Source organism: Euleptes europaea, chromosome 3 (assembly GCF_029931775.1).
Source record: "Euleptes europaea isolate rEulEur1 chromosome 3, rEulEur1.hap1, whole genome shotgun sequence".
Classification (NCBI taxonomy): Eukaryota; Metazoa; Chordata; class Lepidosauria; order Squamata; family Sphaerodactylidae; genus Euleptes; species Euleptes europaea.
This window is the reverse complement of record NC_079314.1, coordinates 40,487,596-40,559,128: the sequence shown is the minus strand read 5'-3', so window position 1 is coordinate 40,559,128 and position 71,533 is coordinate 40,487,596. Positions and strand designations below refer to the sequence as shown.

The window sequence follows — 71,533 nt, the reverse complement described above, 5'->3', positions numbered from 1 at the left end:
GTTCCTAAAAGAAACTTCCTATTCTTTTGAGGGAGGGGAGGTGCTGTGACTCAGTGGAAAAGCTCTTCTTTGCATGCAGAAGGTCCCAGGTTCAATGCTCGGCATCTCCAGTTAAAGCAGGGGTCCTCAAACTACCTCGGATGGCTTTTGTCCGGCCCGGGGACCGAGAAAGCCAGGGTGGCTCCTGCTCGCCCCTTCCGGGTTGGGCGCGCCTTGCCCGGAGCCCCGGCTGGGGCCGACTCCGCTCCGCGCTGCCGGTCCGTGCCCCGCCGATCTCGCTCCTCGCAACCCGCTCCAGTGTCCGGCCGGCCTTGCAACTCAGTGCCCCCGACGGCTCTGGCCGCCGGCCGGAGAGAGACCCAGCCCGCCAGGCAGGGGCGAGCCAGTGCTGCCCACGGAAGGGGAAGCGGCTCCGAGGCAGCGCCCCACGCTCCCCAATGGCAGGGCCCTGCCCGACGGAGCGTACGCGCTGCCCTGGGACCGCAGGGGAGGAAGGTCCCGGCGTTTGGGCAAGAGGAGGGGGGGGGGACAGGCTTTGCGCACGATCCTGTGCACCTGCGCTGGAAAGCCAGGCCGGGCGCCGCGCCTCCCCGGGCCCTCCGACAGACAGCCGCGGGAGCCAGCCGGGCAGGGCTCGGCCGGTCTCCGGAGAAGGCAGGGAACCGCGAGGGCCCGATCCTCCGGGCTGGCGCAAGAGGCGCTCCCGATGGATGGGGCGCAAAGGCGCGACCTCCGTTCCTTTCCTTCTGCAAACTCGGGACCTTCCTACTCCCGGCCGATGGACGCCCCCCACCCCCCCTTCGGGCGGACGCAACTCCGGAGGAGACCCCGCCACCGCTTTCCTTGCCTGGCGAGGGGAAAGCGCCGCCGCCTGCGATCCAAGCGGCTGAGTCAACTCTTTGCCGCCCCTCCCTTGGAAAGTCTGAACTCCCTCCGCCCAGAACTGGGGAGGGGGGCGCCGGCAGGGTCGCTCTCTCTTTCTGCCACCCTTCCAGCCCACCCGCAAGCTTGTGCCTGAGTAAGGGGGGGGGGGGCTCCACAAAGCAGGGGTTGCTCCACAAGCCGCAGAAGGCCAGCGCCTGCTCCCAAGGGGCTGCTCTCTGGGACCAGCACATGTTGGGCTTTGGGCCGAAACCACGGGCCGTTTTGCTGCCTTGGCTTTGCCACTCTCTAGATGCGCATTTCCCCCATCGGAATTCTCAAAACTCTGCCTGGGGGCTTATGGTTGAGTTTTGAGAATTTGGCTGGGGGGAATGTGCATCTAGAGAGCGGCAAACCCAAGGCAAAACCTCCCCTGCGTTTTCGCCCTTTGACTTCACTGTTAAAAGGTGCTCTCTCCGGTTCTGGCAGTAACGAGGAGGAAGAGTTGGTTTGTCTGTGCCGACTTTCTTTACCACTTAAGGCAGAATCAAAGCGGCTGACAATCACCTTCCCTTCCCCTCCCCACAACAGACACCCTGTGAGGTAGGTGGGGCTGAGAGAATGTGACTTGCCTGAGGTCATCCAGCTGGCTTCGTGTGTAGGGGTGGGGAAACCAACCAGGTTCACCAGATTAGCCTCCGCTCCTCACGTGGAGGAGCAGGGAATCAAACCCCGCTTACAATCACCTTCCCTTTCTCTCCCCATAACATACATCTTGTGAATTAGGTGGGGCCGAGAGAGTTCGGAGAGAACTGTGACTAGCCCAAGGTCACCCAGCAGGCGTCATTTATAGGATTGGGGAAGCCAACCCAGCTCACCAGATTAGAACCTGTCGCTCTTGAACACATGAAACTGCCGTATACTGAATCAGACCCTTGGTCCATCAAAATCAGCATTGTCTACTCAGACCGGCAGAAGCTCTCCAAGGTCTCGAGCAGGGGCCTTTCACATCACCTACCTGGCTAGTCCTTTTAACTGGAGATGCCGGGGATTGAACCTGGGACCTTCTGCATGCCAAGCAGAGGCTCTACCACTGAGCCACAGCCCTTCCCCAACCACTACACCACTCTGGCTCTCAAGATTGGGAAGGGCGGGTTGATTCTGTACAGCACCTGTAGCTCCAATGGGGGTGGTGGTTATTGGCATGTTCTTTGCACAGTGCCAGATTGGCTGGTATGATGTAGTGGTTAGAGTGTCCTACCAGGATCTGGGATACCCAGATCAAATCCACTCTGCCACAGAAGCTTAACGGGTGACCTTAACCCAGAGACATGCTCTCAACTGGAGAGCCAGTGTGGTATAGTGGTTAAGAGCGGTAGTTTGGAGTGGAGGACTCTGATCTGGAGAACCGGATTTGATTCCCTGACTCCTCCACATGAGCGGCGGACGCTAATCCGGTGAGCAGGGTTGGTTTCCCCACTCCTCCACATGAAGCCAGCTGGGTGACCTCGGCTAGTCACCGTTCTCTTAGAGCTCTCTCAGCCCCACCTCAGGGTGTCTGTTGTGGGGAAGGGAAGGTGATTGTAAGCCAGTTTGCTTCTTCCTTAAGTAGTAAAGTCGTCATATAAAAACCATCTTTTCTTCTTAGCCTGACCTACCTCACAGGGCTGTTGTGAGGATAAAATGAAGGCGAGGAGAATGCTGAAGCCGCTTTGGGGAGAAAGGCAGGTGTAAATGAATAAATGAATGGATTTAAAGAGCCACTGCCCATGCTACAGCTAATTGATGGCATTTCCAGGCAGATTCCTGGGAGCACCATCCAAATGTCAATAAATAAATCAATCACAAGGGGAAATCCCTGTGGGCCGCTACCCCGAAACCCTTTGCAGTGAAAGCAGCAGAGTTCAGCGATGGGGGTTTCCTTTCCTCACAAACCACTTCCCCACTGGAAGTATCACTTTGCAGAAAGGAAATGGGTAGGGATCCCTTCCTTCAAAAGAATAGGGAGTTCCTTTTAGGGACAACAGATACTGTTTGGGATTGATTCCCAAGCTGAGAACCCGCTGAGAAAGTCAGCATATAAAAACCAACTCTTCTTCTTTCTCCTCCTCTCCTCCTCCTTTTAACTGGAGATTGAGCCTGGGACCTTCTGGATGCTCTATTTCTGAACCACAGCCCTCCCTCACACAGGGCTCGGGGTATGAGGTGGTCTCCCATTAGGGTTGCCAGCCTCCTAGTGGTGGCTGGAGATTTCCTGCTATTACAACTGATCTGGAGATGACAGAGGTCAGTTCACCTGGAGAAAATGGTCGCTTTGGCAATTGGACTCTAGGGCATTATACCCCACTGAAGTCCCTCCCACCCCAAACCCCTCCCTCCTCAGGCCCCACCCCCAAAATCTCCAAGTATTTCTCAACCTGGAGCTGGCAACCCTATCTCCCATTTAAGCCCAGGTTGGCAGGGCTTCAATATTACACATTTTCAGGTTTGTAGTGAGGCAAGAAGGCGTCAGGAGGGAGGGAAAAGGGCCCAGAAAGCCAGGTTGCAGCCCTATTGTTACTGCAGATCCTGAGGCGCAAGGTCTGAAGATCCCAAGGAGGCAGGAAAGACATGTTTTTTTGCTCTCCAGAGGAGGCAACCTACCCCTCCTTTCCTGGCCAGACAGAAGAAAAACTGGTAATGGTGCCTTTGGGCCCAACACTAATTATCCCCATTCTCCACCCGTGAAATAGGAACATTACTTTCTCTCTTAGTGTAATCTAAGCCAGTGCTAGGTTTGCCAACCTCCAGGTGGGGCCTGGAGATCGCCTGGAGTTACCACTGATCTCCAGACATCTGTTCCCTGGGAGAAAATGACGGGTTTGTAGAGTGACCTCTATGGCAGAGGTCCTTCTCCCCAAGCCCTGTCCTCCTCAGGCTCCACCCCCAAATCTCCAGGGATTTTCCAGCCCAGAGTTGGCAACCCTCGCCAGTACTAAGAACTAATAAACTACCGTCTCCTGGTGCTGGGAAACGAGGCAAGTGAGACTCTAAGGTGCAGCTAGGGTTGCCAGGTCCCTCTTCGCCACCAGAAGGAGGTTTTTGGGGCAGAGCCTAAGGAGGGTGGGGTTTGAGGAGGGACTTCACTGCCATAGAGTCCAATTGCCAAAGCGGCCATTTTCTCCAGGTGAACTGATCTCTATCGGCTGGAGATCAGTTGTAAAAGCAGGAGATTTCCAGCTAGGTTGCTTGTCTCATAATGAAATCGTCGGCAACTGTTAGAGTCAGTAGGTACAGGAGTTACAATCTCTTCTCAGGAACAAGGACTTGCTGGCAGGTCTAACCCTCATCTCTAGGCTTGCCAACCTCCAGGTGGCAGCTGGAGATCTCCTGCTATTACAACTGATCTCCAGGTGACAGAGATCAGTTCCCCTGGAGACAGTAGCCGCTTTGGCATTTGAACTCTATTTGAACTCTATGGCATTGAAGTCCCTCCCCTCTCCAAACCCCGCCCTCCTCAAGCCCCACTCCCAAAATCTCCAGGTATTTCCCAACCCGGAGCTGGCAACCCTACTCATCTCTCTCATTTTACAAAATGGCGCTCTGGACTATTCTGAGGAGGAATGTGAGAAGGGACTATCGTTACCTGCTTCTGAAACACATGCATGCCATATCTTCAAAGTGAAATAGCTAGAATGCAACCCCCATGAAGCACAAATCGATGAGTCTGTCTTAGCTCTGCCATCTCTCTCTCTCTCTTTAAATCTTATTTGGGATCTCCTCCTTTTTGAAGCTCTGCCTCCTCTGCAATGCGAGGGCCAACCGTGTTTCCAAATCTGTTTCTCTTCTTGTTCTTGATAAATATGCAGCTTCCCTGCCAAACCACCAGAATAGCTTTGGCAGCTTGTGTAATAGCAACTGCAGACAAAACATACCCAGAAGTATTGTCGAAAAAGGTCACAGAGCACAAGCGAAGAAATGGGCAGGCCTCAAAGTCGCCCTGGCAGTGACATAGATCGGAACCACCAGCAATCTTTTTATTGATTTATTTACTTTATTGATAACTTGCCTTCTCCCCAATGGGGAACCAGAGCTGCTTACATCCTCTCCTCCATTTTATCCTCACCATGACCCTGTGAGGTAGGCTAGGCTGAGAGTGCGTGACTGGGCCAAGGTCACACCCTGCAAGATTCCATGGCAGACTGGGGATTCGAACCTGGGTCTCCCAGGCACTCTAGATGGACACTCTAACCCCTAGGGTTACCAGGGGGCGGGGCTGGGCTGGGGGCAGCAATGAGCATCCCTGGTGCGATGGCATCACTTCCGTGTTGACACGGAAGTGCCAGGGACGCTCTAGCACTCCCCCCAAAAAACTGTTCACCCTTTTGACATAGAATCTGGCAGACCCGGGTGTGAATCCCCACTTTGCCATGGAAGCTTGCTGGGTGACCTTGGGCCAGTCACATACTCACAGACTAGTCTACCTTGCAGGGCTGTTGTGAGTATAAAATGGATAGCTTGCCAACGTCTACTATAACTGATTTCCAGCCGACAGAGATAAGTTCACCTGGAGAAAACAGACGCTTTGGCAACGGGACTTTATGGCATTGAAATCCCTCCCCTCCCCTCCTCGGGCTCCACTCCCCAAATCTCCAGGTATTTCCCAACCCGGAGCTGGCAGCTCTAAAAATGGAGAAGAGAATGATGTAGTAAACAGGTTTGGGTTCTGCATCGAGGACAAAGGTGTGGTATAAATGAGGCAAGAGTATATAAATGAATATTTTTCAGCATCTCACTCGTCCATTAACACACAAGCAAGCAGCGATACTTGCAGATCAGCTAGGGGGCCGTAACGTTGGACCCACGAGAGTCCCTGTTCTCTGTAAAACAGAGAGTGCATATTTAATATTTGAGGAAAGGGGGGGCATATTGGAAAGCGCAGCTTTTCTCACCGCTGAAAAAGAGAAACTACTCCGGCTGGAAAAACCTCTCCAGATGCAACGCTGCTAAAGATTCAGAAGCCCGGTCATCTGAACAGAGGGAAGCCTGCTGCAGTGCATGATGGGACTTGTAGTCTCTAGCTGGGGGCCGGCCGTTCCCTTCCTTCCCATGCGAGAGCGCGGTTGCTAGGATACCACCAGTCAACAATGCTCGATCAGGTCGCAGTATTTTTTCATCGAGTTGCCCAAGGTGCCTCCGGTTCCCGTAAGTCTCCACTGCTGGACAGGCAATTGCTCTAGACTACAGCCAGAAGCCAGTTAAAATCCTAGTCTGCAGCCACTGAGGGGCCACTGACAGGAAAGTGGTTTCCTTAAACTCAGCTGTTTTAGCGTGGTGTGGGCTCTAGTTAGAAAATGAGCTATACCCACGCGGACACATGTTTAGAGTACGCTTGTTCCTGACCACGCGTGGCAGCCCTATTTTTAGGGAGCCGATTGAAATGGATTCAGCCACCCTGCAGAATTCATTGCTGTAACGGGGAAGTATGAAATGCAACCAGATTGTCCTGTGATGGCCTTTGGCTGCTGGGGTTTTTAGTCTGGATTAACCGTCACTCACTTTCTGGGCTCATACCCAAAAAAATAATAATAACTTCTTCCTCCTCCACCCCTATGGGTGGGTACACCAGGAGGAGTCCACTGACACAGACTATTTTTTCCTCCCTTGCTGGCTAGTTAAAGAAATGTTTAAATTTCTGATGTATCGGCTTTGTATGAACAACACTGTGAATGTATATGAACCACAGCTTCTAAACTTGTTCTGCTCTGCTCTAAGAAAAAAAAGGATTGCGTGGGGCCGATTTGGGAAGAGAGGTTGTTAGTGGTTTAAATGACGGTGTGTGCCAAATCTGTTGCTGTCCAACTAAGTACAGAAGATAAATAGCAGCCCAGAACAAACTGAAATGGCGAGCTGTTTTGGTTGCTGTCAGTTTCGAACTGGCATTGCAAGGGTGTGGGCAGGTAGTGACTAAGAGCCAATGTGAGCCACTAACTCTCGGGCTAGCCGCTGTGCTTTCAGTCTGCCTCTTCCCTCCTATCTGCAATGGGGTGCGTGTGTGATGATGTTTGGAAGGATTCCAGAGAGTGTAGTACACTAAGGCTGCTTCCACATAGAGCTTTCAATCTGGTTTGGCAAGCAAAGGGTGCCGGCGGGGGGTGGGGGTGGGGGGAGTTGAGCATCCATACAAGGTTGACCTCTTTCTGGGTCTGCTCTTCTTTGCTCTGTTCTTTCCCAAACTTGCTGAAAGGTTGCAACCAGGGTTTGTAGCTGCATGGCTAGTCAGGAGTATCCTTTTGAACCTCCTGCCCACGCGGGCACCGTATAATTGCTGTCACCCCTCATGCCTGCCATTGGCCTGCACCCCCGGTGCCACAGGAGGCCTTTGGTTGGCGTAATTTTTAAAAAAGAAAACTGGCAGCAAATCATTTGGGACAGGACGTAAGCCAGTCGATGAATGACCTTGGGCCAGGCAGGCACGCACTCTGCCTACCTCGCAGGGTTGTTGTGAGGATACAAAAACGGGACAGAACACAAGCCGCTTTGGGGGGAAAGCTGGGGGGGGGGTTACATGAAGGAGATAGTTTCTTTCCGAACAGTGCTTTCGTGGCGAGACACTTTGCACATGGCCAAGGGCAGCTGAGGGAGGCACGACTCCTGCCCTCGCCTCAGCCAACCGCCTCGACCCTTCCGGCTGCCGTTGGGAGCAAGTAGGCGGCGCTCGCGCTTCAAAGTCAATCTCCTCGCCGGGCTGCGGCCCCGCCGGGCTATTTTGCATAACGGCCGCCCAGAAGGCGTCTCGCGCCCGCCCCCCCCCGCCAACCCCATTGGCTGCCGACGACATCAGTCCTTCTCCGCGACGCTCGGCTCCTCTGGAAGTTTCTGGCCGGCCCGGGAGAAGAGGAGCGCCGGCAGGTTCCAGAAGCGCGCGCGCGCGCGAGCGGCTCTAAAAGGCGGCCTGAGGCGGCGGCAGCGGCAGAGCGCGCGCGGCTTTCTGAGGCGGAGGAGAGCGCAGCGGCGGAGCGGCGGCGGACGGGCGCGCGAGAGGCGGTTGAGCGGCGCGGCTTCCCCGAGAGAGAGAGAGAGAGAGAGCAGCGACCGACCATGTCGGGCAAGGCGCCGGCCATCGGCATCGACCTGGGCACCACCTACTCCTGCGTGGGGGTCTTCCAGCACGGCAAGGTGGAGATCATCGCCAACGACCAGGGCAACCGCACCACCCCCAGCTACGTGGCCTTCACCGACACCGAGCGCCTCATCGGCGACGCCGCCAAGAACCAGGTGGCCATGAACCCCAACAACACCATCTTCGACGCCAAGCGCCTCATCGGGCGCAAGTTCGACGACCCCACCGTCCAGGCGGACATGAAGCACTGGCCCTTCCGCGTGGTCAGCGAGGGGGGCAAGCCCAAGGTGCAGGTGGAGTACAAGGGCGAGGTGAAGACCTTCTTCCCCGAGGAGATCTCCTCCATGGTCCTCACCAAGATGAAGGAGATCGCCGAGGCCTACCTGGGCCGCAAGGTGCAGAGCGCCGTCATCACCGTGCCCGCCTACTTCAACGACTCCCAGCGCCAGGCCACCAAGGACGCCGGCACCATCACTGGCCTCAACGTCCTGCGCATCATCAATGAGCCCACGGCGGCCGCCATCGCCTACGGCCTGGACAAGAAGGGCAGCGGGGCCGGGGAGAAGAACGTCCTGATCTTCGACCTGGGCGGGGGCACCTTTGACGTCTCCATCCTGACCATTGAGGACGGCATCTTCGAGGTGAAGTCGACGGCCGGGGACACCCACCTGGGGGGCGAGGACTTCGACAACCGGATGGTGAGCCACTTTGTGGAGGAGTTCAAGCGCAAGCACAAGCGGGACATCGCCGGCAACAAGCGGGCTGTCCGGCGGCTGCGCACGGCCTGCGAGAGGGCCAAGCGCACCCTCAGCTCCTCCAGCCAGGCCTCCATCGAGATCGACTCGCTCTTTGACGGGATCGACTTCTACACCTCCATCACCCGGGCTCGCTTTGAGGAGCTCAACGCCGACCTCTTCCGTGGCACTCTGGAGCCCGTGGAGAAGGCCCTGCGAGATGCCAAGCTGGACAAAGGGCAGATCAATGAGATCGTGCTGGTGGGAGGCTCCACCCGCATCCCCAAGATCCAGAAGCTGCTGCAGGACTTTTTTAACGGCAAGGAGCTCAACAAGAGCATCAACCCCGATGAAGCCGTGGCCTACGGGGCTGCCGTGCAGGCCGCCATCCTGATTGGGGACAAGTCGGAGAACGTGCAGGACCTCCTGCTGCTGGACGTGGCGCCTCTGTCTCTGGGCATCGAGACGGCGGGCGGGGTGATGACGGCGTTGATCAAGCGCAACACCACCATCCCCACCAAGCAGACGCAGACCTTCACCACCTATTCAGACAACCAGAGCAGTGTGCTGGTGCAGGTGTACGAGGGCGAGCGGGCCATGACCAAGGACAACAACCTGCTGGGCAAGTTTGACCTGACGGGGATCCCGCCGGCCCCTCGCGGCGTGCCCCAGATCGAGGTCACGTTCGACATCGACGCCAACGGCATCCTCAACGTCACGGCCGTGGACAAGAGCACCGGCAAAGAGAACAAGATCACCATCACCAACGACAAGGGCCGCCTCAGCAAAGACGACATCGAGCGCATGGTGCATGAAGCGGAGCACTACAAGGCCGAGGACGAGGCCAACCGGGAGCGGGTGGTGTCCAAGAATGCCCTCGAATCCTACGTGTACAACATCAAGCAGACGGTGGAGGACGAGAAGCTGAAAGGCAAGATTGCGGACCAGGACAAGCAGAAGGTCCTAGAGAAGTGCCAAGAAGTCATCAGCTGGCTGGATCGCAACCAGATGGCGGAGAAGGAGGAGTTTGAGCACAAGCAAAAGGAACTGGAGAGGCTCTGCAACCCCATTGTTACCAAATTATACCAGGGGGCCGGAGCTGCTGGGGCCCCAGGCGGTGGCCCCACCATTGAAGAAGTGGACTAACCGTCTTTGGACTGGACTATGGGAGCAATTTCAGCCTGCTCTTCTGTTGCCTCCGTTCAGTCAGTGCCATTACTGGAGGGGTCTTCCTGTGGGGAGGGTGTGGGGAGGAGGCCTTGGTTTGCTCTCAGCTGTACCTGGGAATGCACAGCCAGCTTAGTTTGTTGCCGAGAGAGCGTTTGTTTTGCTATTCAGATACCTGTGCTTTTTGGTGGGTTTGTTTCTTCTGTTCATTGTTTCAGATGTCCACTTGAGCATTTTGATCGAGCAAAAATAAAGAGAGAGAAACATTGCAAGAGAACATGGAAAATGTAACAAAAGTACCAAAAATATTTTTAAAATGTTGAAAACTCTTAGTCTGGTTATTTTGAAATGTTGGTAATAAACGTTATTTGAAATTGAATATGGTTCTCTTATTTTTAGAAATAAGTTCGCTGTTAATGAGATGGATGGGTAGAAATTATGGGTTTAGTGTGACAGGAAAATAGGCACCAGTTCCTGAACTTCCACTATAGAAATTAATTGCCAGCATCTTTTAAACCTCCTGGCGTGCTGGCCTTTTTATAGGCAAACCACCTGTGGTTATAATCTAGTTTAATAAGGTGTACCTGTTACAACAGGAGGCTTCCTGAAAAGAGAATGGGGCTGGGGTATTGAATTTTTCATTTAGGATTGCTAAAGTTTTTCTGAGCCACTGGGTAACAAGTAGTAATCAGTAGGGGAGGGCAGGGCGGATGTCAGCATCCTGGTGTGTCTTTACCTGGTGATGCAAGCACCGTGTGATCAGCATAAGCAAACCCAAACATTACCAGGGGAAAGAAAATATCTTTTAGGGTGATTTTAATTATGAGGGAATAACTTTAGGGCAATTATATGAACACCCAGAATTCTTGCAAAGTAATAACTTTCTGAAAATTGCTTATTGTGCACAGCAAGGGACTCTAATTCCTTGCATATGCTTATGGACCAATCCCTTAGGCGTGTTTGCTGGAGGCTAAGAGGCCTGCTGGATTCCATGAGGCTGATTCTGGTAAAAGTGAACAGGGGAAACAGTCTTAACAGCTCACGATGGGTAGCTGTGTTAGTCTGTCACTAGCAGTAGAAAAGAGCAAGAGTCCAGTAGCACCTGAAAGACTAACACAATTTCTGGCAGGGTGTGAGTTTCCGAGAGCTTCCACAGCTCACTTCTTCAGATACTGAAGAAAAAGAAGTGAGCTGTGGAAGCTCTCGGAAGTTCACACCCTGCCAGAAATTTTGTAAAGTCTTTAAGGTGCTACTGGACTCTTGCTCACTTCTTAACAGCTGTTACACTTTGTCTTGAGCTCATCTGCTGCCTCATTGCATGGGAGTGCAATTGCAGTTGGGGTGATAGACGTTACTGAAATTGTCATGAGTTCTTAATGGGGTGTTCCAACTGGAGATGGTCCTTTAGAAAAACAAAAAGCTGAAACTGCTTTCTGTAGCTAAGTGTGGTAGCTTTCTTAATTCTGACTACTTAATTGGAAATAAGTCTCCGGTATGTGGGGAAGAGCCCTGACCTGGCTAGCCCGATCTCAGAAGCTAAGCAGGATCAGTCCTGGCAAGTATTTGGATGGGAGACCTCCAAAGAATACCAGGGGCGTGATGCGGAGGCAGGCAATGGCAAACCGCCTCTGACCGTCTCTTGCCTTGAAAACCCTATGGGGTCGCCATAAGTCAGCTGTGACTTGGTGGTACACACATAGGGGAAAACTGATTCAAAACCGCCATATATGGTATATGTTCCAAAGTTTGCCCACCATATCTATGGGAGTAGTTCTAAGAAAGAGTCTTTTTCTGAGAACATGTTATTTAAACTAGGAGAGTGTAATTGTGCCACTATAGCAGCGGGGGTAGGGTTAGTGGTGAAAATGAAACCAACCAACTTAGGGCGAACAAACGCTGCCAAGAGGGAAACTCCTAGCGTCAAGTCTAACCTGATCAATGCTTTCCCCCCCCCCCACATTACAAGCACAAATATCGATTGAGATTTACCCTGCAAAGATTTTTCTACGGACCTTTGTTTTAATTAAAAGAGGCGTGGCAGTCGTTTAGTTCATAATTACTAGCTAAGCTCTGACCGAGGGCAAATTTCAAAGCAGGTCTGCAAAATATTTTCGGATTCCTTTCTTCTTGGAGGGCTACTGGGTAGAACAGGTTTCCTGTATCCTTGGGGGACGTGAGTGGTGCATGGTTAGAGACAGCGGCACTTGTACAAATTCCCTCCTGCTGCAAAACATACTGGACTTCTGTCTTTCTTTGCATCTACTGACCTTAACAAAGAGGGTGGAAATGAAGGAGTGCATGAAAGATTACTCCCCATCTCTTCCCCTTTGTACGATTCTCCCCCCACCCCAAATATGATTGTTGAGCTAGTGTGGTGTAGTGTTTAGGAGCGGTGGTTTGGAGTGGTGGACTCTGATCTGGAGAACTGGGTTTGATTCCCTACTCCTCCACATGAGCGACAGATGCTAATCTGATGAACTGGATTTGTTTCCCCATTCCTACACATGAAGCCAGCTGGGTGACCTTGGGCTAGTTACAGCTCTCTCAGCTCTACCCACCTCACAGTGTGTCTGTTGTGGGGAGGGGAAGGGGATTGTAAGCTGGTTTGATTCTCCCTTAAGCGGTAGAGAAAGTTGGCATATAAAAACCAACTCTTCTTCTTGAATCTTTGAGGGCCACAAAAAAGATTCAGGAGGATCCATTTTAAGCCCAGCAGGACATATGGTATATTTGGAGGACACTGCAGAGATTCTCCCGAGCGTCTTACTATGTCTTTTCAGGTGGGTTCACCCAGTTCAGATTGAAGAAGAAGAGCTGGCTTTTATATGCTGATTTTTTCCACCACTTAAGGAAGAATCAAACCGCCTTACAATCACCTTCCCCTCCCCACAACAGACACCCTATGAGGTAGGTGGGGCCAATGAGAGTGTGACTAGCCTGAGGTCTCCCAGCTGGCTTCATGTTGAGTGGGGAATCAAACCTGGTTCTCCAGATCAGAGTCCGCCGCTCCAAACCACTGCTCTTAACTGCTACACCACACTGGCTCCCAAAAGATTGTCAAACGATACCGGCTTAACCCACTTAGGTTGCCATAGCAGAGTTTCCTGCATCGTTTCCCAGTCTGGGTTGAGATTTTTAAACAGAAAAGTTTAAAAATAAAATTGTGTGGGGGTTTCAGGCTACACGTGTCCTTACTGACGGCAATGCATCTGCACTTCTCCTATGGAAAGGTGTTTTTTTTGGGGGGGGGAGTTCTACATAATTGGGGCCCTGATTCCACCAGCCACAGAAGTCTCCCTTGCCTGTTAACCAGCATTGGTTTTGCCAAAGTGTAGTGTTGGCTTTAAGATGTATGGTTAAGAGAAAATCTGTAATGTGTGTAGTGGCTTACAGAGGAGATATAATTGCATGGAATGGAGCCTATTTCTACTCCCCTTTGCCAGTTTATCAATCTAGAATACTCTTACAAGGATCGAAAAATTATTTGGTTTGGGACAGAACGGTCCTAGGATCGGGCAAGGCAGGAAAAATTCCAGTCTCTACATGTTCCTCTTCCTCTGCCAGCAGCCCCTCAAGAAAATAATTTGGAGGAGCACAATTCTAGCCATCTTGTTTCTCAGCGGGTTCTCAGCTTGGGAATCAATCCCAAGCAGTATCTGTTGTCCCTAAAAGGAACTCCCTATTCTTTTGAAGGAAGGGATCCCTACTCATTTCCTTTCTGCAAAGTGATACTTCCAGTGGGGAAGTGGTTTGTGAGGAAAGGAAACCCTCATCGCTGAACTCAGCTGCTTTCACTGCAAAGGGTTTCGGGGTAGCGGCCCACAGGGATTTCCCCTTGTGATTGATTTATTTATTGACATTTGGATGGTGCTCCCAGGAATCTGCCTGGAAATGCCATCAATTAGCTGTAGCATGGGCAGTGGCTCTTTAAATCCATTCATTTACACCTGCCTTTCTCCCCAAAGCGGCTTCAGCATTCTCCTCGCCTTCATTTTATCCTCACAACAGCCCTGTGAGGTAGGTCAGGCTAAGAGGAAAAGATGGTTTTTATATGACGACTTTAACACTTAAGGAAGAAGCAAACTGGCTTACAATCACCTTCCCTTCCCCTCCCCACAACATACACCCTGTGAGGTAGGTGGGGCTGAGAGAGCTCTAAGAGAACGGTGACTAGCCCGAGGTCACCCAGCTGGCTTCATGTGGAGGAGTGGGGAACCAACACGGCTCGCCGGATTAGCGTCTGCCGCTCATGTGGAGGAGTCGGGGAATCAAATCCAGTTCTCCAGATCAGAGTCCTCCACTCCAAACCTCCGCTCTTAACCACTATACCACACTGGCTCTCCAGAGAGCATGTCTCTGGGTTAAGGTCACCCGTTAAGCTTCTGTGGCAGAGTGGGATTTGATCTGGGTATCCCAGATCCTAGTAGGACACTCTAACCCAGTGATGGCGAACCTTTTAGAGACCAAGTGCTCAAACTGCAACCCAAAACCCACTTATTTATCGCAAAGTGCCAACACGGCAATTTAACCTGAATACTGAGGTTTTAGTTTAGAAAAAACAACTCATGTCTTAAAAGCAAAACACAGTAACAGAACTTTCAATGATACAAACAACTTTTTATAGAAAGGTAAAAGTTTGCATTTGGCATGCTTTTGAACATGTTAATTACATGCTGGGTAAGTGGGTGTTCCTCTTTTAGTAGGGGATTTCACTGAAAGGTGGGAGGTGCCGCAAAGCCCGCGCTGTGGCCCGAGCGCTCTGCTCCCCTCCAGCTATGTCACGCTGTGAACTATGCTCCCCTCCAACCTAGCCCTTCTCCAACCCCACTGCGGGAATCACCTCACCACAGACTCAACAGGCTGCAGTCTGCGCCGCACCCTCATGCCGCATGTGAGCCGCCCGGCATGTGAGCTGCCCTGCCGCATGTGACAGGGGAGGGAGGAAGCACTCCCATTGAGCTGCTGGGCAGAGGGGCGGGTGATGTGAGAAATGCCCTCAGGTGCACGTGGAGAGGGGGAGGGGAGCAGCCCTGCCCCACATCCCTCTGGCTTACTAGTAACGAACTCAGGCGAACTCTGTGCTGGGGCAACAGCACAAGTGCCCACAGCGAGGGCTCTGAGTGCCCCCTCTGGCACGCGTGCCATAGGTTCGCCACCACTGCTCTAACTACTACATCATACAAGCCAATCTGGCACTGTGCAAAGAACATGCCAATAACCCCCCCACACCCGGTTGGAGCTACAGGTGCTGTACAGAATCAACCCGCCCTTCCCAATCTTGAGAGCCAGAGTGGTGTAGTGGTTGGGGAAGGGCTGTGGCTCAGTGGTAGAGCCTCTGCTTGGCATGCAGAAGGTCCCAGATTCAATCCCTGGCATCTCTAGTTAAAAGGACTAGCCAGGTAGGTGATGTGAAAGGCCCCTGCTTGAGACCTTGGAGAGCTGCCGCCGGTCTGAGTAGACAATGCTGATTTTGATGGACCAAGGGTCTGATTCAGTATACGGCAGCTTCATGTGTTCAAGAGTGACAGGTTCTAATCTGGTGAGCTGGGTTGGCTTCCCCAGTCCTACAAATGAAGCCTGCTGGGTGACCCTGGGCTAGTCACAGTTCTCTCCGAACTCTCTCGGCCCCACCTAATTCACAAGATGTATGTTATGGGGAGAGGAAGGGAAGGTGATTGTAAGCCAGCTTGAGTTCTCCTTAAAAAAGTAGAGAAAATCAAGGTATAAAAACCAACTCTTCTTCCTCTATACTTGTTCAGCACAATCTCCCACTCTAGTTGGGCATGACGACGGAATGGAACATCCATGTGAAAAGATTGTAGGTATACCTGTGTCAGTTGCTCATCTGGGCAGCAAAAAGATTAAGTTATTGTCTCTGTGCCCCTAACTGGGGGGAATCTGGTTGACCATTGCAGGAAATGAGATGGTGTCGTAGGTGAACATCTGATGCTGCTTTATACTGAATCATACCCTTGGTCCATCAAAGTCAGTATTGTCTACTCAGACTGGTAGCAGCTCCTCAGGGTCTCAGGCAGAGGTGTTTAACTTCACCTATTTGCCTAGTCCCTTTAACTGGAGATGCCGAGCATTGAACCTGGGACCTTCTGCATGCAAAGCAGAGGCTTTTCCACTAAGTCACAGCCCCTCCCCTCCCTCAAAAGAATAGGAAGTTTCTTTTAGGGACAACAGATGATTTGTCTCATCCAACTCTGCTGGATATTAAGAACTACCATTCTCCCCTCTACAAAAGAATAGGGACGAAATCGGGAAGCATGAGTGCATATTTGTACAGGAGAGCAGTTTAGAATTTCTTCTGTATGGGATGTGCTTCGTTTCTATTTGCAAGGCAGGGAAATGCTTGTGTGGAACAGAGGTTGGCAGGAGAACTGCCCTGCACAGAAATCAAACAAATGGCAGTTGCTGTGCTGGGAATGAATTCAACTCTGCTAAAGACAGGGTAAAGGTAGTCACGTGCTCCTATAAGCCTTGGAAACTAGGGCTGATGGGAGCAGGGCAACCTGCCCCTTCAAGTAACGCTCAGAATCCAAGAAGCAGATTCAGGACACCGCATGGAAGCCATTTCTTCATTTCCTGCTTTCTCCCACATCATGAACACATAAAGCAACCGAAGACAGCACTATAAATAAATTTCTTATGCAAAAAAGTGAATTTTATAGTGAGAAAGTGCAACACATAAAACTGCCTTCTACTGAATCAGACCATCGGTCTATATTGCCTACTCAGACTAGCAGTGGCTGTCCAGAGTCTCAGGCGAGAAGGGCCTTTCACGCCTACCACGCCTGCTAGAGCCAGCGTGGTGTAGTGGTTAAGAGCGGTGGCGTGGAGCAGTGGACTCTAATCTGGAGAACTGGGTTGGTTTCCCCACTCCTACACGTGAAGCCAGCTGGGTGACCTCGAGCTAGTCACAGCTCTCTTAGAGCTCTCTCAGCCTCACCTACCTCACAGGGTGTCTGTTGTGGGGAGGTGAAGGTGATTGGGAGCCGGTTTAATTCTTCCTTAAGTGGTAGAGAAAGTCAGCCTATAAAAACCAACTCTTCTTCTTCTTTCTCCTCCTCCTCCTTTTAACTGGAGATGCTGGGGATTGAACCTGGGACCTTCTGGATGCTCTATCTCTGAACCACAGCCCTCCCTCACACAGGGCTCGGGGTATGAGGTGGTCTCCCATTAGGGTTGCCAGCCTCCAGGTGGTGGCTGGAGATCTCCTGCTATTACAACTGATCTCGAGATGACAGAGGTCAGTTCACCTGGAGAAAATGGTCGCTTTGGCAATTGGACTCTAGAGCATTATACCCCACTGAAGTCCCTCCCACCCCAAACCCCTCCCTCCTCAGGCCCCACCCCCAAAACCTCCAAGTATTTCTCAACCTGGAGCTGGCAACCCTATCTCCCATCTAAGCCCGGGTTGGCCGGGCTTCAGTATTACACATTTTCAGGTTTGTGGTGAGGCAAGAAGGCGTCAGGAGGGAGGGAAAAGGGCCCAGAAAGCCAGGTTGCAGCCCTATTGTTACTGCAGATCCTGAGGCGCAAGGTCTGAAGATCCCAAGGAGGCAGGAAAGACATGTTTTTTTGCTCTCCAGAGGAGGCAACCTACCCCTCCTTTCCTGGCCAGACAGAAGAAAAACTGGTAATGGTGCCTTTGGGCCAGACACTAATTATCCCCATTCTCCACCCGTGAAATAGGAACATTACTTTCTCTCTCTTAGTGTAATCTGAGCCAGTGCTAGGTTTGCCAATCTCCAGATGGGGCCTGGAGATTGCCTGGAGTTACCACTGATCTCCAGACATCAGTTCCCTGGGAGAAAATGACGGGTTTGTAGGGTGACCTCTATGGCAGAGGTCCTTCTCCTCCCCAAGCCCTGTTCTCCCCAGGCTCCACCCCCAAATCTCCAGGGATTTTCCAGCCCAGAGTTGGCAACCCTTGCCAGTGCTAAGAACTAATAAACTACCGTCTCCTGGTGCTGGGAAGCGAGGCAAGTGAGACTCTAAGGTGCAGCTAGGGTTGCCAGATCCCCCTTCGCCATCAGAAGGAGATTTTTGGGGCGGAGCCTAAGGAGGGTGGGGTTTGAGGAGGGACTTCAATGCCATAGAGTCCAATTGCCAAAGCGGCCATTTTCTCCAGGTGAACTGATCTCTATCGGCTGGAGATCAGTTGTAAAAGCAGGAGATTTCCAGCTAGTACCTGGAGGTTGGCAACCCCAGGTGCAACCAAGTCCAAGACTTTCTCAAGCTTTTGTTCGAAAACACAAGAATACTCTTAGGCATGCACAGAGTGCCTTTCCCCTCAGCATGCATCTCTGGGACTCAAGGTGGTTGCTTGTCTCATAATGAAATTGCCGGCAACTGTCAGAGTCAGTAGGTACAGGGGTTACAATCTTGAGTTTGGAGACCGGGGTTCAAACCCCTGCTTAGCCATGAAGCTCCTGGGAGACACTGGGCCAGTCACACTCTCTCAGCCTCACCAACCGCACAGGGTTGTTGTGAGATATAAGGAGGAAACTCCGTGACGTGAACTCCTTGGAGGAAGGGTGAGATGCAAATACATATTAATAGATATTAATCAGCACTATTATATTAATATTGCCCTTGCGAGCCACTGCCACAGACTAAACTTTGATTTTGCTTTGCTTGTCCTTAATGTGCAATGCTCTTTAGCTGAGAAAGGTCAAGGGCTCGTTGCCTGATTCATACATTACAGAGTATACCGGTTGGGTTTGGAGTCCCCACTCTGGGTAGCAGATACGATTTGTGGGTTCTCCTCAATTCCCATGTGTGTGTGGGTTCCAATCTGCCAGATATAGGGTAATCAAGGGAGGGCATACATGTGTGAACTAGGCCTTAGAGGAAAAGGCCTCTTCTCAGGAACAAGGACTTGCTGGCAGGTCTAACCCTCATCTCTAGGCTTGCCAACCTCCAGGTGGCAGCTGGAGATCTCCTGCTATTACAACTAATCTCCAGGTGACAGGGATCAGTTCCCCTGGAGACAGTGGCCGCTTTGGCATTTGAACTCTATGGCATTGAAGTCCCTCCCCTCTCCAAACCCCGCCCTCCTCAGGCCCCACCCCCAAAATCTCCAGGTATTTCCCAACCCGGAGCTGGCAACCCTACTCATCTCTCTCATTTTACAAAATGGCGCTCTGGACTATTCTGAGGAGGAATGTGAGAAGGGACTATCGTTACCTGCTTCTGAAACACATGCATGCCATATCTTCAAAGTGAAATAGCTAGAATGCAACCCCCATGAAGCACAAATCGATGAGTCTGTCTTAGCTCTGCCATCTCTCTCTCTCTCTTTAAATCTTATTTGGGATCTCCTCCTTTTTGAAGCTCTGCCTCCTCTGCAATGCGAGGGCCAACCGTGTTTCCAAATCTGTTTCTCTTCTTGTTCTTGATAAATATGCAGCTTCCCTGCCAAACCACCAGAATAGCTTTGGCAGCTTGTGTAATAGCAACTGCAGACAAAACATACCCAGAAGTATTGTCGAAAAAGGTCACAGAGCACAAGCGAAGAAATGGGCAGGCCTCAAAGTCGCCCTGGCAGTGACATAGATCGGAACCACCAGCAATCTTTTTATTGATTTATTTACTTTATTGATAACTTGCCTTCTCCCCAATGGGGAACCAGAGCTGCTTACATCCTCTCCTCCATTTTATCCTCACCATGACCCTGTGAGGTAGGCTAGGCTGAGAGTGCGTGACTGGGCCAAGGTCACACCCTGCAAGATTCCATGGCAGACTGGGGATTCGAACCTGGGTCTCCCAGGCACTCTAGATGGACACTCTAACCCCTAGGGTTACCAGGGGGCGGGGCTGGGGGCAGCAATGAGCATCTCTGGTGCGATGGCATCACTTCCGTGTTGACACGGAAGTGCGGGGGACGCTCTAGCACTCCCCCCAAAAAACTGTTCACCCTTTTGACATAGAATCTGGCAGACCCGGGTGTGAATCCCCACTTTGCCATGGAAGCTTGCTGGGTGACCTTGGGCCAGTCACATACTCACAGCCTAGTCTACCTTGCAGGGCTGTTGTAAGTATAAAATGGCTTGCCAACGTCTACTATAACTGATTTCCAGCAGAGAGATAAGTTCACCTGGAGAAAACAGCCGCTTTGGCAACGGGACCTTATGGCATTGAAATCCCTCCCCTCCCCAAACCCCGCCCTCCCCTCCTCGGGCTCCACTCCCCAAATCTCCAGGTATTTCCCAACCCGGAGCTGGCAGCTCTAAAAATGGAGAAGAGAATGATGTAGTAAACAGGTTTGGGTTCTGCATCGAGGACAAAGGTGTGGTATAAATGAGGCAAGAGTATATAAATGAATATTTTTCAGCATCTCACTCGTCCATTAACACACAAGCAAGCAGCGATACTTGCAGATCAGCTAGGGGGCCGTAACGTTGGACCCACGAGAGTCCCTGTTCTCTGTAAAACAGAGAGTGCATATTTAATATTTGAGGAAAGGGGGGGCATATTGGAAAGCGCAGCTTTTCTCACCGCTGAAAAAGAGAAACTACTCCGGCTGGAAAAACCTCTCCAGATGCAACGCTGCTAAAGATTCAGAAGCCCGGTCATCTGAACAGAGGGAAGCCTGCTGCAGTGCATGATGGGACTTGTAGTCTCTAGCTGGGGGCCGGCCGTTCCCTTCCTTCCCATGCGAGAGCGCGGTTGCTAGGATACCACCAGTCAACAATGCTCGATCAGGTCGCAGTATTTTTTCATCGAGTTGCCCAAGGTGCCTCCGGTTCCCGTAAGTCTCCACTGCTGGACAGGCAATTGCTCTAGACTACAGCCAGAAGCCAGTTAAAATCCTAGTCTGCAGCCACTGAGGGGCCACTGACAGGAAAGTGGTTTCCTTAAACTCAGCTGTTTTAGCGTGGTGTGGGCTCTAGTTAGAAAATGAGCTATACCCACGCGGACACATGTTTAGAGTACGCTTGTTCCTGACCACGCGTGGCAGCCCTATTTTTAGGGAGCCGATTGAAATGGATTCAGCCACCCTGCAGAATTCATTGCTGTAACGGGGAAGTATGAAATGCAACCAGATTGTCCTGTGATGGCCTTTGGCTGCTGGGGTTTTTAGTCTGGATTAACCGTCACTCACTTTCTGGGCTCATACCCAAAAAATAATAACTTCTTCCTCCAGGAGGATTCCACCAGGAGGATTCCACTGACACAGACTATTTTTTCCTCCCTTGCTGGCTAGTTAAAGAAATGTTTAAATTTCTGATGTATCGGCTTTGTATGAACAACACTGTAAATATATATGAACCACAGCTTCTAAACTTGTTCTGCTCTGCTCTAAGAAAAAAAGGATTGCGTGGGGCCGATTTGGGAAGAGAGGTTGTTAGTGGTTTAAATGACGGTGTGTGCCAAATCTGTTGCTGTCCAACTAAGTACAGAAGATAAATAGCAGCCCAGAACAAACTGAAATGACGAGCTGTTTTGGTTGCTGTCAGTTTCGAACTGGCATTGCAAGGGTGTGGGCAGGTAGTGACTAAGAGCCAATGTGAGCCACTAACTCTCGGGCTAGCCACTGTGCTTTCAGTCTGCCTCTTCCCTCCTATCTGCAATGGGGTGCGTGTGTGATGATGTTTGGAAGGATTCCAGAGAGTGTAGTACACTAAGGCTGCTTCCACATAGAGCTTTCAATCTGGTTTGGCAAGCAAATGGTGCCGGTGGGGGGTGGGGGTGGGGGGAGTTGAGCATCCATACAAGGCTGACCTCTTTCTGGGTCTGCTCTTCTTTGCTCTGTTCTTTCCCAAACTTGCTGAAAGGTTGCAACCAGGGTTTGTAGCTGCATGGCTAGTCAGGAGTATCCTTTTGAACCTCCTGCCCACGCGGGCACCGTATAATTGCTGTCACCCCTCATGCCTGCCATTGGCCTGTACCCCTGGTGCCACAGGAGGCCTTTGGTTGGCGTAATTTTTAAACAAGAAAACTGGCAGAAAATCATTTGGGTGAGGGAAAGGCAATGGCAGGCGTGTGGAGATCCTGGATAAAACCCCTGAGTGATTGCTCTTGTTGTGGGTCAGCCTGCTGACACTTCCTCAGATGAAGAGGAGCTAGAGAGAGACAGCAAGGTGAGAACAAAGGAGCCGCCACAGCAGACAGAATACAGCGAAAGGAGTGAAGAGTAGGAAATCTCACCAGGTCTGCAGTCTGGCAGCTCAGGAGAACCAGCTGTGTTGAGGAGGATTTTGTATATGCCGACTTTCTCTACCACTTAAGGAAAAATCAAATCAGCTTACAATCACCTTCCCTTCCCCACAACAGACACCCTGTGAAGTAGGTGGAGCTAAGAGAGCTCTAAGAGAACTGTGACTAGACCAAGGTCACCCAGCTGGCTTCATGTGTAGGAGTGGGGAAACCAACCTGGTTCACCAGATTAGAGTCTGCTGCTCATGGGGAGGAGTGGGGAATCAAACCCGGTTCTCCAGATTACAGTCCACTGCTCTATAAGGATATAGAGAGCTGGGTATCATCCGAATATTGATGACTGCCAACCCTAAAGCTATGAATTATTTGTCCTAAGGGTTTTACATAGATATTGAAAGGCACGGGAGATAGGATTGTACCCTGGGGAACTTCATAGGATAGGTCCCACACTGGTGACCACTGCTCTCCCACAGCAACCATTTGAGTCCGTGAAGAATGATTTGAACCAGTTCAGTGCATATCCCGATACCTTCTTCTGCCTCCAATCACCTCAACAAGATGGTATGTTCTAAGTGATCAGAAAAATTGGCCCCCTTTTGGCAGCCAGGTAGCAAATGGACCATGAGCTGACCTTCTGGATGCTCAAGCAGCCACTGGTCATCATGGGCTATTGAAGAAACTTGTTCCAGCCATTAACTGGTGCTCTTTGAAGAAAGATCATTGTTTTCTGGCTATTAGCAATAATTCCCCCCCCCCCCAACAGTAAAGAAGCAAGATGTCTGTGGACACTTTAAAAATGCTTCTATGAGAAGCTCGCAATAACAATGGGAGAGTGTTGACGTGGGACTCGAAGCAAGGGTCTTCCAAAATACTAATGCTTCATTCTAGATGACACAGTAAAAATCCAAATAGAATACCCTTGAGCCATCTATCATTCCAGGTGATCTATAACTTTCTAAAGCATCTTTTGTATGATTGTACAATGCACTTTATTTTTAAAAGCAGCCTCTTCAAGAGACTATCTTAATTGTGACAGTAAAAAAAAAGAGTGGATGGAACGTAATCAGCGCAGCCACCCACTGTGAGAAGACTGAAAAAAGAACAGGCATGTTTTCCTCTGCAAGACCCCCCTGAGTTTTAGCTGCTTTAAAGATTTCACTTCTAGGGCTTGCTACTTTTGTTGAAATAAATGAAATCCTTGGAGGGAAAAACACACACTGGTAATGTTTTTATGGACTATGCTGTCCTTTGGAGGTATAAAAATATTTTTCATTAGCAGTTCTTGAAAATAATTCTTTTGGATTACATTCTTGTGTTATTATTAGAACACTTACCTTTTGATCCATCCTTTCTCTCAATGTATATCAAGAAAGATTACAAAATACATATTTTCTATGGTTTGGAGCTGTAAGCTTGTAGCCAAAAAAAACAAACCATAGTTTTTAGGGACTGTATAATTCTTCTATTTCTGAACAACATGCAAGGGAAGAAAGGGGAGCATGTGGACTTCTTGGGGTTGTTCTTGGTTTGTTATGTCTGAATGTACCTATAGTGTGTTAGAGATGTTCTAGAACGCAACTGTCAGAAGGCAGTTGTCAAACATAGGAAAAGAGGACTTGACGCCATCTATTTTTCTCTCTCCCACCCAGGATGGCCTTCTTTGACCTCCCCCCGCCACACACACTCATTTTATTCTTCCAACACCCTCTGTGAGGTAGGTGAGGCTGAGAAAGAGTGGCCCAGTGAACTCATGGTTCAGTATATACTTGAACCCGGGTTGCAACCACTACTCCACACTGGATCTTGCAGGAAAAAGAAAGGAATAGAGAACTGCAGGCCTGGACAGATGCTAACACAACAGATTATGTTAGGAGGTTAAAGTTGCTAGATGAACCTGTTATTCATGAGAGGGAAACAGTACAGAAAAGACAAAACACCCCCTTACCCCAAAGTTAAATCTGTTTATAGGACTCTTCCTGCATGCATGATCTGATTCCACCACCACTACCACCTGACAAAAATAGTTTTGTTAAAGTGTGAGTAATGGAACAGATGAAGCAGGGTTCAGTACAGTCCATGAAAGCTGATACTAAAATAAAAACCTATTAGACTTCAAGGTGCCACAAGCCGCCTCTTTATAAAAGCTGGCAAAGGGTCAAAGCATACTAAAGCCGCGACAAGCATAGAATAAAGATACAACTACAAGTATATAATTTTAAAAGTACATTCAGATCACTGGGAGCACTGCAGCATAACTGAAGGTACAGGAATGCCTATGAACATTTAGTTGAAGCAGCCAAGGACAGCCTGCCTTTCATCCTCTCACCTTCTGACTGGGATAAAAAGATTCAGATCTCCATTCCAACTTATGTTTGATGAAGGGAGCTTTGACTAGAAATCTTATACCCTGAAAATCTTGTTGTCTCTAAGGTGCTAGTGGACTCAAATCTAACTGTTCTACTGCAGACTAACACGATCACCCTCTGAAACTATCTTCATGGCAGGCACCAGTTTCAGCTGCATGGAATGGAAATCCATCAACCTCACCAAAAAAATTGCACAAGTACAAACTGATATTATCTTTCTTACCAAATGCAAAAGACGGGATATTATACCTAAAGGACTGAGGATAGAAAATCCACTACAAACCACTTATCCTACAAATTATGGGGGGAAATTTGTGCCGAGCTTTCTCCAAGAAACTGCTTGAATATCTGATCACCATCTTAAATTGCAAGCAGAAACAGATCAACAAGTTCTCTGAACTGAACATTTTCATAAGGAACCAACCGGTTTACCAGGATTTTTGCAAAAGAAAACAAGCCGCCTACAACTCACAGCTCATCTCCCTGAAGAAACCGAAAGACAAGAAACTGCACGCGGCAGGCCACAAACACAACAGCACATCCTCCAGCAATATTGTCAACCTCTCACAACACACCCTCAGTCAAAAAGAGGAAATCTGTTCTTTCAAGAGGACCTCACCATCCTGATTGAGACGGGTCAGGATAGGGGGCGAGCGTAAGCGGCAGACTGGGCAGGGTGTCAGCTTGCCCGGCGGCAAGTGGGCCCCTGATGAAGTGGGGGGGCCTTAAACATTAAACCATACGTTTAAAATGTTAATGACCTTTTAGTAGCTTGAATGTAATGATTTATTTATTTAATAATTTATTTAAAATTATTTAATTTTTTAAAAAAATCAAAAATTCAATTACAGCCCTCTGTATTTACATTTAGTATCTACTGATACTGCCAGTAATATGTACAATATATGTACACTGGAATTACTAAAAAAAAATATACGTTTTATTTTGCAAAAAAACTTTAATTGTACCTTTCCCCCCCACTTATGTATTTTTTTTGAAAATTTTATTTATTTCTTATAAAAAAAATCAAATGCTCGCCATATAGTGGTGGGGTTACAAGAAATAAATAAAATTTTCAAAAAAAATACATAAGTGAGGGGGGGAAGGTACAATTAACGGTTTTTTTGCCAAATAAATGTCTTTTTTTTTTAGTAACTCCATCTATTGTACATATTACTGGCAGTTATCAGTAGATACTAAATGTAAATACAGAGGGCTGGAATTGAATTTTTGATTTTTAAAAAAGCAAATAGTTTTAAAATAAACCATTAAATAAATAAATAATTTGTCTCCTGGCCAACCGACGTTTTCAGGCCCAGCCCGCCCCTGGCGACCGTCCGCGCGGGGCGGGCCGCCGAGGCCTAGCGACCCCCGCCCTTCAGCAGCGGGCGGCCCCAAAGCCTCCCACTCGGAGTTCCAACGGGGTCGGGACGCAGCCCCTCCTCTCGCGAGAAGAAGGGAAGCCGGGAGGCGGCGCTGAGGCGCTCCCGGGCGGACTCTCTCCCTCTCTCCCACCTTTCCTCCCTCAGCCCGCCCCTTTTCGCTGGGGCCGCGTCGGCGCTTGCCGGGGGGGGGGTTGGGGGTGTCCGCTCGCCTTCCTTCATGCCTCTGAGGCCGGGGAGCGCCGCCGCCGAGCGGGCTCGTTGCAGGCCACCGCCATGGCTCAGGCAGAGGAAGCGGCAGGAGGAGGAGCGGCCCCGGCTGAGACCCCGGAGGGCCTGAGAGCAGCGTCGGGGTTTGGGGAGGGAAGTAAGTACTCTGGTGGTGTGTGTGTGTGTGTGTGTGTGTGTGTGTGTGTGTGGGAGGGAGAGACCCAAGATCGTTATCAAGAAAACAGTTTCTTTGCAGCTGCTGACTCAGAAACCTCTGAGTCCCTGTTGCACTGGGGAAGAGATATTGATCCAGATTCAAGTTATGACGGTACGTCAACAAGTTATGCACATCTGATTGTATGACAGACTGAAAGGCGACTCGGTACAGTTGCAGTTTCATCCGGTTTCTCCTATCATTGTTTATCGTTCACTCTGACGCTCCATGGGCAAAAACGCCTGGTCGCTTTATCCTCCTTTAATCCCTGTTTTAGCCAGGATCGAACTCACAGTAGGCGAAACGCATGCGTTCGATCCTGGCTGAATCCTGGCTGAAACAGGGATTAAAGGAGGATAAAGCGACCAGGCGTTTTCACCCCATGACTCTTAGCCCAGTGACCCAGTGCACAGAGCAGGCTTGTAGCTAGGCAGAAATTCCTTCCCTGGCAGTCTGGAAGCCAATTATTACCAGGAGATCTCTGTCACAATGGCAAACGACTAACAGAGGTGGTTTGCCAGTGCCTTCCTCTGCACAGCAACCCTGGACTTCCTTGGTGGTCTCCCATCCAAATACTAACCAGGGCTGACCTTGCTTAGCTTCTGCGATCTGACGAGATCAGACCATCCAGGTCAGGGCTCTGGATTGGGGGGTGGGGGGAGGCAAACAGGCAGCACCCATGCTCCCATGCAGCAGCTCCCATGCAGGGAGCTAGGGGCCCGAGCGAGAGGCAGCACGAAGCCCCCCCCCCAGCGAGAGAGGAGCGCCGTTCCCCAGGGGCGTGTGAAGTTTCCGCCTCCCCCAGGAGATCCAAGGGCGGAGGGCGAAACTTCCCCGCCTCTGTCCCTCGCCCCAGTGACCTCTATCTCGCCTGCCCTACTTTCCCAAAGTGGGTGCCCTGCTTGCTCTGATGTGTGCAGCCCGGGGAGCTCGGCAGCGGCCGGCCCCATTCCTCTCCCCAGGAATAGGGGTATGTCTAGCCTGAAGGGGAGAAGACTGAGAGGGGGGTATGATAACTATCTTCAAGTACTCGAAGGGCTGTCACATAGAGGAGGGTGCCGAGTTGTTTTCTGTTGCCCCAGAAGGCCGGACCAGAACCAACGGGTTGGAATTAAATCAGAAGGGTTTCCATCTAGACCTTAGGAAGAATTTTCTAACTGTTAGAGCGGTTCCTCAGTGGAACAGGCTTCCTCAGGAGGTGGTGAGCTCTCCTTCCCTGGAGGTTTTTAAAAAGAGGTTAGATGGCCATCTGTCAGCAATGCTGATTCTATGACCTTAGGAAGTTCATGAGAGGGAGGGCATCTTGGCCATCTTCTGGCCATGGAGTAGGGGGTCACTGGGGGTACGTGTGGGGGAGATAGTTGTGAATTTCCTGCATTTTGCAGGGGGTTGGACTAGATGACCCTGGAGGTCCCTTCCAGCTCTGTGATTGTATGAATAAGGGCGAGGCGGAGATGGCCCTCCTGGCAATTGGGACTGAGGATCGGGTGGGAGATCCTGGGCAGAGTCACTCCACTTAAACGCCATGATTTTCCTGGGTTAATTTTTAGCCGATACCAGAGTTTATATGTGTCAGTGGGTTTACACTGGAGTAACTTTGCGGAGTGGTAAGCTGCAGTACTGCAGTCCAAGCTCTGCTCACGACCTGAGTTCGATCCCGACGGGAGTCAGTTGCAGGTAGCCGGCTCAAGGTTGACTCAGCCTTCCATCCTTCCGAGGTCGGTAAAATGAGTACCCAGCTTGCTGGGGGTAAAGGGAAGATGACTGGGAAAGACACTGGCAAACCACCCCTTAAACAAAATCTGCCTAGTAAACATCGGGATGTGACGCCCCCTCATGGGTCAGGAATGACCTGGTGCTTGCACAGGGGACCTTTACCTTTTAACTTTGCACCAGATGTGGAGTGACTGCAGTCTTAAACCCCTTGGAATCAGTGAGTTTATACTGGAATAGATCTGCATGGAATGGCACACTTGCATGATTAAAAAAAAAAACCCTCTCGAACTGCCCTACTAAAATTAAAGGTTGAATTCATCAGTAACATGAATTAATTAACATCAAGTTGTTTTTGTTACAGGTATTGTGATTTCCATTTGAATGTATTAGACAATACTTTGCACTTTTACTGGTTCACTCCAGGTCTTGTAGCAGCATTGTATAAATACCACAAAATTGCACCTAGGTAGACTTGCTTTTACTTGTGCCTGTGACTTTACTTCTGGATGATGCAAATATTTAAGTATGGAAAGGGCTGTTTATTTAAAATATTTCCATCCTGTACTTCCTACAATGAAATGTTTGAGGTTTTTTACAATACCATTTGAAGCAATAAATAAATAAATACACAATAAACAGCAAACTATCAGATAAAACTATGAAAGCATTATCAACAATTAGAGTAGAAAATCTAAAGCACATCTATAAAACTACTGGCCATAAAAGTAGTTTCGTCAGTCATCAAGTATTTTTAAAAAGATGAAACAGAATCAATGTGGTAAATCTTGAATAAAGCCTCTTGATGAGGATAATATAAAAGCAGGAAGTCTCGGACAAAATTTTATGGTGGAACAACTGAGTGTCTTGGGGAAGTCAAAGTGTCTTTCTCAAAGACTGCAGATTTGGTGCCAGGCAAGCCTCTATAAGAAGAACTGATTTTTATACCCTGATTTTCTCTACCTTTAAGGAGTCTCAAATGGGCTTACAATCACCTTCCCTTCCTCTCCCCACAACAGACACCTATGAGGTAGTGGGGCTGAGAGAGTTTGGAGAGAGCTGTGACTATGCCAAGGTCACCCAGCAGGCTTCATGTGCAGAAGTGGGGAAACCAGCCCAGTTCACCAGAGTCTGCCACTCATGTGGAGGAGTGGGGAATCAAACCCAGTTCTCCGGATTAGAGACCACCACTCTTAACCACTACACCATGCTGGCTCTCCAGAGGTCTCCAGTCTTGTTGAGCCTGTGGGCACTTTTTGAATGTTGAGAACACTGAGTGTAGTAGTAGTGTAGTAGCCTCCTGGTGAATAAATTTAGTATGAACATTGTACATACTGTTTTGGGGGGATAGAAATATGAGAATTAATTCTGTGTATGTATGATGAGTCCTTTGTGTGCAATGGGTTTAATAACGCATTGTAAATAGGAAATGTGAGCTATGCGTGTGTACTGAGGATCAGGCCCTTGCTGTGTTCTGCCTCCATGGTTAACTAGAGTTGCTTGAAATTTTATTTAGTTTGGTCAACATGCCTTACGGTTTTGTAAGCTGACTCCTTTAGATTGGAGTGGAACTTCTACTCGATCTGTATGTCTGCTTTTCAAGTATTTTCAGTGCTGCGCAACTCAAGACTAAGAGTTTAAACTCCTGACCAAAATTTGTCATGTGACCATAAAGGGAAATGCTTTGGGAAGGGAGAGGTAGTTAAAAGCTGGGGTGTGTACATGAGAGTACAAACTGGTATTAAAATTCTTACCGAGTTGTGGAATACATGAGTTTAACCGTAATATGGGTAACAAAAGGAAAAGGCCAGTGCTTTAGATGATGCAAGTGATCAAACCTTGGACACCTCCCTAGAATGATACTGTCAAATCATTTGTTCTGCTTCTATTGTAAAGTATGCTGTAGTGGCTAAAAGTGTGACTTGGGAAGCATGAAGCGCATGTTTGCTGGTGTTTGTGATGGTAGGGCTCTGCTGTATGTTTTTTTAAACCTATCTTAGGGCCACCTATTTGAGCTGCATTCTTTGGCATGGTTTGTTTCTCTTCCTTTCATTTTAGCCAAAATAAATAGAATAGAACTCTGTCTCCTTCACCTTGGATATATTTTTCCCGTTCACAGATCTTTGGATGGAAGGAACCCCATGCGTTTCCTCTGTTGTCTCAGGCCTTATGACTCCCATAGCAAATCCTGCCGCTGCTAGTTCAAGCAATACGTTTGTGGTAGAGTTTCCAAGGAAACGCAAAGGAAGTGATTCTGATAACCAGTAAGTGAGATGGTTTACATTTTTCATTACTGTAAAAGAACTGGGTCATACAAGCTTCTCTTCATTAAATGTATTAATGCAGGGCTCAGCAAATCCCAGGTGCCAGGTCACCATGGCAACAAGAAATTTCATTGTGGTAACTAGTATTTTCAGCAGTTGTTTGATGGTAGTGTTGCTCTGCAAAACTTATTTCAGCATCAGAATATTCTGTAGTATATTGTAAAAATGCATGCATGTGATGTTTTTGTAATTGCTTATTTACATGTTAACTTGATATCATTCAGTGGTGGTAGGTAAATTCATTTTACAACCAGCTGCTTTCTATATTGGCTCCAATATTTTAAATAGAGCTTTTTAAAACAATAATGAAATTAGGAGAAAATGGGGAGAAATTAGCTTAGGAATTAGAAGTGAGCTTTTTGTTGTGGTTATGATGATGGGGGCAACCCTATATTTATTTATATGTTATGTGTGTGTTAAGTGCCGTCAAGCCACTTCCAACTCATGGCCGACCTATGAATCAATGTCCTCCAAAACATCCTATCAATAACTGCCTTGTTCAGGTCTTGAAAACTGAGGGCTGTGGCTTCCTTTATACAGTCAATCCATCTCAAGTCTTCCTCTTTTTCTGCTGCCTTCAACCTTTCCTAGCATTATTGTCTTTTCCAGTGACTCTTTTCTTCTCATAATGTAACCAACGTATAATAGCCTCAGTTTAGTCATTTTAGCTTCTAGGGACAGTTCAGGCTTAATTTGATCTAGAATCCACTTATTTGCCTTTGGTGGTCTATGGTATCCTTAAAATTCTCCTCCAACACCACATTTCAAATGATTCTACTTCCTTCCTGTCAGCTTTCTTCACTGTCCAGCTTTCACACCCATACATGGTAATAGGGAATACTGTGGCATGAATTATCTTGATCTTGGTTGCCAGTGACACATCCTTACACTTAAGAATATTTTCTAGCTCCTTCATGGCTGCCCTTCCCACTCTCAATCTCCTTCTGATTTATATACTACAACATTTTTGTTTTAGCTTTAATAAACTTACAAGAAACTATTTTTGGTAGCAATAACTAGAACATATGGGTATTAAAATACAAAACCCAATGACTGAAAAATTAACCTGGCTGGGCGGGGAGGGAGGGAGAGTACTGTTGGAGCCGAGGGCCAGTTGGGACCAGCTGCCTGAGGGGCAGAGAACAAGGAAGGAAGGGCAGAGCTAGTTATTGGGCTGGGCACTTAAGATAATAGTACAGTGAAGTTAGGAGGCAGCTAAGGACTGAGACAGAGTGGAGCATGCCAGGGACAGGGTTGTATGTGAGTTCAGTGAACTACTCAGATTGAGTCTGGGGGTCAAGTGCTGTGCTCCTGGCTGCCAGGTAATTATGTGGTCTCGGTCTCTCTCTCTGCTCCCCCCTCCCAGTGGGAGGGAAACCTTCTTTCACATGTTGCATATATTTCCAGGGCCACGGCTCTGCCCCCCAGGCCAAGAGCCCAGGTGCTCTCACCTGTGTACTCTCGCTTTTGAAATGCATCACAGATCCCAATTATCTGTTAAAGACTAGGAGAGGAGGTGCAGTGGATGGAGCATCCTAACCCAGCATTAGGAAGATTTTTTAGAACGGTTCCTCAGTGGAACAGGCTTCCTCGGGAGGTGGTAAGCGCTCCTTCCGTGAAGGTTTTTAAGCAGAGGCTAGATGGCCATCTGTCAGCAGTGCTGATTCTATGACCTTAGGAAGTTCATGAGAGGGAGGGCATCTTGGCCATCTTCTGGGCATGGCGTAGGGGTCACTGGGGGTGTGTGGGGGAAGTAACTGAATTTCCTGCATTGTTCAGGGAGTTGGACTAGATGACCCTGGTGGTACTTTCCAACTCTATGATTCTAGTTTAACTTCTCTTTTCTTAGGTACACAGGTGACATCGAAGTTGATGATCTCCAGAGCAGGTATATTTTTATTTGCTGTCCATATTTAAAATTATTTAGAGTATTGTGTTTTGTACAGTGTTGAGAGATAGGACAGGGCAATTGTGAAATCTCTATGCAGCTACCTGTGTACCCACGCAAGGTCACTAAGAAAGTTTGCTTACTTCATATCCAAGATGAAAAGTGTCCTTGTTTGTTTGATAGAGTCATTCAGAACTTGAGAACTAAATACCTTACAGAACTCAGTTAATTACAAGGCATAAAACCAAAAGATCATTCAGGGAGATACTGGTGAGAATTTATATTTAATTGTAAATCAGGGTATTTGCTTAAAATGCAATTCTATAACCAATGTGTTATTAAAAAATCTTAACTTTATTTTACTATCTGTAGCATTTTATTCATTCTGGGTAGCTCTCTATAGTATTTCATTCACCCTGGACACTTGCCTTCTCATTGATTCGTGTATAGGTCTTTTCCCTTCCATCTCTAGCTGTGAATCACAGAAGTAATGTGAATGTTCTCCTGATGTTCATGTGGTTAAAAAAAAGGTTCACTGCGTTTTAACTTGTATAGCTGTATTTTTTTCTAACTGCTAGAGTAGATATACAATTTTTTAAAAATAGTAGAAGAGCAATGTGATCGGCACTGTTGTCCTCCCCCCTCCATTTGACTAAAATAATTCTTTAAAAAAATGTTTTAAGTGCTTTCTCCTGGAACTGGCTGGCATGGTTTATTGCTGTATTTTGGGCGAGTTCCCAAAGAATTATACTATTTGAGAGAAATTTATGCAATAAAAAATAGTATCATCTGGTCCATGTTTCTGCATTTTACTAAATTTTGCATTTATTCCCCTAGGAGTGAAGATGAAGAACATATAAAAATTAAATATTTCAGGTATTGCAACTTGCAAAAATACAGTTTTATAGAAAAGAAATATTTTAATTTAAATTAGAAGTTTTGCATTATGATCATAAGCTTTTGCATCAGATTTGCCTGTAGTGTTAGCATGACATAGGACATAATCCCACCACAGTTAAACACATTTTAAGTTCCAAGCATATGCTTGACAGACTCCTGTTAAAATCCGCAGATGGGCATCCCATTTCTGAAGGGGGTGATAGATAGTCAACGGCTCCTCCAGTGTAAGTAGCCCGGACGCCGGTGCTGGGGCCCCAGATGCTGGCACAGTGCCTTCCTGGCCTCCTAAGGGATTTTGTCCTTAGAGCTCAGGAATGCGCTGAAAGAGGGATTTTTAGGAGAATGTTTTAGGTTGGCATACCTTTTTCATTTAACTGGTTTTATTGTTTCATGTTGATGATGGTCAAGAATGGTACATATAATTTTTTTAAAGGGTCAAAAATCTTCAGCTACATTTTTTAACAAAAATAAATGTGTTTTAGAAACGAGTGGTGTGAGAGGCGAGTCTAATGGAAATGTATTTTTGTGGTACATTTTTCTTAGGGAGGCTCATAGCCAAACAGAAAAGCGAAGAAGAGACAAAATGAATAACCTGATAGAAGAATTATCTGCCATGATACCTCAGTGCAATCCAGTAGCACGTAAACTGGATAAACTTACAGTGTTAAGAATGGCTGTGCAGCACTTAAAGTTGTTGAAAGGTGAGCAACAAAAGATCCTGTCTGGGAATTTTATAATAAACATTTGTTTTTCCAACCTTTTGAGGAAGAATGAGCAAACACTATAAGACAGTCTTATAGTGGCTCTTTTGAGGGCAGAAAGGTGGGATATAAATTTTGTAAAATAAAAAATAATCTTTAGAACTCCTAACCCTTTGGTCTTCACAGCGACTTGTTGGGAAACCATGATGCAGACAGTTACTGGCAAAGGAGATTTGAATGTAGATCTCTCACGTTCAAAGCCAGCACAGTGTGCACTACAGGATATTGGTTCAGTTGTGTTTGTTCATACTAAAGTACATTCTCTAATTAAACGCTCTAATTAAATTATCTGTTAAAAATGTGACATAGGCCACCTACTGCTTGCCTCTGGTCAACAAATACTGCTATGTATTCTAAGAAAGCAGAATGGCACAGAGCCATTTTCCAATGAAGGTGAACATTCGGGCTTCCCCCTTCATATATGTTAAGTTTGTGAATAGGGTGTGCATTCAGTACAATGTTACAAAAATCTATTAAAAATGCAAATGAGTTTTTATGTTACATCATTTACAATTTTAATGTTATTTTTTTTAAAAATTAAATATGACAATAGCTTAGCTTGTTAAGTATCAGCAATCTAAAGTACTTCAGTACTGAATGATGTAATATCTGGGAGTCCAGATGTCATGACATCTCAGGAAGAGAATCTTCCCACCACCTCATAATGGAATCCTCTGACTATGTTTTTTCTAGCTCTTAACCTTTTGACAGCATAAGTGTTATTTCTCTAAAAACCATTGTGCTCTATAATAATAATTGTGTGCTTTCAAGTCACAACTGACTCATGATGACCTTAGGACCATGGGGTTTTCAAGACAAGAGAGAAACAGAGGTGGTTTGCGGTTGCTTTCCTCTCTTCCTTGTTGGTCTCCCAACCAAGTACTAACTGTGACTGACCCTGTTAACTTCCAAACTCTGACAAGATCAAGCTATTCAGGGCTATTCAGACTGCTATTGGCATTCCTGAATAATAAATAAGCAAATGATTTCTAGTTAATTTAGGCTGCTGGTTGAATCGTTCTTTTCTTTTTTAATAATAATTTTTTATTTTCTTAATTTGACATGTTAACATATAAAAATTTCCAATACTAATAATACTAAAAAAAACACTTCCCCCTCTCCCTCATCCCTCTAAAAATAAATTGTTTAAACTTTTGCTAACGGGGCTAATCCCTTTACTATTTTAATTGACATACTCTTATCCTATCTAACATCATTCAATCAATGCTTAACATAAAATTAATAAAAGGTATAAGTAAGGGATTAAATCAAAAATTATTCTCAAAATGGTCCTCTTGATAACTATTAAAATACTCAATAAAACTAAGAACAAATAGGAACCAATAAAAAGTATTTATGTATAGTCAAGAAGAAATTAAAGAAAGTATTAACTTCCCCTACACCTCCCTCCTCATTAAAAATTAGTTGCTATATTGATTTTCCATTTCACCCTAGCTTTTCGTTTCAGTAAAACATAATCATATATAATACTAATTCCATTAAGGTTTTTAACCAGTTCATTGTGATCATGTCCACAAAAAAAATCAAACTCTTATAAATTCAAACATCTTATACTTCTGATAAATCTATATCAAATGTTGTTATATTTCCGTTTAAACTAGTCCTTTTAATCAGTTCCTTTTAATCATATCAGCAAGATTGACCAAACTCTTTTAAATTTGTCCGTTTGCCCGGAATTTCCAGCATCTTTCTTTTCTCCATTAACAGTAAGCATCGGAAATCATCCTTTGAGGTTGTTAGTAAAATCCCTTCTGCAAATGGATGGTCCTCATAGTAAATCCACTTTGCAATCTGTTCCATCCAAAATTCAAAAAAGAGAATCTTGTCAACTCCAATTTTCCTGTTCTTTAAATCCTTCAAGCAAACATTCAAAAGTTCATCATGCAGGTTAAAGAAACAAAGATCAAAGCCACCCATATTCAGATCTCCTGTTAACTGCTGGATTGTTGCACGTTGCTTATTGAAATTTCCCAATTCCTCTAGAGAGGTCTTCTGCTCTTCATGTATCTTGTCATCTACAGGCACCAGATCTTTAAGGTCTTCCTCGTTCATTGTTTGAGTAGTTGACTGGGTAAAGATATTCATCATTTTCATCATCCGTTCCATCTGCTTTATCATCTGCTCCTGTTGTTTTAACAGCTGTTTATGCTGTCTTGCAAATGTCTCATTTTGCTGAGCAAACAAATCTTGAATTATTTTTTCCATAATTACTTGCGAGGGTTCAACAAGTTGAAGATATTTTTAATATTTTATTTTGGCGAATTTGGCAAGTCTTAAAAGGTATGGAAGGAATTTGGCAAGTCCCAAAGTATGGGTAGATTTGTAGTTCATGCTGAACGTAGTCGCTTAGATGTTCCCCTAAAAATCCTCAAAACAGCCGAAAAACAAGTTTTAAAATTGAGGTACCATCGAGTTGTTTTAGACGCTCTAGGTCGACGAGAGCAGGAAGTAGGAAGTCGGCCGGAAACTATGTAGCTGCGGACCTTCCGTCGTCCCCTTTTTGTAGTTTTAAATAGCGAACCTTTTGGTTGGTGCACCAAGGGGATTCACTTCCGGTCCTGCGTGCTTCTGTACTTCTCTTCTCCCCGTTGCCGGCAGACGTCCTGTAATACGATGTACTGTTTCCTAGAGGTCTTCTGGTACTTCAAAATGGATCTTAAGTGCGTGGCTGGAGGACCTTCCTTGCCCATGAAAGGTAGCGTGACCAAGGGGAGGGAGGGTTTTATTTCTCCCTTCCCCTCAAACGTCACAGAATCTGATTGGTACTTGCCACGTCTGTCAAAAAGTTTACTTGATTAGTCTACCCCCAGATCAACTTGATAGAGTTCTTGCCGCCTTATCTGATGTCTTATCTTAACGGAAACGTTTTTATACAATGGGGGGGAGAGGTGTGGATTTCCCAGTTGATTCTGCCAATCAGTTCAACCTTCTATTCCCAGTAAGATCAAAAGAATTCTTGTTACTCACTTAGATTTCGGAGGGTGAGGTTTTTCTTCATTAAAAAAGTTCATAAGATGGTTATAGGTAATGGAGGTCCAAGCCTAATGCCAAAGAAAACGCTTGCGGCGATGCAATCTCCTCTTGATGCCAGCGGGGACAAACATCCACACCTCCGAGGGGCTTAAAAAGTTCCCTCGGAGGTATGGGAGTCACACCACTTTCTTCGGGCTGCAGAGGAATTCCTGCATCCCGGTCCACTATTTAGGACCGGGTTGGTGTGCTAAAAACACACCAATTCAAAGCGTTTCTTGGATTCCCTAGGGAACTCTCCCTAGGGACGACTGCTTGAGACCAGCTCGTTACCGGAAGTTCTCGAATTGTTCTTTTCCTTCTACTTCTGTTTTTGTTTTACTTGCAGACTGATACTACTTTCATGTCAGTTTACATGAAAAATGAACAAGGGTGCCAATTCTGAATGAGCTCCAGTTTGTTTGTTTATGTTGGTTTGTGAATTTTGGTTTGTGAATTAAGGATTGTACATGTGTAAACTCTGTTCTGGGTTAGACCTATCATAGACCCATAAACTTCTCTCTCTACCTTTTTAGGTTCTACTAGTTCTTACTCAGAAGTCCGCTATAAGCCTTCATTTTTACAAGATGATGAACTCCGACATTTAATCCTTAAGGTGAGAACAATAAATCCAAGATCAGTTATGTCCTTAAATACCAGTGTCCTGCAATGCATTAGAGTTTTCCCCCAAATCTACTACATGCCCTAGAGGGCCTGGGAGAGAATATGAGGGACTGGTTCTGTCCAGCCTGGTGGAATGCTCTGTCTGGTGACATCAGGGCCCTGCGGAACCTTAAAGAGTTCCGCAGGGCCTGCAAGACAGAGCTTTTCTGCCAGGCCTACAGTTGAGGACAACTGCAGGTATCATTCTCTGCTGGCCTCCCTATTCCCCCCCCACTTGTTCTGTGTTACTCTTATTATGGGGGGGGCAACCTACTGCTTATTCCAGGCACTATGGGTCAAATTAAGCGCTATCTGGAGTTTTTAAGGGTTTTTAATTGGGTTTTATTGTTTAATTTTAGAATTATACTTTTATTGTTAATATTTGATATGTTGATGATGTTCCCTGCTCTGAGCCTGGTCTTGGCTGGGGAGGGTGGGTTATAAATTGAACAAATAAACAAATAAATAGACTGTTCTAGTTGAATGCAGGTCATGAAGCCATTTAGTGCATTTTATGGAACAAGGACATTTTAAGCTGATCTTTGCTTTTGCTTATCTGTAATGTCCACAATGTTTGTTTCATAATGCTCATTTGTATGTTACCAGTTTATATTACATTGGCAGGCAACTTTTGGCCCGAGTACCAAGACCCCCACAACAAAAGAGTTTCCATCTAGACATTAGGGAGAATTTTCTAACAGTTAGAGCTGTTCCTCAGTGGAACAGGCTTCCTCAGGAGGTGGTAAGCGCTCCTTCCCTGGAGGTTTTTAAGCAGAGGTTAGATGGCCATTTGTCAGCAATGCTGATTCTATGACCTTAGGCAGCTCATGAGAGGGAGGGCATCTTGGCCATCTTCTGGGCATGGAGTAGGGGTTGCTGGGGAGTGTCTGAGGGAGGTAGTTGTGAATTTCCTGCATTGTGCAGGGGGTTGGACTAGATGACCCTGGTGGTCCCTTCCAACTCTATGATTCTAGGATAATTACCTCTGAAGATGTTAGTATACTAGCAAATGGGGTGTGTGTGCATGGAGATGTGGATTGTGGTTAGCTTAGACACAGTGAGAGTAAACTGAGTGCTGCTGCAAACAGTGCCTCAGGGTCTCATCTGGCCTATTGCTGGCCCTTTGGAAAAAAAACAAAATTGTCTGGCATGCTGATCTCTGGCATTCTTTCTCAAATATGTATACTTCCTATATGTGCACTGAACATTGTAAGCTCTTGCTAGCTTGTAACAGCTTTTGTAAGTGGCATTCCTGCAAAAATATTTTCTTCTTCAAGAGTGACTATTTTAATTTCATATTTTTAGCTTTGTGCGCTACTTGCATTTATTTTGCTGTGGTAACAGCGTGGATGTTTAGAGCTCTGTGCTACACTGTGGCAGGGAAGTATGGGATTATGCTGCTCCCTTGTGCTAATGCTAGATGTCCCATATAAGTATCAACAGTATTAGCAAAAGCAGTGCTGATGGATAAATTGATAGTCTTGAAGAAAAATACAAGAACTGACTAGCTCGTAGAAAAGGGCTGTATTGGGATCGGCAAGCTGATTTTAATTTATGAGGTTATTGGAAAGGCAGCAACAGAAAAATACCCACCATACTCAGTTTTTGGAACCTGCAAGATGAATTAAGTAAATAGTGAAGTGAGAAATGTGGATGGATAATCTCTTAAAAGAACATGCTAATCTTGGATGTTTTGGCATGCTTTTGGCATGCTGGAATGGGAATAAGCATAATAAAAACTTGCTTTGCTGAGCCTCCCCCCCCCCCAAAAAAAAATTCCCCACTAGTAATTGGGAGGAACCAAGCATACTTAGATACAATCCTGTGAACAAGTATTTAAGAGTAAATTGCTGAGTACACATGTGAAGGATTGTACTACAAAAATCAAGTGGAACAATAGAACCTGAATGCCTGCAGATTCCTGTTCTTTCTCTTCCTTTCCTCTCCTGAGTCCTGATGTTGTCTTTTTTCTGCCTATATTTGCTTGTTAGTGTGTTCAATGTTTGATTTTTTCCCTTTAATTTATAGGCTGCAGATGGGTTCCTCTTTGTGGTTGGATGTGACAGAGGGAAAATCTTGTTTGTTTCAGAATCAGTTTCCAAGATCCTTAATTATGATCCAGTAGGTGATATTGTTTTGTGGATTTTGTTTAAATACAGATGCTTATATTCTTTCCCTAGCAATACTGATAGCTGCTTATGAAGCAATTTGGATCAGGGGACAAGTGTAGGGGGAAAAGGATTAAACATTTTCTCATTCAGTGCTGCTTCCCCAATCAAATTAATTCTTCCACAGACCTTTTTGAAATAAAGAAAAAAATTGTCAGCAGATCTGATCATGGATCTTCTGCATCACATTTGTCTCGGCTCTGAGTGTTTAGAGTCAGTGAACTAGCTGGAGATATTGATGCCCAGGGAATGCCCACAGTGTTAGCCTCTGAGAGGCAGGGATATGAGTCACCACAACCCTCCAGATGAGTGACCGGCCCCTCTGAGTCTGGGGCTTCTTCCACAGCCAAAGTTTCCCCATTGGATAAGAGAATCCCAGGCGCCAGGAAAGGGAGAAGCCAGTGGATGCCAAGAAGTGGTTACCGTGTGTGTTTTAATCATTTTAAAGAAGTAGATGCTTAACCTGTGTGAGCCAGATGCCAAGCTCTAAAAGGCATGGTGGGCAGAATATCCGGTGACATTAGTGAGAGCTGAAGGGGCAGTGGAGGCAGGCTGAGGGAGAAGAGAAGAACGTGTTCATGGGTGAAGTTAATCCACAATCCAGGCTCCAGCAGGAAGGCTAGAGAGTGTCCTGGCCAGGGACTTTGGAAGAATGAAGGAAAGGCATAGGCAGTGAAGTAATGGTCACTGCCAACAACTGGAATAAATATGTTAGAACTACAGCAATTTCCATCCTTGGGCCCCATTTCGTTTCATGTGCCACTCCAGTTTCTCTTTTGTTTCTGTAATGTATAAATTGGCGACTTCCATATGTTGTGATCTGTGAGTCTAGATGGTTATATGAATTCCCCCTTTTATCCCTTACAGTACCAGGGAAATGGCATGGAGGCTGCAAGTACTGCCAGCAGCCTTGTGAGTCAGTTTCCATCCGTAAGGATTCATTTTCTGCTTGCCATAACTTTTTATCAAGATATTGATTAATTGGAAAATATATGCTGTCAATCGTAAGGCTTGCTATACCTGCAGAGAACTTATTGTTTTCAGGTGCACAAACAACTGAACGAGTAAATGATCTGAATTTTGGGCTAGGTGCTGGTGGCAGCATTTCAGTGATCACATTTGGCATTGCAGTCAGATATGCCACAGCAGATATTTAGGATAAGTGTTATCTTAGAACACTGGATGGCCTGATCTGGTTACGGGAGCCAGTTCTGCAAATGTGTTCTTCCCTTTGTTGGCTGTGATGGAAGAGATTCTGCAATGTGTTGCTCTTTCCTGTTTTGTAGCGAATAATGGGCAAATCTTGCCTGCTCGAGGTTTCTCTCATGGTGCTTGTAATTATGCTAGTTAATGTCAACAGCAACCAGTTCCATTGTTGTAACTAAATTTTAATGTTCCAGGATATCAGTGCTCTTGCTGTGAACATATATGTGGGCAGTTAGTTCAATGCAGATACTAAAATTGTATGTGAAAAATCAAGAAATGTTTATTTATTTAGAAAATTTGTATGCTGCCTCTCTAGAATCTGCTTGAGGTGGCTCCCAATAAAACAATACCAACGAGTAAATGAAACAGTAACTAAGTCAAGCCAATAAAACCGGGTCAATAAAAAACCTGCCAGAACAAAAAGCAGCATAAAATAGGAAAAGCAGTGTAAAATGATATTACTTAACAGTCCTCAGGTTTGAGGCAGACCGTAAGATGGATCCCCTTGGTTAACAGTCTGGGTAAATAGACATGATTTGGCCTGGGGAAAAGACAATCATGCTAGGAAAAGTTGAAGGCAGCAGGAAAAGAAGACCCAACACGAGATGGATTGACTCTGTAAAGGAAGCCACGGCCCTCAGTTTGCAAGACCTGAGCAAGGCTGTTAATGATAGGACCTTTTGGAGGATATTGATTCATAGGGTCCCCATGAGTTTGAAGCAACTTGATGGTACTTAACACACACACGCTCGCGCGCGCACACACACACACACACACACACACACACACACACACACACAAGGATAGGAAGATAAATGCCAGGTAAGTCTGAATGAGGAAAGCATTCCAAGGGTGGGGGTGCCACCACCAAAAAAAAGTCTTGAAATCTGCACTTAAGTTTTATTCATTCATTCATTTCTGTTTTTTCCACAAATGGTGCTTAAGGTGGCTTACATATATTTAAAACCATTAAAAATTACTAGAATAAACTAATAACATACTAAGAGACATCACACTAAAATAGCAACCATAACAGCAAATTTCTTAGCAGCCTCTGGATACTAGCAGCAATAAAATAAAAAGATTAAAATTACTTAGTGCTAAAATAATCAGCAGCAATAGTATTAAGCATAGACCAAACGTTGAAAGCCAGAACACAAAAAGACAGGGGCATGAACAACTTAAACAGAAAAAAATTAATAGAGAGCTTGGGATGATCAAATATGTCCATTGCAGGTGCTGGAAACTTAGTATACTTGGTGCCAGCCAAATATTTGTGGGGAGAGTGTTTCATAGTCAAAGAGAAAGCAGAGGAGCTCTGCTTTTATGGCAGAGCATCTACTTTCTGTGCAGAAGGTCCCAGGCTCAAACCCAGGCCCCTGGCTTGTTTTATGCTGCCTTTCCACTCAACGTAGGGTCTCCAAGGTGGCAAACAAACAATGAAAACATTCAAACAAACTTTAAAAAAACTTAAATAAACAAAAAAATTACCAAATAAAACAAAGTATAAACACATGAACCCATGAGGAAGGGTCAATGAGAATCGGTGAGGAATGCCAGACAATAAAGTCTTCACCCGCTGATGGAAGACGATGGAAGGGGACAGATGAATCTCCCTGAAGAGAGAATTCCATAATTGCTATATTGTCTAAGTTTTTGAGCCTGCTCAATCAGGTCTCCGGAAATGCAGTTCCTCTCATTTAATCTGACCGCGTCTCAGGTATGTCCGGACCACTCATTTGTCGTCACCCCTTCAGGCGCTATGGCAGGTTGACATGACATGACTAACAGGGTCTCATTGGTTGGGACAGGGGGGAAACTAATGGTCTGTCCCTCTTTTCCCTTAACTGAGTAATTCTTCTACCACCACATGTCCCCAGCCCATTATTTACCTAATAGTGATGCAGTCCCATCTCCCTACAACTTAATATTTGTGAATGGAATTTAAAAAATAATTAACCTGACCACTTACACACTTCCCCAAGTTCCATATACAACACGGTCTGTTTGGTGCTGACCTACATCCTTAAAATAAATCCAATATATCTTGATCTAGCAATGGAGAGTCTTTGACAATCAACCAGTGCCTCTCTGTGCATTGAAGGGTCATCACTTGATCTAGTCAAGTTAGGTAATCACAGTTGTTATTATTATAATGAGGCACCTTAAGTACTTAATGAACTCTGATTATCATAATTTAGGGAGGGTATGTATAGTGGATGTGCGAAAGCTTGAAAGCTAATAATGTTATCTTCTGCTAGGCCACTTTGATTGGGCAAAGTCTTTTTGACTATCTTCACCCAAAAGATGTTGCCAAAGTGAAAGAGCAACTTTCATCTTCAGATGCTTCACCAAGAGAAAAGCTAATAGATGCCAAAAGTAAGTGTATGCCTAAAAATACTTTGATTTCACAATTTTGTAATACATGCATATAGAAAAATATGTTAGAGTATTTGTAGATATGTTCCTATGGACATAGTTTGTATGAACAAAATATTAATGTGTTTATGGGAGTCCATTAACAATTAAAAACCATTCTCAGCAGGCATAATACTAAATGAGCAATGTTAAGGCTATGAGATGTATGGCAAGATCTTGAATGTCTTTTTTCCCCTAGGCATACTAGTTTATTTTTCTTGTGTTTAATAGATCTTATCAGTAGAAACGACCTGGTGTGGTCAAGCTTGGGATAAAATGCTTCAGTACCAAGAATCACTCTGCTCTGAACATGTTAAGTGCCAGTCCTAATATAACCACATCTTATTTCTATCATAAAGGCATTATTTACTTTGCAGATGGTTTTGAATGAATATTGTCACGTTGCTTTTATCTTCCCCTTACCAAATTGGAGATGAAAGTTGTATGGACCTTATATTTAACTCTAATAAAAAATACTATACCATTGGTTAAAGTTGTGAAATATCTTGCTACTGTTCTTGAGTCTGTTTGGCTAGCATGTTTCTTCATTTTTCAATTTAAATTCATTGAAGCTTTTAAAATAGCTAATTACAAGAGTTAAAATTTCAGAAGCAATCTAAAGATATGCAAGTTAATGTAGTTGCAAGCTGTTTTTCATACCTCACATTTGATGCATGTGTTCTATTCCTTTTAAACTTTAAAAGCTGGATTGCAAGTCCATACTGATTTTCAAGCAGGATCATCTGGTCTGCATTCTGGTGCTCGGCGGTCGTTTTTCTGTCGAATAAAGTATACAAGAAACATTGTCAAAGAAGAAAAGGAGTCTTTGCCAAGTGCAAAAAAGAAAGGTATTTCTCAAATTGGGAAAGAAGCTATTTCTTTAGTAATATGAACTGATTCCGGCTCTGTGTACTTGCACAGAAACTCTTGTAAATAGGTTTGCCCAAATCTGAGGGGACATTAGAAGAGCTTAATTTACAAGAGGAAAGAAACTTGTCACAGTGCTACTAAATGTTCTGGGTCATGGTCTCTAATTCCAAGGTCTATGACCATACAGGCTCCTAAAAGTTGTTCTTTTCCTGTTCTTTTCTAATAGTTTAGTAGTAACAGCTTGCACACTATCACTGAAAACAGCACTGGCTTGCTCCTTAAGTGCCACCCATGTTGCCTTTTTAGTAATGCAGCAAACAATTTCCCCAGTACTACTTGTACTTAGACCAAGCACTTTTCCTGAAAGATAGAATTATCTGACACATATGGGAGGAATGGTATAACCTTGTAGAAGCATCCAGATGAAACTTCTATGGATTCATCAGTGGCCTTTTGCTAGCAACCAGGATGCAGTATTTGAGCTGATATGGAATGATACTGCAGTCCACCTTATTAACCTTGAGTGAAACCCTGCGTGGAATACAAGATACTGCCCATACTGCTGATATTTCTGGAGTTTGCTTGGTGTACCCTAACTTCTATTTACACCATTGAACATATGTACTTATTTGTACTGGTAGACTGTTTTTAGCATCAGTTGTCATCTCAGTTCACCCTCGCATACTATGAAATATGAAACGAGGACCCAGTGCAGTTCTTTTGGATGGTACAAGAAGGGAACCTGCAAGTACTCATGGGGGAGAAGACATCACTGACCCTCCTCTTGCTCTGGGCCTTGGCAAAGTTATTTTAGGTTCCTTTAGACAGTCCAAAAGGTCAGCTGAAATTTTGTGAGGCACTCTCACAAGATCTGAGTCTCACTTCGGCCGAAAAAGGAGGCAAAGCTGATGCTGCAAGTGGTAATGCTCCATTCAGCAGTGTGTCAAACTAAACTGTTTACCTGACCTAACGCCTGTAACTTGGGCTGTGAAAATGTGCCAGGTATTGGAGCAAGCTCCAGTAACATTGTATTTTGCATCATTTGCTGGAATATACCAATTGAGGGTGCATGTTTGAATGTTCTTCCACTTTAAAAAGAACCCCACGGCTTTATGTATAAAACTGTGTGTGTGTGTGTGTGTGTGTGTGTGTTAAGTGCCGTCAAGTCACTTCCGACTCATGGGGACCCTATGAATGAAAGTCCTCCAAAATGTCCTATCTTTGACAGCCTTGCTCAGATCTTGCAAATTGAGGGCTGTGGCTTCCTTTATTGAGTCAGTCTATCACTTGTTGGTCTTCCTCTTTTCCTGCCGCCCTCAACTTTTCCTAGCATGACTGTCTTTTCCACTGACTCTTGTCGTCTCATGATGTGACGAAAATACGATAAGCCTCAGTTTAGTCATTTTAGTTTCTAGGGTCAGTTCAGGCTTGATTTGATCTATAACCCACTGATTTGTTTTTTTGGCAGTCCACGGTATCCGTAACACTCTCCTCCAACACCACATTTCAAAGGAATTTATTTTCTTCCTATCAGCTTTCTTCACTGTCCAGCTTTCACACCCATACATAGGAAATACGATGGCATGAATTAATCTAGTCTTGGTGGCCAGTGACACATCCTTATACTTCAAAATCTTTTCTAGCTCCTTCATGGCTGCCCTTCCTAGTCTCAATCTCCTTCTGATTTCTTGGCTGTATAAAACTAACATGACATAAAGAAGAGTTCTATCCCAGCCTTTTTCTGATATTGCTTTTATATGGAGCCTTTCTCACTGGTAACGTTATCCCTTCCAAGCAGTCTTTAGTAGTGACCAGCAACTGAGTCAGCCCGATCTGAGGATACTTAAATCTGTAGACTGGATTAATGAATGGACAAGACATATCTTTCTATAAACCTGAAGAACACTCCAGGTTTGCAGAAAAATCAGAAATCTAAAACAAACCAACAAACATGGGGGGTTTAAAAAAACCCAAATGATAAAAGAGCTCTTGTAGCTTTAACAAATGGAAGCCCCCAGTAACCGTTGCTGGGCAACCACAGCATTCTAGGAATGGCTTATGTGAGCCTTTCAAAATATTGTCGAAGGCTTTCACGGTCAGAGTTCATTGGTTCTTGTGGGTTATCCGGGCTGTGTAACTGTGGTCTTGGTATTTTCTTTCCTGACGTTTCGCCAGCAGCTGTGGCAGGCATCTTCAGAGGAGTAACACTGGAGACACTGTCCTTCAGTGTTACTCCTCTGAAGATGCCTGCCACAGCTGCTGGCGAAACGTCAGGAAAGAAAATACCAAGACCACGGTTACACAGCCCGGATAACCCACAAGAACCAGCTTATGTGAGCCTTTCCAAGGCTATTTTGGCTGTTGAGAGAGGACTCATCAGGGCCAGGTCTGGCAGCAACCACCTGGTAACTTGATGCCACCCAACTTGCATGACTCACCTAGACCTGGCTCCTTGCTACTGTTCATCAGCAGCCACCCTATGAAAGCCAGAGTAGTGTAGCAGTTAGAGCTTTAGAGTAGGGTCTGGAAGACCCAGGTTCAAATCACCAGTCTGCCATGAAAGCTTAATAGGTGATGTTGTGCCAGTCACATATTTTCAGCCTAACCTACCTTACATGGTTGTTGTGAGGATAGAAAGGAGGAAAGGAGAATGATGTGAGCTCTTTGATCCTCACTATGGAGAAAGGCAGTGTATAAATGAAGTGAATGAACAATAAAGGAGGCAGATAAAAGGTAGGTTGGTGAATGACTAATAAAGAGAGAATGAAGCAGGAAGAGGGGAGATGTGGGGGTTGCCAGAAGCTGGGAAAGGGTAGATAATGTGGGGAGGGGGATACAGGGGAAAGTGATGTACCTCTCACAAGTCCTTGAGGGTTCCCTACCACGCAAGTAGGCCTGACCCAGCAGCTGGCACAGGACAACTGTGCCGTAGTTTTCCTAGGTAGAGGATGCTGGGGAAAGCTGAAGACAGAGGGGCAGATTGGCTGTGGTTGAGAAGGAAGCTGAAAAAGGGGAGAGGCTATGGGGCGATTTCAGGAAAGGGAAAATGAAATAGTGGGAGAGGGAAAAATGACATGCCTCCCTGCATTCCCTTGCGGGTTCCCAGTTGTCAGTTTCTAAACTGATTTTAATCTAAGTTTGAGAAGTTAGAATTTTCTTCTTATGTGAAAGAACTCATTTTAATTGCCAGTGCTTGTGAAGTACCTTTGCAAATCTTTATAAGACTGGAATCACACTTTCATGGGTAATAGTGAATTTTAAAAAATTGTGTAAAATATAACAAATTTAAATTTGTTAAGATTTTAGACTGTTCATACTACAAATCTAACTGCACTGTAATGGATAGATTTGTAGGGACCATGTCTTTAGGTTAACATGATATCTGATCTTTTAGGGAAGAAAATGAAAACCTGTTTTGTGTTTTGACTAAATTAGATCATAAAAAGTACTGTACTGTTCATTGCACTGGGTATCTGAAGAGTTGGCCTCCTAATGAGGTGGGTGTAGAAGACGAGAATGATGTGGAAAAAGACAGCAGTAACTATAACTGTCTTGTTGCAATTGGGCGATTACACCCTTACGTTATTCCTCAAAAAAGTGGAGAAATAAAGGTGAAGCCAACTGAATTTGTAACGCGTTTTGCCATGGATGGAAAATTTGTTTTTGTAGATCAACGGTAAGCATATTCACTTTTTAAAATTTGATATAATCTCTTTCTAGTTGGCTAAAGTTTTCAGTGGCCTGGAATGTCGTGCTTTGTCTGCAGGTCTCCTACTGAGTTATCAGCACTTGTTAAAATAGCTTGAAGTCCACTAGTTAAAATAAAATGTTTAGAGCATCACTTGCTAATTGTAACAGCTGTGTTTAATTTAGGGACTTTAATCAGTGCCAACTTCAAAAGGGTAACTGGCAGTCTGTATTTGGTAAAGTTACCAGTATAAATAAATAGCTCACAGTTCCGGAGTTCAAAACTGCCACCTAAAATGTGATTTTACTCTGCCATTAGAGCAACCTTGTAACTCTCTTGTTTTGTCTTATGATTGTGTTTAAATTTTAGTTTTAGTGCCATTTCATTTCAGACACAAGCATCTGTTGCTTTTGATATGCATTTTCTGTTTAGAATAAAATATTACAGAGACTCTTTTGTATGTTCACAAACCTATTGAGTTTTTAATGTTTACTTACAGAGCAACAGCAATTTTAGGTTATCTGCCTCAAGAGCTTTTAGGAACTTCTTGCTATGAATACTTCCACCAAGATGATCATAGTCATCTAACTGATAAACACAAAGCAGGTACAGCACATCCACATTGTTCCCTAGTTAATTTATATTAACACTGCCTACTACTGCATCTGAAGTGTGGGAGAAACTGCTTTGAGCGCCTAGTATTAAACAGGCCAAGATAACAATAAATCTATGTAATCTTTATTTCTTGTGCACATGGATTAATAATTCTGTTGTACAACTGTGGGTAGAGTTTCTTCTTTATAAATAAAGAAATCTTTATTTCTTATGCACATGGATTAATAATTCTGTTGGACAACTGTGGGTAGAGTTTCTTCTTTATAAATAAAGAAATCTTTATTTCTTATGCACATGGATTAATAATTCTGTTGGACAACTGTGGGTAGAGTTTCCTAGGATACTCCCACATTCATGGAGATAGCTAGTGTTCAATTTAGTAAAGATGTGGCAAAGTGTTGATCTGCAGTTATGTAGTTAACTCTTGGATTTTTGCAGTGTTGCTTTAACAGCATCATGTGAGAACTTTGTGTGGGTACAAAGTTTCTAAACATCTTCCAATATTATACTTAGAACTAATAGTGGAGAGAATGCCTGTGACCTACAGATATTTCATACCAGAGGAAGATCTACTCTCAGAATCTCCCTGATCAAATTCACATAGAATCACTGATGCTGAACACATCCATCACGCTTCCCTGAGCTGAGTCAGACCAGTGGTCTGTCTACCTGAGTCTTGCCTACTGTGACTGGCAGTGGCTCTCCAAGGTTCTGGGCAGAGATTTTTCACTGCACCAGATTTCTTTAATTGGAGATGCTGGGGATGGAACCCAGGAGATTATGTGTGTAAAGCAGATGCTGTGGCCATTGAGTGACAGCCCCTCCTATATTTTACATGCAGGAATTGCTCAGTTAGTAAGCTGGAGCAGAATTTTTTTCCCCATAGGGTATAGCCTTAGTGCAGCTTTTTTCAGTATAAACAAGTGGGGGACCCACAAGGACTTGCGAGGGGCATTTCATTTCCCCCTGTATCACCCTCTCCTACTATTTCTTTGTTCTCTTCTATGGCAGCCCCCAAAGCTGCTCTCCTTTTCCTGCTTCCTTTTTTCCCTTTCCACCCACCAGCCAACCTACTTTTATTTTCCCCCAACCATCTTCAGTTTTTCCAGCTTCCCTACTCCTGGCAGCCTCTTCCCCAGAAAAAGTCTGGCCAAGTTGTGCTGCGGCCTCCAGTGCTGGGCTAACGCAGTGGCCTGTGCTGGTGCCAGGCCAGGCCCAGTGGTGCAATGGCCGCCAACTGGGCCTGATTCATTTTAAAACTCCCTCCTCCAATGTATTTTATTTTTAAGATTTCAGATTTTTCTTCAACTCTGTGATTTCCATTGGGTTTGTAAAGAAAACCCCCTCCCTCCCTGGTCTGTCCCGAGCTTCATTTTGCTGCTCTATCAACCATATTCTCTACAGCGCAATTTGGAAGTAGATGTATTGATATGTACAAAGTAAGGAAGAAAAGAAACCCCAAGAGTTTCTACAACAGCGCTAGCATATAAATATCACCGACATGAACTATTAAATACTAGGGATGCCAAATGCCTGCAGACAAAATGTCCTCCCCCTTTAATAGAGACGTCATGGGATATTATTTACCTTCATGCTATCAAATGTTTCCACTGCTTATTTTTCACACATTAGGCCTCTATTAAAGGGACAAGAAATTTTCCTCCAGGCCTTTTACCAGCCCTATCAAATACAGACATGTATTACAGGAGTAGATTCTGCGCTAGCTAGTTTTGCCTGGGCCATGTAGTTGTGCATCCTTGTAAATATCTACTTGCCTAACTCATTTATTTTTCCAGGGAGTATTGTGGCTTTTCTGTGAAATGTTTTTCTCTTCTGGTGAGAGAGAGACATGGCATCTCTCTGGTTAGAGAGAGACCATAGTATTTCCTTGGTTGGGCACACAAAACGGAGCTGTGATTTCTGCTTTGGGTTGCTCTCATTCACATCATTGTTCAGAAGCAGACTCACTTTATGCCCTTGAGCAAGGTACTGCCTCTGAGCCTTGCAAGGTGGGAAATCCAAGTAACCTGCGTTATGATGTGAGCGTTGGGATGAATGAGCGACATTTAGGGGCCACGATATAACGTATTACAAGCTATATATAAAGAGGTGATATAGTAGTTAACAACAGATCTTAATGCTGATTTTGCTTACAATCTGTTGGGCTCAAACGTGTGTGTTTCTTTCTGTAGTGCTGCAAAGTAAAGAAAAATTAATTACAAATTCCTACAAATTCAAAGCAAAAGATGGTTCTTTTGTCACATTAAAAAGTCAGTGGTTCAGTTTCGTAAATCCATGGACCAAAGAACTGGAATACATTGTGTCAACCAATACAGTTCTGTAAGTTTCTGATCACATCAAAGGTCTATTTCTTTGTATAGATTTAAGTCTAGATATGAATACTGCCAAGTTAACATCAAAAGTTGGATGTGCGTCCCCTGTCCATTATGATCATTTTTAGTGTAAAAACATATGCAGTGAGATTTGTGATACCTGGCACTTGGTTAATCAGCATACTCTCTTTACTGTCATGCTGGTTGGCACTGCCTTCTCTCAGGGGGCTCTGAGTTCCAGCCATAGGTGATGCTAGCTCATGGGTAGCGCCTTTGCTCCCTGTCTCGATCAGCATGTGGTGGGTAGGGACTAACAGTCTTGGATGTGTCCTGGCCCATTAAATCCTCACCCACCATACAGCTGATTGGCAGTATGGAGGGAAGGCGTATTCTAATCATGGATGGAATGTGTCTGCTGCTCCCCATACTACCTGAATGCTATTGGGTGGGTAGGTGGGGGGAGACACGTTCTGGCTATGGCTGAAATGCAGCCAGAATGTGTCTCATGCCCCTTCGTACTGCCAGTCAGCTGTATAATGGTATGGTGGGAGGAACTGCATTCTGGCCATGGAAACCACCTACACGGCCTCCCTGCTGGTGGTGCCCGTGGCCAGGAGCCCACCAGAACCTGCTGCCTGCTCCTCTTCCAGCTGCTGTCAAGCTATGGAGGAGCAGGCAGTGGGGCCCTGTTTGGTTACCAACCAAACCAACAACCCTGGTTCCCCAAGGATGCCAGTTGTGACGTTCGTTTGTTGCGGCTTGAGTGGGTCTTATTATTTTTCAATCAAGCATCATCCTGTATACCAGAATACTGGAGAGCATTATGTCTCTGTTTTATTTATCTTGCTGAGCAAAAAGATATATTATAAATACAGTAAAATTATAAATAACGGTATAACTACGTTTATGTCTTAGTGTTAAGTCCATGATTGTCTTTACTGTTATGTGGAAGGAATAGTGAATTGACTGAAAAACACTTTATTTTCATTGCAATAGCCTTGTTAGATGTTTGACTAAGCTTCCTAATTGGACTTGGGATCTTTTCCGCATTGGTCACAGATAAAATGAACAATCATTGGGGCAACAGGATTGTGTCTGCTAGCTCTGCCCTTCTGGCCTCTGACACTCCTGGTATGGGAACACTAACATGCACAGACCTAAAAAAATCACAGTCCATACATTGTTTAATTTACAGTGCAGTCCTAGGAATGCTGTCTTGGGCGTAAGCTTCATTGATTGGGATTCTGAATAGCCCTTTTTGAGATTGCTCTTTTAGATGGGTAGTAGAAAGGGTGTCTGACCTAGATGGCCCAGGCTAGCCTGATCTCGTCAGATCTCAGAAGCTAAGCAGGATCGGCCCTGGTTAGTATTTGGATGGGAGACCACCAAGGAAGTCCAGGGTTGCTGTGCAGAGGAAGGCACTGGCAAACCACCTCTGTTAGTCTCTTGCCATGAAAACCCCAAAAGGGGTCGCCATAAGTTGGCTGCGACTTGACGGCACTTTACACACACACAGAAAGGGTGTGGGGTTCAGGTAGTGCGTTCATTCATGTGCGCTTGCTTCATTTATACAAGTTTCCATCAGAGTGCACAGTAATAAGCCATTTCCAAGAGCAAGCAGAAGCGAGCCATAGGCAGACCTGGCAAGTGTAGTCCTGTCATCCCATTGTCCATTGGCTCTTTAAAAAAATCAAGTTCATTTTACATATGGAAAAGCCTCTGCTTTAAAACTTCAACTCTTTTTGGTAAACTATAGAGAACCGAAATTTGGGTCTTGGAAAAAAATAACTCTTTCACTTAAATATTATTTTTTGTAGAGGCCATAATGAGTTGGGTGAAGAAGCCCTGCTACCCTGCAGTTCCCTGTCTTCAGAAGGCAAGTGCTGTTTCTTATTGTGAGGATAGCTTGTATATTCTTCCTAGAAATATTATTGAATATAATTCAGACAGTGCTCTGTTCTTGTGTGAAAACTTCACTTTGGCGTGCTACCTTTAAAAAAGATCTAATAAAGGGTCCGGATTTATATTTATCAGTGTTTAAATATATAAAAGACTTTAGATTTGTTTTTCTGGAATAAGAGTCTCCGTTGTGTACTGGGGTGAATCATTCCTGTATCTTACCTCTTCACTGAACAAAGTCTGAAGCCTTCATCCAGTGTCAGGAGCTTTTCTTCATCTTGAGTGGCTTTTTAATTGAAGAAAGAGCCACTTAAGTCAAAGGATGGCTCCTTGGATGATGGTTGGATCCACCCCATTGAAATTCCCTTCTAAAGCATTTTAGCCATAGGAAGTCAGCTGTATGAAAGAAAAAATTAATTCCACCAGGCATACATTACACTCTGTGAACCTCAGGTAGCTCTTTGGTCAAGGTCCAAAGTTAATTAATTTGTATTAAAGCATCATGTATTAAAATACTCAAAGAAGGTTAATTGATCTTTCTTACTTTTCCTGCCTTTCCCCTGGGCATCCCGGGACCCAAAGTGGGTGCCAACCAAATAAAAATAATACAAAACAATTTAATAAAACAGCACATTAAATCCAATCTGAAAACTCTGTATGCCCCCACCAGCTGGGCATTCCTCCTCTGCCCGTGCTCATGCACCAACACCTTGATTTGGACTGGAAATTCATCAGCAGGCAGTGAAGGGACCTCAGAATAGGACTGATAAGGTCTCGTCTGCTAGCCCCAGATAATAATCAGGCATTTTGTACCAGCTGCAGTTCTCGGAGCTTCTTAAAGGGCAGCCTCAGGTACAGCATGTACAGTAGTCTAGCCTTGAGGTTACTGAAACTTGGATTAGCTTGGCCAAATCAAGCACCTGCAAATAGAAAGCCAGCTCCCTAACTAGCAGTAGCTGGAAAAAAATGGATTTTTCACTGTCATGGACATCTGTTTCTCCAACATGAGACCAAGATCCAGCAAGACTCTCAAGCTCTTAACAGAATCAGCAAAAGCAGCACACCATCAATGGACAATTCCATTTCAAACACTGGCTTGGATGTGTCTCATATTCTACAGAGACCAGGCAATTTTTAATCCTCCGTGTGAGTTATTCCCCCAACCACTGCCAGAATACATCTGTTCTGTTTCACTGGTACACTGAAGGCTTCTCGGTCTTCCCCATTTCTCAGGACTGCTCATGCTTTCTTGGTGCTGGGGCTCTCCCCATATGTGGTATTGAAGGTTACCCCTGGGGACAGCCACACTACTGCAGGATGAAGAGTTAGTACTTCCCACAGAGAAGTCAGTACTCATTATTTATTTGCTCATCAAAATATCACTGGAGGTACAGTCTATTGCTATAGGGTGTCCACAAGCTCAAATAAAATATGCCCGTGCATTCTGTCTTCTGATTTTTAATTCTCATTTTAATAAAAAGGTATCGTCTCATTAGTTGTGGCCTTACTGCAACAACATCAATCTCATCTTTTTCTTCAGATACTAAGTGGCATAAGTATATAATGTTGTTTAATATATATCCACAATTTGGAAGGCTAGGGCATGGACCTGTTGCTTCAAATCAGTATGAAATTATGGCATTACTCAAAGGCATTTACATGTTTTGTTTGGAGTCAGTTTGACTACTTGTTCTTTTAATTTTTTCTGAATTGGCTGTGTAGACAAACGATTCGAATACTTGAATGAAAGCAGTATATCATTATTGCTTTGGTTACTGTCATAGGGTGGGGGGAAATGAAGGAACAAGAGAAAATGAACTGGATTTTAAAAAAATCTATAGTAACTATGACCATTTCCACAAGATTATCTGTTCCGGGCTCAATGCAGTTGAGAAGCAGAGTTTTTTTTCCTGCTTCCCACAGCATAATGGTGCATTTATACACCTCCCGGGAAGAAGAAGAGTTGGTTTTTATACCCCGCTTTTCTCTACCTTTAAGGAGTCTCAAATCGGCTTACAATTGACTTCCCTTCCTCTCCCCACAACAGACACCTTTGTGAGGTAGGTGGGGCTGAGAGAGTTCGGAGAGAACTGTGAGTAGCCCAAGGTCTTCCAGTAGGCTTCATGTGTAGGAGTGGAGAAAACAACCTGGTTCACCAGATTAGAGTCTGCCGCTCATGAGGAGGAATGGAGAGTCAAACCCAGTTCTCCATATTAGAATCTACCACTCTTAACCACTACACCACCCTGGTTTCCCCAGGTTTTATCCACTCTTACTCAAACCTGCCTTACTCTGAAGTTTTGGGAAAGATTCAGTAAAGCCTGGATGGCCGCTGAGTAGTTGGGAAAATTCAGATTTCCCTCCCACGTGGTAGCAATTTCCCATGATCCTGTCCCCACGGCAGCCATTTCTTCCCCCCACCAATGGAGGGCTTTTTATTTTTTAAATAATCTGCATTAAAATATTGTTAACTTTATATACCATTATAACAGTAAGTGTAACAGGTGCTGTGAGTTTTCAACTATTATTCTTTCAATAAAGGGGCAGAGCAATCGTGAAGGGGGAGGGACCAAAAGGGATTGGAGCCGGCGTGACCCCTGTTCCAACATTAGTGCCACTTGCGCCGACATTAGTGCCACTTGCGCCTGTTAATTGGCACTAACACCAGCGCAGGGCCACTTACGCTGGTGTTGGGGAGCCATGTGGCAGCACCACACATGGGCATTTCCCCAGTGTAAGGGCTCATGCCAGCGCCAAAGGGGACATTCCCGGGGGCAGGGCTGACTTTAGTCAGCTCTCTGAGGCCTTTTGCCCTGGAAATGCTCCCTTTTGCTGGCGCGAACTTGCGTCTGCAAAGAGGAAGGCGTAGCCCCGAGAAACTCAGTGGAGCAGTTTCACGGGGTTTGGGACAAAATACACAAGCCCCTCCCTGTGTAGAAACCACCTGTATGCCATAGCACATTGTTAAGGCAGAGATAAACTCCATTAAATTAGTTATAAGCACGGCAAATGAAATTATGTAAACAGTTAAAAAGGTAAAGGTCCCCTGTGCAAGCACCGGGTCATTCCTGACCCATGGGGTGACGTCACATCCCGATGTTTCCAAGGCAGACTTTGTTTGCGGGGTGGTTTGCCAGTGCCTTCCCCAGTCATCTTCCCTTTACCCCCAGCAAGCTGGGTCCTCATTTCACCGACCTCGGAAGGATGGAAGGCTGAGTCAACCTTGAGCCGGCTACCTGAAACCAACTTCCGTCGGGATCGAACTCAGGTCGTGAACAGAGCTTTTGACTGCAGTACTGCAGCTTAACACTCTGCGCCACGGGGCTCTTATGTAAACAGTTAAAGATGTATAATTGAAACAAAAAGAAGAAGGTCCAATTCCTGCATTTGTAACGCAGGCAAAGAAAACACATGAGTTAAAACTGTCAGTCTGGGAAACAGTGTAAAACTTTTCTTTCTCCAAATGTAGATGTGCCAAAGCCATCATTTCTTGGTGTACCAGGGATGTCTACAGGAACTATCCTTGGGGCTGGAAGCATTGGAACAGAGATCGCAAATGAAGTCTTAGATTTGCAAAGGTAACTGTTAGTTAAATGTTGATGAAATAAAGCTTCTAATAAAAGCTAACGATCAGGGTTTGTTTGTTTTTAAGTACGCACATATACAATATACTTTTCTCCTTTGTGTTTCTTTTGAAAAAGTTCTTCACATTCAAGGGCACTTCTAGCATGAAGGGCAGATGCTAGTACACTGCACTTTCTTGATCTCCTTATTCGATTCAGATCTCCTTTTGCTTCATCATTAACATCCTGCCCAACTGACAATGGATTGTAGAGCTCTGACCTAGACAATCCGGTCTACATATTCTCCGCTTAAACCAAGTGGCCATTTGATTGTTCATTCCGAATTTAAGGATCTCCGACAACTGAGTGTGACATGGCTTTCCCAAACAAATTTGTTGGGACTGACAATATTAAAATTAGGATTTCTAAAAGAAAAATGCAGGTTTATGATGGCTTCTTAGGAGCTGATTTTAGTCTATTGCAATGTTTATTGTAGGTATCATCTTGCCTTTACTTCTCTGCCCTCTACCTTTGTAATCTACTTTCTACTTCATTTAAGATATGGCATGGCATAGGTGGTTTTCTGTTTGCATTGTTTTTTCACTGTGTAATCCTAGTTGTATTGTATTGTTTACTAGATGTCTGAATTGTTTTTTATAATGTGGAATCTGCTTCAGTCTCGGTGAGACAGGTGGCCGATAAATAAATAAAAATACTCAAGCTCTGGTTTTGGTTTTAAAAATCAATTGCCACACTTCTGTTGAAGGATTTGCGATAAGTATTTAGTACTGCCTCTTGTTTTTACATAGATTACATACGACTCCACCTCTTGGCGAGTTAAGTCCTTCAGATCTTATGAGGAAGTCTTCTTCCCCAGTTATAACAGTAACTTGCAGTAATGTGAGTATCAGTAAAACATTAGACACCAACTGTTACTGTTGAGGAAACCAGTAATTGGATTTGATCTATCTTGCTGCTGCCTCAGTACTCCATAGCAAATGGCAACAGTTCTGCAAATTTGGTAGCTTGTGTTAATGTATCTTCACAGATTGGCTAGCATGAAAGAAGTTCTTTTGTACCATAGTAATTCCTGGGGACATATTACCTTAAAACATATCTGCCAGAGTTTTCTCACATGACTACAAACTGCCGGTTGAACCTACAAGCCATTACTTGTAGGTACCTTCTCCTGAGCAGCTCTTCTGGGAGCTTTATTAAGGAGCATTTTTAGGCCACAATCCAGCACTGAGCAAATTTAATTAAGTTCACTAACTTTAATAGGCTAAATAATCTAAAATTTCAGAAAGCACTGTAAATATTTGGCAAATACGAAGCATTGCCACTTGCAGCTTACCCATTACTTGGAACCCAAGTCCTCTCAAAGAGCTAATGAATGTTCCTCTATTGAAAGCTTTGGGGCTGATGTTTTTCATCATGTAATTGATTGGTGTCCATTTGTCACCATTTTGTTTGTCTTCTCAGGTGCCAAATAAAGAACTGATTCAATTATGTCCGTCTGTGATGGAAGATTTGGAAACTTCAGGGCAAAATCAGGGCACTGTTTCATTCCCTAGCAATGCACCACTTCTTAGTAAGTTATTTTTATTATTTATTTTTAGTGAAATATATCTTCAGCCTCTGAAATAGTTGGTGTAGCTTGCAGTGCAATCCTCTGTAGGGTTACTCTGGAGTGAGCCCATTGAAGTCAATGCAGTTAGACTGGAGTAACTCTGCATAGGACTGCGCTGTCAGTGCTCTGAGCTTGCCTGTATGCCGGCTTGTATGAAAAGCCTAGAGTGAAAGAAACCCTGAAGGTGTGCTTTGTTAATGCAGTCTGACAGGGTTTGAATCCACCTGTCAACCTGAAAGTACTCTAATTGAGTTCCCTGTATAAAGGGCTTCAAAGCTTAATTTGTTCGTTGCTCAGTTCCATTTAATGCCTGCATATGTTGGCCTCTAGTAATGGTGGGCCAAGCGGTGTATTTAGAAACACAAACCTTGAATCGTTTACCAGAGGGTACCACTCATCTTCTCAAGGCAGTGTATCCAGCACAAGCATCCCACCCACTGTAAAGAAGCTCGGGGTCATGTGACTTCAGCTGCCCAGTTTAAATACATAGATGGCTGCCTAAATATTCAGGAGAGCTTAGATGATGAATTTTCAGTTTGGCTCATGTCAAACTGTCTCTCTTTCCACTTTTTTTTTTTTTTTACAAAACGGTGTTTGCCATAGGGTGTACGAAAGCTTGGGTTTCTGTGGACTAAATCAGCTTTAATTCAGGTATCCTGGCTGGAGCCATTTGATAACCTGTCAACATTGGCTATTTATGAAAATTTACTTAAAATAAGACCTAAAATAAAGTGCCACTTTTGCACTGAAAAAGGACACATCCCAAAACATTCTCATTACAAGATACTCTTATCTTGTAATGATAATCTTATCTTGTAATGATAATGTTTTGGGTTGTGTCCTTTTTCAGTGCAAAAGTGGCAGTTTATTTTAGGTCTTATTTTAAGTGCTTAAATATGCATAAAAGGGAAATGTGGAAGTTGTCCTCATGGTCCTTTTTTCTTTTTAAAAATTGAAATAGAATCAGTTGGATTAAATAATTTAAACAAAAGACCCTAGGGGAAATGAAGGTACTAGAAATATCAAATATGCACAAGCATATAGTAGTACCTCTAATCAATAAATACCATTAAATACAGTTGTAGAACAGTAACTGAAGAAGTCATTTTCACGAAACAAGTATATACCCTGGAACTTGTCAAACACCACCTATGGAATTTACAACCTGCCGTGAACATCACCTGTGGAATTTACTACCTGTATTTGTTGGATAAGGAGCCCTGTGGTTCAGAGTGGTAAGCTGCAGTACTGCAGTCCAAGCTCTGCTCATGACCTGAGTTCGATCCCGACGGAAGTTGGTTTCAGGTAGCCGGCTCAAGGTTGACTCAGCCTTCCATCCTTCCGAGGTCAGTAAAATGAGGACCCAGCTTGCTGGGGGTAAAGGGAAGATGACTGGGGAAGGCACTGGCAAACCACCCCGTAAACAAAGTCTGCCTAGTAAACGTCAGGATGTGACATCACCCCATGGGTAAGGAATGACCCAGTGCTTGCACAGGGGACCTTTACCTTACATTTTTACCTATTTGTTGGATAACTATATTTTGAACATTAACTTGTTACTTGAATTTGTTTGACTTATCCACAATCTGATTTTGTTGAATTTTCTCTAAGTATTTATTTATTTTGGAACTTTACCTGGTGAATTGACAACCTGTATTTTGTTTGTTAAATTTAAAGAGATTGATGTCAGAAATCTACAATTGTATTTAATGGTATTTTTTTATTAGAGGTACTACTCTATGCTTGTGTGGATTAAATAACTTGGCATTTGCAAAGCCCCTCACCTATTTCTGCTGCAACTACTGCATTATGTTAACCCTCAGACATTCTAAGAAGAACGTCCAGACTGCAATGAAGACAGCTGGTCTGGTTTCTTTGTTCGCACCCTGAATTTACTGAATAATATTTTCTATTGTTAGAGTATTTCATACTTATCTGCCTTGTAACACTTGCATGAAATTAAAGATAAGATGTCAAAGTTCTTTCCTCCCCCCAGATACTGTATGCTTGTGAGTAAATGGCGAATTATAGATCCTGTGTTGAAATGTTATGGTTGTGCATTCCTTGTTGTTTTCCTAGGTGACCCCACTCAGTTGGATTTCGATGCAGTGTGTGAAAACGACACTAACATGGCTGCTCTTATGAATTACTTAGAAGCTGAAGGGGGTCTGGGAGATGCAGCAGAGTTAAGTGAGATCCAGTGGACTCTCTAGTTGTGTTTCTGCATCTGAGAAGCAATGAGAACAGCTTTTAATGCACAACAAAGAATTCTGCATCCTCAAGTACTGTATTGGTACCTTTTAAGGCTTTAATTCATATTTACATTATTACATATATATATTTTTAAAATACCTGCCTTGTTCATAAAAAAATAAGTTTAACTGCATATGCCAAAAAGATTTTTTTAAAGGCCACACACAACCTCAGCTTGTTACTGATACAAATGATGACTGGAACGCTTAGAACATGGTTATATTTTTACTACAAAAAAAATCTTTTAAGTAGAATATATTGTTAAAATTGGCATAGGATTTTTTTGTTCTGAAATGTTCTATTTTTTTAAGTATCGTATTTATTTAAGTTCCTAATTTATTAGTGTTGCTTCAAAAATGTCTATTTTCGAGTAGCTTTCGATTTTTTAAAAAAATGTCTATTCCTGTAGTAGCTGTATGCTGTTTGAGGCTTTATTTTAACTACAAAACATGGGATCAAGAAGCAGACAGTGAAGCTTTTATTAAAAAGGACCAATCATCGTGTTCAACAGGAAAAAATGCATTGTCTTGATATGAAACCACTAGAGGCAGGTGGGAGCTAAGAGAACCTGAACCCCCGATATCTCATTACCTCTGACATTTGCAGCAGCCAGTCAGAACATGAGGCACAACAGAGACATCGGAGATGTAAATGTTCATATCAGACACTGTTTGGACAATCGCAGTTCGTTGTATTAGAAACCCTCTTAAAGAGAGAATAGATTATTATCGGTACAAAGATTAAAAATAGGACAAGTAGGAATGTGGACTGAAATAAACCAGCTCAGGAAAAAATTGGACCATAAAGGCCTTTCGTCTTAATTTTTGAGTGTAAAACCGTGAAATCTTTGGGTAGGATGCATGCACTGAAATCCTTGCTTCACAGTTGGACCCTGGAGTGGCTGTGAAGTCTTCTGGCCGTTTCAGTTTTGACATGGAAAATAAGTCCCAGCAATTCAAGCAATAGCTAATTTATGTATCCCAGACAATAGAGATGAGCATTTCTGTTCCTGAATCTAGAAGCCTTCTAAAATACATGAAGAATGTGATGTTCTGGTCCTCTAATGTGGCCTACTCCTTGGAATTTGGATATACAAGTAAACATGTCTTCACACACTCAATGTTAAACTTCAAGTAAACTTTAGCTTCAGCTGAAGTGAAATTTATATTGTTAAAATTCTTTAAAGTAGGCAGTAGCGAATAGTCTTTCTAAAGTGTGACTGAGCTTCAGTGAAAGTGTGTGTATATGTGTGTATGAGAAAAATGTGAGGAGTCTGTCTTGCACCTTATAAAATGAGCAGATGTACCCCATAACAGGTGAGACCATGTGCGTACATTGCATATGGGACCAATTAATTCTCCCCCCCTAGAATGTATTAAAAAGGACATTTTTTCCTTGTGTGTTGTGGATTGTGTTGCAGATGTACATGGGGGTACGTGCTAATTTTTGTTCTGTGTAAAGGGTATCTGGACGTGAAATTGCCCATTTGTTTTGGGGGCAATTGTGTGTGTTTGCTTATTTGATGTGCACAGTTGAACTGCTGAGCCTGTGTTTTGAAGAGGGAGATAAGAATGGGTGGAGAGCAGGTTCTTAACCCTTTTCCCCTTGCTTACTTTACTACCAAAAATCATGACCAGCAGGCTGCTTTTACTCCATAGATTTTTTAAAAAAGTATAGGGGAAAGGATTAGGAATCCCCCATGCCAGTCTCCTGCAAAATGCATAGTGGCTGCCTTTTGTGGGGGGGGGAAGTCTTCAAAAAGATTTACAGAATTACATTTGATGTGTATAGTTCATGATGGGTAGCCGTGTTAGTCTGTCTGTAGCAGTAGAAAAGAGCAAGAGTCCAGTGGCACTGTGAAGACTAATAAAATTTCTGGTAGGGTATGAGCTTTCATGAGTCACAGCTCACTTCTTCAGATAACAGATGTTTCGTTTTGCACAGAGAATGTGCTGCTGCTGCTGTGTGTGTAAAGTGCCATCAAGTCGCAGCCTACTTATGGCAACCCTTTTTGGGGGGTTTTCATGGCAAGAGACTAACAGAGGTGGTTTGCCAGTGCCTTCCTCTGCACAGCAACCCTGGACTTCCTTGGTGGTCCCCCATCCAAATACTAACCAGGGCTGACCCTGCTTAGCTTCTGAGATCTGACGAGATCAGGCTAGCCTGGGCCATCCAGGTCAGGGCCTGCTGCTGCTACTTCTAGGGAAAACAAAAGTAAGAGTGCTTACTCTGAGGAGCCACTAGATGTCCTATTGCTTCTGTTCTAGAGTAAAGTATTGCCTGACTTACCTGAAAGATGTTTGGGCTGCCTTCACTTTTATGTCTGAAACACATATATGGTGGCACAATACATGCCAGTGTAAAAAACACTTCCTTTGGGGAATAGTGTGTTTAGAAAATTACAGTGCACTTGTCTGTGGACCTTTCTTCATCTTTTTAGAGAGAAGCAGACCAGCATCTTGTAATTGGTATTGCATGGATGTGAAAATTGTCCTATGTAGTAAAGCTGAATGTAGCTTAAATTGTAGCATACAAATCAGTAACTTGGAAGGCTGTTAAGAGGTGCTGCCTACTCCCCCCTCCTCCTCCCCAGTTAAGAACTTAAAAAGCATGGAAGAGTGAGTGACATCTGTTGTAGAAGGAATTGGGACTGAGACTCTGGTCCACCCCAATCCCCCGCTCCTTCTCTAAGCATCCCTTTGGGAAAACGTCTGAGGAGTGCAGACTAATGGAAGAGCTGGGTTTGACCCTGGTCTGTAGAAACATTGCAGTGATTCCACTTAAGTAGCCAGAGAAAGCTTTGGGGTAGTAAGAAATTAAGAGGCTGTTGTGTCCTTTCAAAAGTATGCTGGTAGTCTTCTGCTTGACCTGACTCTGAGTAGGAAAAGATAGGCAAGTCAAAGTGAAGAACCCAGGAAATGCAGCTCTTTCGGTCTGTCTCTCCTTCTGGTTATGCTCAGAAGGGCCAGGAAAAACAAGTGGCCCGTATATATTCAGTGTTACCCGCTGTTGAAAAAATTACTTCTGGGACATTCCCATGACTGTTTGGGCATTTTCTTGTCCATTGGAACAAACCATTTTGTGGAATTACTTTTACTCCAAAAATGGGGCTCTGGAGCAACATGTACAGTATCTGTCCATTTGCTCACTTATTAAATCCTTTATTTTTATTTTTACCACTCGAAAGCTTGCTAATTTTCCTTCACTGATTTCTACTTCACATTCAGTATACTTTGTAAATGTTTATGCTAACCAATGGTCAGGGGAAATTAAAATATATTTTATACAAGAAAGTGCACAGTGTGTGTTTGTTTTAAAGCCAATGCTAACTCTCACAAAACAATCCTGTTGGGCTGTGTTTAAATATGTTTTTAATGTTTGTTTTTTTACTTGTAGGTGGATCTTGTTTCAACTGAACTAAGTGTAAATGCTGAGCTTCATACTACAAAAGGTAGTCAGAAGAGCACAGAGGCTACAGGTCCCAAAGACGCATGTAACTTTCTCTGTAGGGTCACAATGGATTCTTAACTTTCCTTGTGAATCCAGTTTCTCAGATGATTTTGCACATGTTAGAATCATAGAATCATAGAATTGGAAGGGGTCATACAGGCCATCTTGTACAACCCCCTGCTTAATGCAGGATCAGCCTAGAGCAGCCTCTGTTTAAAGACTGCCAGTGAGGGGGAGCTCACCACTTCCCAAGGTAGCTGATTCCACTGTCAAACAACTCTTACTGTAAAAAAATTTTCCCCCTAATATCCAGCCGGTACCTTTCTGCCTGCAATTTAAACCCATTATTGCGAGTCTTATATGCAGTTTGCAGGATGGGTCAGCTATCAGCCTAGCTTCTTTTCTTGTGCTTCCTTCCCTTTTTATCTATGAATATGGCATAGATGCATTACACGCAAGCTCATCTTTTATGTGGGTTTACAGCCCCCAACTCATTCTGCTCCATCCATTGACTGCTGATCCACACTGCATGAAGTGTGCAGTTGAACATCCTCCTCAGCCAGCCTCCCAGCCTTTTTTAAGTGTGTGGAGCACTTCACATAGTCCCGATAGTTCCCACTGGCCTTCCCACACAGCTCTTGTGCTAGCCTCCCTCCCTCTGCATTGACTGTTCCTCAGCAAAGGAAGGCAGCATTGTTTTAAAAGCTTCCATAGGGGTGCTGGCCACGCAAATAAGCAGCAAGCACTTCCCCTGCTTGCCCCCTGGCACTCACTGCACTCAGCTTTTCACTGACATGCTGGAAACGCACAACACTTCTTATTTTCCTTCCGGGACATTTTAAAATGTGTATACATTTTGCAACAATGAAGTTGTTTTTTGGACAACTGCCAACCTTAAAATATTAGTCTTTATTCGCATAATTGTTCTGGCTGAGCTGTTAGCTGATGGGATTCTGCATTTCTGTCTCATTGCAAGTACACATGTATATTGTAGGCAAAAGTAATATGTAGCTATTTTGTGCCTTTCCATCAAAGGGTTTCCCAACCCTGTTGAGCCTGTGGGCACTCTTGGAATTTTGAGATGGGCACCACCATAAAATGTCTGTCATGGAAAGGCAGGACCAATGACAAGATGGTGAGGTGTCCCAAGCCAAGCATCTTTCTACGATGGAGGCAATTGCTTCATGGGCTCTTTTGGAAGAACCTACTGCTCCAAGTTGGTTGGACAAATTAAAGGGTTCCTGGATTAAGGGAACTATTTGGATACTTTCTAGTCTTCCTTCTGGCCTGGATATGGGACTGAAACAGTCTTGGTCATCCTGGTAGATGACCTATGCCTGGAGATGGATGAGGAGATTGTGACCCTACTGATTCTCTTGGACTTCTTGGTGGCTTTTGATACCATCTATTGTGGGATCCTTCTGGATAGCCTTTTGGAGTTTTGCAGTAGGAGGTGCCATTTTGCAGTGGTTTCAGTCCAACCTGGAGGGTAGGTTTCAGAAGGTGGAGCTGGGGTACTGTTGCTCAGCTCTTTGGCCGTTGACTTATAGAGACCTGCAGATTCCATCTTGTCCCCCATGCTCTTAAACGTTTACATGAAACCACTGGGTGAGGTCATCCGGAGAGTTGGTCTAGGCTGTCACCAATATATGGATGACACATAGCTCTGTCCTGTGCTTCCAGCTAATCCCATGGAGGATGTAGAAACCCTGAACCAGTGCCTGGAGGTGCAAGTTTGGGGTAGGTGCAAGTTGAAGCTTAATTCTGACCAGATGGAAATGCTATTGGTGAGCAGGACTGACCTGGGAATTGAGGTGTCTCCTTTTTTGGATGGGGTTGCACTCCCCCTGAAGACTCAGGTCTGTAGCTTGGGGGTGCTGCTGGACCCTGCTCTACCGATAGATAAGCAGATGGTGGCTGAGATCAGGGTGCCAGCTTGAACTGGTAAGCCAGGTGGCATTTCCTGGGCAGAAAAGATCTGGCCGCTGTGGTGCATGCCCTGGTTACATCTAGATTAGATTACTGCAATGCACTGTATTTCGGGCTGTCCTGTATGACCCTCTTGTGTCAATGTCCAGGCTGAAGTAATACTTTCAGGCTGGTGTGTGTGTGTGTGTGTGTAATGGTTCCCCAAATCCTGAATTCACCGTCCCTTCCATTGCCATTGTTCCTATATCTGCTTCAGTGCCATTTCCCTTTCTTAGTGACCTTCCTCATAATAACCACAACCAATCTGGAACCAAATAGTGTAAGTGGTGTTGCAACATAACCAGTCAGGTTTGGCTATGTTGTGTCATCACTGAGGGCAAGCAAAGACAACTGAGAGTGAGAGCAGTGCTTTTGGGTCAGTTTTTACCCCCAATAGGAAAAGGTAAAGGTAGTCCCCTGTGCAAGCACCGGGTCATTCCTGACCCATGAGGTGACATCACATCCCGACGTTTACTAGGCAGACTATGTTTATGGGGTGGTTTGCCAGTGCCTTCCCCAGTCATCTACACTTTACCCCCAGCAAGCTGGGTACTCATTTTACAGACCTCAGAAGAGTGGAAGGCTGAGTCAACCTTGAGCTGGCTACCTGAAACTGACTTCTGTTGGGATCGAACTAAGTTTTTGACTGCAGTACTGCAGCTTAACACTCTGCCCCAACACATGGAGACATTTACTTTCTGGAACAGCCTCTTTTAAAATTGCCAAAGAGGCACTTTTTGATACTTTAAAAAGTGCAGCCCTGTAACAGGAAAGATAATAATAGTGATTTCCTCCCCGAAATTTGAGAGTGGTCTATATGAGAAATGGTTTGCATATTTCAACCTGAGAAAGAGAAATATCATTTTTCTTCCATATGCATCTTAAGGACATAGTGGTAGTATTTATAGAGAAGGTGCTTGAAGACACAAAATGTTTCCATGGGTATAGGTTGTCTATGGTTGTCTGTGGTTCTTGGAACAGTTAGTACTTGATGGCTTTCAAGTACTTCCAGGTGTTTCTTAACTTCGATAGAGTCTTTATTATAAGTTTGTTGTCAGAACTGCTGCATAGAGCCAAAGTAACAGGAAAGCCCTTTTTCTAAACTTAGTGTCTGTTGATCTGTATGACAACACCAGAGGCTGTTTCACCCAAGCAAAATATAGTGCTGAAGTTGTTCCAGTATTTTTGGAACTTGGAACAGATGATGTCGCTCACTCTAAAAGGGCTGTGTCCTTGAGAAGGGATGTGGAAAGCGCTGCTTGTTTTAGGTGAGCGCTCTGTTTGCATGCAGAGCCCGAACAGAGTGGGCCCCATTCCAGAGGGCTTTTTGGGAAGCCAGTTTAGCTCTGCGGAAGTCAGCTTGTGCTACAAAACTTGCGAGTGAGCATCTGCAGTTGACTAGCAGACAGCTCAAGTTACCATTCACCCCTAATAAGTCTAGCTCAAGCCAAAATGCCTCTTTTCCTCCCCACCTCTTCTATTCCAGCAGTAAAAAATCTACCAAAGGATAGCTGAAGATTTGTGGCTGTGTCACATTATCCCAGGCTCCTCTTCCTAGCCCTACTGCACTGCCTACCAGGCAGGAGTTTGCTCCATTAGCTTCAGCTGTTGGGGAAAACTCCACTTTCTTGCATGCTCCTTTAAATCCCATTGATATTGATGACGCAGGGACCAGCGGGGAAACTTCCTGTTTCCTATGGAAGGAGTTTTAATTCCCATTGATTTCAGTGGCAGAGAATTAAAAATGAATAACTCTTGCTGTGTCGTACATCCAGTTTCTTTAAAAACAAACAAATATGTTTTAAATAGTGGAAGGAAGGAAAGTTTTTATCGGTAGTAATGTTACTGGCACTAACAAATCAGTGTCCTTGATGACCTGTTATCCACATTCTACGCCACTGGTACTCAATCCACAGCTCACGGGGAGCCCTGTTCACAGTTACCATCGACCAGAAGAGCCACATTTACCTCCACCCCTGGCACAAGGCCTGTATTTCAGGGTGTTTTGCAGTTTACCCTGTTCCACTGGCAGTGGTTGTTTCAAGGGGAAAGCTACATGCCAACCACAAGCCCCACTGGGTAATGGCCTTGCCCACTTTCCCAAAATATGGGTTGCTGCCCCATTAAGAAAAAGTGCTCAGAAAATCCACAGGAGGTGATCAAAAGAGCCACATGTAACTCTTGAGCCAAGGAGTATCACTGTTCTGTGCTATACTTGCAATGGTAATGGACATGCTTGCTTGGGAGAAAACTTGCCTTCTAATAGTGTAATACTGAAGCTAGTGTTCTGGGGCAGTATCTCTTTGTTAGAGGCACTTCCTGGGGGAAAGACAGATCTTTTGTGTTGAACCGAGTAACAACCAAGCATTTATTGTGTGGAGGGGAAAGATATCCTCTGTGTGTGTGTGAAGTGCCGTCAAGTCGCTTCCGACTCATGGCGACCCTATGAAGGAAAGTCCTCCAAAATGTCCTATCTTTGACAGCCTTGCTCAGATCTTGCAAACTGAAGGCTGTGGCTTCCTTTATTGAGTCAATCCATCTCTTGTTGGGTATTCCTCTTTTCCTGCTGCCCTCAACTTTTCCTAGCATGACTGTCTTTTCCAGTGACTCTTGTCGTCTCATGACGTGACCAAAATACGACAGCCTCAGTTTAGTCATTTTAGCTTCTAGGGTCAGTTCAGGCTTGATTTGATCTATAACCCACTGATTTGTTTTTTTGGCAGTCCACGGAATCCATAACACTCTCCTCCAACACCACATTTCAAAGGAATCTATTTTCTTCCTATCAGCTTTCTTCACTGTCCAGCTTTCACACCCATACATAGTAATAGGTTTAAAAAATTCCTTTGGGTGTTTTTTTAAAAATTGCAATGTCTTAAAACCATGGTCTTCTATCAAACATGTTAAGTTAAAGTCTGCTTTAAAGTACCTGCCTTGAATGCAGAAGGTACCAGGTTCTATCCTGTGCATGTCTACTTAAAGGTTCTCAGGTAGCAAGAATGAGATTTCTCTGACTGAGACCTGGAGAATATCTTTTTTCAAAACAGCAACTTTCATTGTCTCAAGAACAGACAATTAGTTGTGATATTTTTGCAAAGCTTTTTGCTGATAAAAATATCAAGAATATGCTTTGATCTAGATTTAAATTCTATCCGAAGAAATGCCTAATACACCACCTGGTCTGTTTATGAACCAGTTTGATCCAGTTTCTATGATGAATATTGACAAGAAAGATCCTGAGATCAGGGGAAGGCTGCTACTTGTGCCCTGGATCCTTAGCCAACCTGGCTGCTAAAATCATTCAGAGACCACATCAACAAATTCCTTCCTATCTATTAGAAATCCAACTCAGGGCACCTTCCCTCGGCCACTCGAAGAGGCAATTATCTGTCCACTATCGCTCAGTCCCTAATCTGCCCTTCCTAAGCAAAGTGATTGAGAGAGCAGTAGCAGACAAACTCCAGGTCTTTTTTGGTCACTCATCTGCTCTAGACTCTCTTCAGTCTTGTTTCAGACCAGGCTATGGGATGGGGATGGCCCTGGTGACTTTAATTGATGACCTCCATCTGAATATAGACAAAGGCCATGCTTCTTTGTTGCTCCTACTGAATTTATCTGGCACCTTTGACACAGTGGACCATACCATCTCGTTGAGACACTTGGAGGCACAGATAGACATCAGGGGTTGTGTGCTGGACTGGTTCTATTCATTTCTCACTGACTGAATGCAAAGAATTGTCATTGGACACCATTTATCAGTGAGGCACCTATCCTGTGGGGTTCAATAGGGCACACGTCTATCCCCCATGCTCTTCAACTTGTAAGTAAAGCCCTTATCCAACCTCAAAACTATGAATTATTTGGCCTATCATCAATATGCAGCTCTATATATATCCTTATCCAAATCTCCTGGTGATGCAGTAGAGGTCCTGAGTCATTGTCTGGCTGCTGTGGTTAAATGGCTAAGAATGAATAAACTGAAACTAAACCCAGGACAGACAGAGCTAATGCTGCTTGGAAAGGCAGATGTCTTTAAGGACATTATGCTCCACACTTTTGATGGAGTTCAGCTGACCCTTGCTGACTCACGAGCCTTGGGGTTATACTGGATCCACCATTACTGCTGGAGAAACAAATTATTGTAGCTGCAAAAAAAATTCCTTCTTCCATTCTTCCAACTCATCCTAGTCCTGAAGATGGCCTTGATACAGTTGATCTGGCACCTGGATCCATGCCATGATGACATTGAGACTAGACTACTACTGTAATGCACTCTACATAGGTCTTCCCTCAAAGCCAATTCAGAGATGCCAGTTGGTACAGAATGCCACAATTTGTTTATTATTGGGAACCAGATAAAGCATGTATATTACTCTCATTCTGCAGTCACCCTATTGGTTTCCCATCAGTTACTGGGCTCAACCTAAGGAACTGTCTATTGCATACAAAGCCTGTTATGGCCTTGGTACCTCATATCTGCAGGACTGCGTCTCCTCTCTCTGCCACAACAGCTTCGCTCATCTGAGCTGGGCATTCTGCGGGTACAATTCTGTAAATGGGCAAAATCAACAACTGCCCGTACACATGCATTCTCTGTTGTGGCCCCACCTGATGTAATGGTTGGCCTGATGAGGTCAGGAAGGCTCCCACCCTCCTGGCATGTTGCAAGCTATGCAAAACTGAATTATTCAAACAGGCCTTTTGCGCAGGGCTGCACTATAACAACATGGTTCAGAAAGAAGCTTGGGGTAAAGGGTTAGGGACCGTAGACTATATGATTGTGTATAGTTTGTACCCTCTGTTGCTGTAAGGTGGTTCCTACTATGTAATTTTTGATTTTGATTATCATGTCATGTTAATACTTACGTTATGCTTAGTCTCTGGTTGGTTTCCAGATTTCTACAAGTGAGATCTTTTGCTTTGTCTGTTGGATGTTCCAACCCTTGTATTGACTTATTCTGTGCAATCTGCCTTCAGTCCCTGAGAGAAAGGCAGATTATTAATAGCATAATGTATGGTAAATTAATAAGATAATTGATGTGAGACCAATATAGAAAGTGTTTTTCCTCCCTCCCCCAAAAAGTGTGATGATGCTGCTGTTATTTACAGAACCACAGGGCATTTATTCAGTGCCAAAGAGGGCCAGCTGCATTCTAAGTGAACAGAGTTATATTAATACTAGGCACACTGCTCCTTCCAAAACACAAACAAATACAGGAGATGGAAGAACAACAGTGAATCTACAGAGACAAAATGAGTGTTGAGCAGGAATGAAAATCAGTCACTGCTTTTTTTTGTAAATGTCTCTTCAGACAACAAAAATATGAATATGATACCTTAGTTTGAAGAACGAGTTTACCTTATGCCTGTTGCAATAAGGAGAGCCAACGTGGTGTAGTGATTAAGAGTGGTAGTTTGGAGTGGTGGACTCTGATCTGGAAAACCGGGTTGGTTTCCCTACTCCTACACATGAAGCAAGCTGTATGACCTTGGGCTAGTCACACTCTCTCACCTACCTCACAGGGTGTCTGTTGTGGAGAGGGGAAGGGAAGGTGATCGTAAGCTGGTTTGAGTCTTCCTTAAGTGGTAGAGAAAGTTGGCATATAAAAACCAACTCTTCTTCTTTTCAAACCTCGCAGATGATAAAATGGCCAAAGAGCATTGACGGAGGTGCAGTGGCTACCTCTTGGGTTTTGAGGAAGAATCTGACATAAGGAACAGAATGAGTGATGGTCCTGCCAGGCTGACCATCTAGGGCAGCATTGATCAAGGGATGCCTGCCTACTATGCTGGAGATAATGGGTGAACCAACTTGATTTGATCTGGCATACTTGATTTCTTTGACCTCAGAATTGTCTGCATCTCCAAATGTTTAGGCCTTAGTTCATCCTATGCTACCTAGGTTGGGCTTACATAGAAATCCTGAACAAGTCCAGCCTGGTCATTTTTATATGATCAGATTTAAAATATAATATTAATGGGAGAG

The 71,533-nt window shown here is 44.8% G+C and overlaps 2 protein-coding genes across 2 annotated transcripts; both read left to right on the top strand.

Moving 5' to 3' along the window:
- The first annotated feature begins 7,941 nt into the window (after positions 1-7,941).
- LOC130475608 (heat shock 70 kDa protein) lies at positions 7,942-9,911 on the top strand. Its single transcript, XM_056847426.1, has one exon. It carries the CDS (start codon positions 7,942-7,944, stop codon positions 9,841-9,843), a length of 1,902 nt encoding a protein of 633 aa, XP_056703404.1. The 3' UTR covers positions 9,844-9,911.
- Positions 9,912-30,056: 20,145 nt separating this feature from the next.
- On the top strand, positions 30,057-60,270 carry BMAL2 (basic helix-loop-helix ARNT like 2). Its single transcript, XM_056845990.1, has 16 exons — positions 30,057-30,184; positions 32,094-32,132; positions 32,970-33,008; positions 33,576-33,733; positions 37,360-37,439; positions 39,515-39,607; positions 43,122-43,239; positions 43,983-44,126; positions 47,584-47,824; positions 48,336-48,442; positions 50,644-50,791; positions 52,602-52,660; positions 56,153-56,261; positions 57,056-57,146; positions 57,729-57,837; positions 59,956-60,270. The coding sequence occupies exons 1-16, from the start codon at positions 30,090-30,092 to the stop codon at positions 60,087-60,089; spliced, it is 1,764 nt and encodes a 587-aa protein (XP_056701968.1). The 5' UTR covers positions 30,057-30,089; the 3' UTR covers positions 60,090-60,270.
- The last annotated feature ends 11,263 nt before the right edge of the window (positions 60,271-71,533 follow it).

Excerpts from the sequence above, each read along its gene's own strand:
- LOC130475608 (XM_056847426.1), top strand. The coding sequence starts at position 7,942 with ATGTCGGGCAAGGCGCCGGCCATCGGCATCGACCTGGGCACCACCTAC.
- BMAL2 (XM_056845990.1), top strand. The coding sequence starts at position 30,090 with ATGACTCCCATAGCAAATCCTGCCGCTGCTAGTTCAAGCAATACGTTT. Across the intron at positions 44,127-47,583 it reads GCCAAGTGCAAAAAAGAAAG|ATCATAAAAAGTACTGTACT; the intron begins GTATTTCTCAAA and ends TGACTAAATTAG. Across the intron at positions 56,262-57,055 it reads GAAGTCTTAGATTTGCAAAG|ATTACATACGACTCCACCTC; the intron begins GTAACTGTTAGT and ends GTTTTTACATAG.